General features: G+C 40.4%; 1 pseudogene; it reads right to left on the reverse strand.

The window, feature by feature from the left end:
* Positions 1–27418: 27418 nt before the first annotated feature.
* Positions 27419–43907, reverse strand: LOC146767646 (uncharacterized; annotated as a pseudogene).
* Positions 43908–72089: the final 28182 nt, after the last annotated feature.

Below are 72089 nucleotides of genomic sequence, written 5' to 3' on the forward strand. Positions count from 1 at the left end.
TCACAGGCCTTTAGCTTGAACACGAGCTACAGGCATAAAAGGAGTCAGCTCTCCTAAAACAATTATGCAAGACAGGGCTTTGAGTTCTTGCAGGGAAAAATGCCCATTATAGGTCAGTCCTGCTATCACCCCTCTCCTAGGGAGTAGCAAAATCCAATTTTGCTTCTACACAGCCAAGAAGCTACCTGCTAGCACTGCCTTTCTTGTCGCCCTCTGCTGCTCCCTGAAATTTGCAGTTTTGGATGAGAGACGAACAGACCCAAGAAGTTCAGCTTTTCCCACTGCTCTGACCTGAAGAAGGGAATACCAGCCTGAACCAAGCTCTATGCTGCTTTGCTGCTAGTTCTCCAGGCAAAAGCCTTTCAAGACAGCTCTGGCACCTCATGGCTGGACCACAACCCCAGCACTCTCACTTTGAAAGAACTCCGCTCTGAACTTCCATGACTTTTGGGATGCATTTAGAGTCATTTACGAATTTCAAGTTCATGGTTTGTCAGCTCCCATTCTCTGAGCTACTACAGAGGATTGCATTTCTCAAAGCTTGCCACACGGCTAGGCAGCTCCCTGACTGTTTCTCCCTAAAGCCTCCTTCCAGATAGGAGGTAGGACAAATATGTAGGGCAAATATGAACTTTCCCATAGATGGAGAACAAGCAGGTTCAAAAAGACTTAGCTAGAGACTCCCACAAAGGCTGTCACTGGAGATATATGGCTGAGTGTATGGTATTAAAACTGTGAAAGCTGAAGCCTGTTCCAGCATCAGCTGAGAGGTTTGCCATACAACTGATGGCACAGGTATATGGGAAAAATGGCTGAGCAAATGTTCTTTGGCAGACCTCACCATGCAGTGTAAGATCTCACCTTGATCACTGGCTATAACACATCACAGCTGACGTACCTGGTGGCTCATGCAAGCAGTCCCAATTTGTTTTAGTTCAGAGTAACACAGATTCATTTAAATCATCCTCAGCACTGAAGGAGATCAGAAAACTGCACAAGTTTGGGAGACACCATGACTGTGAGGACAGGCATCCCTCCTGAAAGAATGAGAAAGGAAAGATAAGGAGCAGATAGTGGTACAACTTCTTCAGAACTCCCAGAGGACCCACAGGAGTATTTTGTCTAGACCCTAAAATATCAGGGGCAAAATAGTGTTGCAGCAAGCGGGAGTTTGTCCAAAGGGCAAGAAAGCTGCTGAAGGGTCTGGAGCAAAAATGTTATGAGAAGCAGCTGAGGGAGCTGGGGTTGTTTAGCCTGAAGGAATCCTGATTTTACCACATTTCAATTAGGAAGTACCTAGCAAAACTCATCTGAGACAGAAGAGGGAATAAAGCAATAATCCACTTTTATAATAATAATAATCCATGGAGACTGGCCACTACTCCCAATGAGTGATCTGTAATTCCCAAAGAGCCTCCATATGGTGCCAAGTTCCGTAGCATGGGCTGGGTTTATTTAGCTTGCAAAGAATCCTCGAGAAGTTGTTATTTCTAACTTCACAGTTCCCCTTTTAAGCTTATAATGAAGTCATGAAACAAGCAAGCAATTCCAGCTTCCCTGCAAGACAGGAGGCTTCTTTTCTGCCTCCTCTCCTCAGCCCCTTCTCCAGAGATTGCTCTTTTACTTTCATTTCTTGCCTTCCTGTTTCCAGGTGAATCACGCTCTGAGAAATATGTGTTTTGTGATCTCTTGTATTTTTCTTCTCAACTTTTCTTTCAAAGCCATAAGAACCACAGGAAAAAAACCCACAACTCCTTCAGAGAAGATCAGTTTCACATGTTATGAACTGTAGGACAAGGTTTCAAGAGAGAAGGTTCACAAAGTAAAGAAGTTGCCATCTACCCTGCATAAAGGAGGTCATGGAGTTTCTCTATGAGACAGTCCTCACACAAATATTCACAGAGGGAAAAGACCAGTTTAACCATCTCTCCATGATACTGAAAAGGCAAAGAAAAAGTTGTTTTACAGATCTGAATAAAGATAAAATAAAGGTATTGCCTGAAATTCTACTAGGAGATACATACTGGAATAACACTCCCTCCCTGCACAAAGCACCTGAAACTCAGGAGACCTCAGATGAAGAAGTGTTGATGTTATTTGAACAGTTAACTTAGTGTCAATTTTTTCCAGTAGATTGTTTTGGGGTTTGGTTAGGGGTTTTTTGGGGTTTTTTTGAATGTTTGTAAATTTTCAGTAGTTAAAATATTCTACATCAAGAGTTTCCATGGCTGAACTATATAATTTGTAAGAGACATACCTCCTAGAATTCCTTTAAGCCTTTCTGTTTTTCCTCATTCTTCTCTACTACTTGAGGTCCTGGAAAAAATCATAGAACAGTTCTCTGCCAGAAACTCATTTCACAGTCCTTCAGTCATTGCTTTTCCAACTTGAAAAATCCTAAACTGCTTGATCACTCCCTGTGCTGGGGATCTTCCATAATTCAATTGTCCTTGATATGTGTAGATATCCCTCTCCTAAGGGGTGGGTCATCAAAATGTGTCCTTTGGAATTTTTTTCCAGTAATGTTACTCAGATGTAAGGCTGCCAGAAATACAGTGTTGAAGAGGTGGGAATTATGAATTTATAGTGCAGTAATAATGACTTCCAACTTGTTATCTACTCCTTTCAGTACTGCTACTGATCATTAAACCAATGTAGAGGCATCACCCAAACATCTTCCTTTTGAAGGTCTAGAAGGAAGCTGGTGAACCATTGCTGAGTGAGCTGTTAGGATGGGTTTTTTTTTCCCCAATATCCTCCACTATGTTTTGTTTTTTCTCTTACACTGAATTTGATTTTTTTACTATCCAACTACCCAGAATTGTGATGTTAATGACATTGCCCCCCATTCACAGGTAAGACACAGAAGAATGAAGACTATAGAGGGATTTTCAACAGAACAGAGGGCAAAAGCTAAGTCTGCCAAATCCTCAATTTTCCTCAAATTGAGAAAGCCCTATTCTTCTCAAGCTGCTTTCATGTTCATTGTACCCTCTCTGCTTGAGGGGGGGGGTCCCCACAAAAGCAGTCATTTTTCCTTTGCTTCCAGCAGTTGGAAGCATGTATACAAAAGGGCAAAAAATCCCACAAGTTAAAACAGGGGTGGAAGATGAGATCCAAGAGACTTTAAGGAAGGAAGGACAGCCAAACAAGTCCTTAAAGTGCCAGAAATTGGTTACAACGAGTGGTTTTTATGTCCTTAATGCCAAGATGTTCAAAAGCATCTGTCAAAGCAGTTCATCTAAATCTAAACTCCGCCTATAACCTTGGTATCTTGTAACCAGATGGCTGATGAGAATGGAGTAGGGAGTATGGCATCATTTGAGCCACAGGAAGGAGACATAAGTGGAATGGGCAGACCAGGACAAGGCTCTGAAGGTGAGAATTTAATGTTTCTTCTTTCACCAGAAAAGCAGGTGTGTGTGCACTGCCAGCATGCCTGGCAAGGCTGCTGTGGGCTGGTATGAGATCCCCAGCTATGAAAGGACAGGAAAGCTGCTCCTGCAGCCTGGCCATGGAGAGATCAGCAGCTGTGCTGGTCTGGTGATGCTGCACACCTTTGTGAAAAATCATCAGCTTTTAATATTGAAATTAATCTTGCTGCTGGCCCAGCTTCACATTCAAAACCCCCTTCAGATACAGCACTACAAAAGATGTGCCAGCATTTGGGGAAGTAATTGAAAACCCTGCGGTCTGGACACAGGTTTGGGAAGCATATGGGCAATATCCTGCAAATAATTTCCATTTATAGCTGTTATCAGACCAGATCTTGTCTATGCAGCTTCTATTATCTCCTTTTCTCTCCTACCTTCTCAAAACTTCCCTTCTGTTTGGCTCTCAGATTAACTGAGCATTTTACTACAATGGGAAAGCTCCTCCAATCTATTATCTTGAAGGGAAATTTAGTTAGTAATTAGATTTGCTGGCCTGCATGCTAACTCTTAGTTTTCTGCCATTTACTACATTTCCCTACAAAACAACCTGCAACATGCCATACATGGAAACTACCATGAGATTTCAGGATGTGCAGGTGCCTGTCTGATACAAATTCCAAGGAGCAACTTCCCAGACATCTGCTGGGAGAGCAACACAGCTGGTTGTGAGCAGTCCAGGAATCTTCTAGAGGGTGTTGAGGAAAAAATCCTTGTCCAAGTATTGGACAAACCAACCAGAGGAGAAGCATTACTGGACCTGCTCATCAATGCAGATGAGCTTATTAGCAGGGTTAAGACTCTGATGTCATCTACCCAGATTTTATAAGGCCTTTTACATGGTCCCCTTATCTCCAAATTGAAGAGTCATGGGTTTGAAGGGTGGGCTATTCAGTGGGTATGGAATTGGCCAGATGGACAAAACCAGGGAGCTGTGGTCCACAGCTTGATGTCCAGGTGGAGGCTGGTGACAGCTGGTGTCCCAAAGTGCTCTGTCGTTGTACAGGTGCTGTCCAATACCTTTATAAGCAGCACAGACAGTGTCACCCTAGCAAATTTGCAGATGACACAAACACAAAGCTGAGCAGTACAGTTTACACAACAGAAGGAAGGGGTGCCAGTCAGTGGGACTTGGACAATCTTGAGAAGTGGACACATGAGAACCTAATGAAGTTCAATACGTGTGAGTGCAAAGTGCTGCACCTGGGTCAGGGCACTCCCAGACAGGACAGACTGGGAGAACTCATTGAGAGCAGCTCTGAAGGACTTGGGGGGTTGGTGGATGAAAACGGACATGAGCCAGCAAGGCCTGCATGTGGCTCAGAAAGCAACTGCATCCTGGGTTGCAGGAAGAGGCAATGCCAGCAGGATGAGGGAGGTGATTCTGTCTTTCTGCTACACCACTGTAAGACCTGACCTGAAGTACTGCATCCATGTCTGGGGGTACCCAGCACAAGAAATACAGGAATATGCTGAAGCAAGCCCAGAGAATGCCACAGAGAAAATCAGAGGTCTGGAGAACGTCTCCTAGAAAACAAGATGACAGAAATGGTATTGTTCAGCTTGGAGAATATAAGGCTCTGGAAAAACCTTAAAGCAGCCTTCCAGTACCGAAAAGGAGAGCAACTTTTTACATGGACAGAGAGTAAAAAGAAAACGGGAATGGTTATAAATTATAGGAGGAGATATTCCATTTAGATGTTAGGAATAGATTCTTAGAGTGTGGTGAGGCTCTGGAACAGGTTGTCCAGAGAAGCAGTGTATGCCCCATACCTGGAAGTGTTCAAGGCCAGATTGAATGGGGCCCTGAGGGACGTGATCTGGAGGTGGTATCCATGCCCATGGCAGGGGGGTTGGAACTATATGATCTTTAAGGTCCCTTCCAAGACAAATCACTATATGATTCCATGAGACCTGGTACCATATGGCAACTGCAGTCCAGAGTGAAACTGAAACTATCATGGCTTCTTAATCACATGCATTTTTCACAGCTCAACTAAAGGCTCTCTCCACTGGAGAAATTTCTTTCTGGCTTATAGACATAATTCTAAAAATGTTCCTTAGACAAAACTAGGGATGTTGAATATTTTCTAAGGAATATAAGGAAAAACCCACAAGCAAAAAAAGCTCTGTATTATCCGTATTGGAAATTCCTATCAAGGACACCATCTAGCTCAGGATAGAAGTAACATTAGTACAGGTTCTCATGTCCAGAGGCAGACAAACACTTGGTTGGAGAAGAGCCCAAGGGCTTAACTAAACTGACTGAAATAAAATAAAAAGAGTCTTGGGAGATTCTGTAAGTTGGGACTAGACTCCATTTTGAGCTTCCTGCTCTGATTTTTGTCATGGTATAAAATTTATGTTGCTCTCATACTCATCGTCCTGGGAAAAAAGATTTTCATAACCAGAAGCGCCTTTTGCTGCATCTGCCTCCTCTGGAAGCACATAGTTACCCCAAGCCTACAAAATATATTGCAGCTTGTGCTATAGATTTCCTGACTAGGGAATGAGCACAGAGTGTGACAGAATAAAACTTTGAGACACTTTCAGTACAAGCTCAAGTAGTGCCTACACTCCAAGACAGGCCACAGCATAGTCACCGGCTGATTTGATTTTCTATGCAACACAGCCTAGAGAAGCCACCTATGGCCTGGAGCTCCAGACAATAATTAAGTTGTTAATGGGTTGCCCCAGCATTGCAGTAATTGATGATTGAAGCACGTACAGCACACCACTGAGGCCTGCCATGTGGTGAGGCCGATCAGTTGCTCTCCTCCAAAGCCACACCAATTTTGTTAGATGCATCATTCCAGGATGTTAAAAGCTCCCGTTTCCTAATCAGCTGGGGCAATTTACACCATCTCCGGCTGTGTTTCACATCGAAACTCATTTGATTCTCTGGTATGCAGCAATAATACTGGAGACAACCATCCTTCAAATCACTTTCCACACACATCATGCTCCTTCTTTACCAGTTTTAGATGAAAAGGGCAACACACAGCTGTGTGGGCTAATTAAGAAAGTCCTTATACATTACACTCAGCTTTGTTTCCCAACAATTCTCTTATCTAAACCTGGAGATGATATAGTAAAAGGTTGATAATAACAATGATATCACTGAACATGGGTTTGAGATGGAAATGATGAGATTTTGTCCTGTCTAATGCAAGCAGATACACAGGGATCTGAAGACCAGCTTAACCCAGGAGTAGCTCATCTTTTTACACACACAGAACAGAGGAGGAACTTGTGACATTGCTGTGGGTAAACTTGTATTGCTATTTTATATCTCACCAGCTCCAAACGGATGTCTGATAACAATGACCTCGGATAAGAGGGGGAGATCTCTTTCATTCTGAAATACTGCCTAATTGGGACTGATGTGCCTCATGACATAGCCCAAGCAAATACATTTGTATCAATAAATGCTCACCCATAGGCAGATGGCTGGAATTGCACAGTGGGGTTCCTCCTTGTAATCTGCTGCAACTGAGCTGTTTGAGTCAGATCCAAAACCTCTTCAAGGCAATGGGAGTTTTTTCAATTAACTTCAATAGCAGTTGGGTAGGATCCAGGGAATTAAGTGACCCTGGAGATGGATTCTGGGTGTGTGCTGACACTCTCCAGGGGGAATTTTCAACTCCTTTGGGGTTGTTTTTAGGCAGTTCTGAAACAAGAGAAGTTTAGTTTACATTTTCAGAAATTTATACGGCACAAATGTACTATTCCTGTTGAAGTGAGAGGAAATTTTGCCATTTATAAGAATTTATACTTATGACTGCCATTTACTCTACCCCAGGAATTTTACCAGCCCAGGAAACTGCTCAGATTGTCAAACAGATTCTTTCAGTACCAAACAAGCAAGGCTAAAAATAAGTACTTAATCATTGCTCTTAAAATGCCCCTAAAACTTCACTAGTGTCTGGAAAAGTTCCACCACTCCATTTCTTGGGGGTTTATAGCAACCCTACCTATGAGATCTATTAACAACAGCCTTTCCATTCCTCCCACGCTTGAACTATTTTTAGACATTCTGCAGTTAAGCTCAAGTCTCCGTAAGTTTCTTGTTAACCTGGTCTACACTTCTTGGATGTGGAGTGTGGCTATTTCCTGGCTCAGTTTTACTTCTGACAGAACAGAAAGACTTACTAAGTACTGCTAAGAGCTATGTCATTGGCCCACTGACAGTAATGCAGCTTTGACAAATTTATGTGAAAAAAAAGCTGGTGAGAAAGCTTGGTCAATGGTGAGCAGAATTAAAATGGTTCTTTAAGGTGACAGCCTACAAAAAGAAAAGCAAAGCCTATGCTGAAGCCCATTTCCAAGTTTTCCTTTTTTTTTTCTTTTAAGTAGAATACTCAGAATACTCAAATTGAGATATTTGGATTTTCAGAGAGAAAATCCTTTAAAAATTCTCTTTCAGAAAATAAGAATTTGCAGAGGGGTTGTTTTTGTTGTCTTTGAACCTGAATGCATATACTGTCCATTTTTAATTTGTAAACCTCTGGAAAGCCTGCACAGTCCTTTGGCTCTGGCTGGAAATGGTAGGTTGCCCACACTTCCTCAAGTTCACCTTTGTTCTGTGCCCCCCAGAGAGGGAGAAGCACTGCCTCGGAAAGAGACATGGGAGATTCTGTGGCTGCAGACCTGGTAACAAGGCCCCTACAGACCTCTGCCAATTTGTGATTCTCCATCAGTTCAAGTCCCTTCTGCTTATTCAAGACTAAAGTATTAGCAGAATGGTACAGAAGAAGTTAATTTTCTGTTTGCTGATGTCACCAGTGATATCATAGTCCTGGCACACAAGTATCTCTGTACTGTAAATGCTCCACAGAATCTGAACATTTCTAGATGTTCAGATTCTGTGGAGCAGAAGGCCCAACTTTGTAAAGAGTCAAGCAATAAAAGGAGATTCTTCTGGAAGGCAATTTTGTCTTTAGCTAGCTCATCCAATCAATTTTGTCCGATCTTCTAAACCATGTCTGAGCTATTGAATATATTTCTGTGCTGTAAACACGGGGCAAATCCGTGTAAAAAATATAGCCATCAAGTTAGGTAGATTGAAATATTTTTCTGCATTTTGTGTTGACTGGAATGAGAAAGATTTTATTTTTGGAGTACCAGATCACAGAAATAAATTTCTAAAACAAAACTCCTGCAAAACACAATTATTATTCAACTCATTTTAACAATTCGATAAATGTAGCGCAATGACTTCCGTTAGCTATTCTCCCAGCCAAGGTCTACCACATCATTAAATATTATTGAGTTGGGTCTGCCATTTTACTTGAAATTATGCGCCTGGCATTTTAGTCTATGCCCATAAATGCTGGAAATGTCAGTTATATAAGCATCCATCTTTTTCACTACTGTCTCCCATCAAACATTAATGGTAGGAGCTTTAATCCATTCTACACAGTCCCAGATATCTACATTTGCTAGGAAAGGAACTGTAACAGAGTGCACTGACAACTCACAGTAAGTAATTACTCTCAGAAATATCTCAGTAAACTCAATTTGCTCCCAGAAGTCTTTTAAATTATATCTCGTTAGAGTGCAATATTTTTTCAAGTGACAAGGTCACACAGAAAAGCAAAACTCTATTTTATCTTTACCAGAGCTTTATTCCCCCCACCATAAAACTGTTATAACACATAATTCCAACCAGATAGAGATATTGTGTTTTACTATTGGAGCTCAGGAAAGCCATAAAGCAAGCAGAATTGTTGTTTACAGTCACAATAAATTTGGAATATCGTATAACATTCTAGGTGAGGCAAACACATCTACTGATGTCAGCTGAGAGGGAAGAAGTAATTTTTTATTATTATTTTTTGAACTTTACTGGTAAAATAAATTTATTTTGGAGTTGCACTAAAAATTTTCATGAATCAGAAAAGATTAATCTGAAGCTATATTAATATAGCGGAACATGCGCCCTCATCTCATCACTCTACTTATCTGCATAGAAAGGCAACATGGATTATGTAGTTGACCAACACTTCTAATTTTATTACAAGTCTTGATAGTTAGCATTCTTTCGTATAATCCCAGTATGAACCCATGTAATTAGGAAAGTAAAAAAAAAAAAAATTATACCACAAAAGTGGCAATATGATCGCATTTTTTTGGGCACTAAAGTTGCATCTTGTATTAATAGAAATTTCAATTTAACCAAAGTAGAAGCAGCCAAGTAGACTCTTCATTAAGTATATCCTTAATTTCGTTCCCATTTGAAAAACTACTCCCTTAAGTGAATGTGCACTTTTATTCTTAAATCCAAGTTATCTGGAACATTAAAAGAGTGCACCAAATTGAAACCAAGCAGCACTGGTATATATCTTAGCAAGTAACTACCTCCAAATAAATTTTCCAAGGAATTTCTCCAAGAAGAACATCAGAGGATAAGAGTCTGGCAACACAGAAAATGCACAGCCCAGTTTGAAAGCCACTACACAGTGGATGGGATACACCATCATTCTGCAAGCATGTGTAAGTCCAAGTCTTTCTAGAAATGTACCTAAATTAACACACTTATAGCAGAAGTCATAAAACCAGAAATAATATTGGAAGAATAGATGTTTGCATAGTAGGGGTTTTTTAGTCCTTTTTGTTCATGAGTACATATTACAGGAGTCATTTGGCAGAGGCTTGCAGGAAATTTAATGGGCATAGCAGAAAGACTGTCATAACAGTCAAGAAATATTCTAAGCAGCAGCTCCGATTCTATAAACTTCACCATCTTGCATTTTAATTATTTCCATTTTTTTTTTATATGGCAATCATGGGCTGAGAATTACAAAAGGATACCTCCAACAGACAAGCCCATCCTTCCCTGAAAGTTTATCTTCTCTGAGCTCTGCCAATGGAAATAGAAGTCAGTTTCTGACAAGGGATCTTCTAATGTTATATTTCCTTCCATTGCTAAGTCAAGACAACATATAAGGCAAATACCTAAATTAATGCCTAAAAGTACAGACCACAAAGCTATAAGTTTAGCTTGATACTGGATTAGAAGGGCTGAAAAACGTTCTTCAAAAGTTTTTGAGAGTGAGAAAATTCAATTAATCAATTAATTTGCACCAATTTGATGGAAAGTGAAATGTGAGCTTTTTAAACACACCACACTCCACTGTGTGGTCAGTAACACGAGCTCAGGCAAAAAAAAGTACCCAACATCAGTCCTTCAGGCTCTCAGTGGGCTTTCTGAACCTGGGTTTTGCTGCTCAGTTTCTGACAACTATAAACCCATACTTCCCCAATGAGGGAGGGTGCAAGGACTCAAATAAAATCTTGCTGACATGCCATGACTGCCTCTTCCTGCTACAGTGGCATCTGTTGGTATTTGCTACAAGTAGTAAGGGATAACCTTATCCTGTTTCCTCAAAGCCAGTAGTGGTTGAAATACAGAAGGGTCTGTGTATGCAGGGGAGGGTGGAAGGAGTCAACAGAGAATTAAAATTCTATCTTGAACATGTCCTTTTAGAGGTCTTAAGGGAATAGAAGGGTGCCCACTTGGATGATACAGCACTATCTGTTGAGAAATCTTTTTAGAGGGGTTCTCTTGGACATGTCATGCCAGTGAAAACGATGAAATCCTCTTTGAACAGGACAATGAGGGAGTCAGAAGCTGGAGTGAGAAAACAATTTTTCCTCTCCTGATATTTCCTTGATCTTCACTAAGGATTTGTGTTGATGAAGAAACTTGTGGATGCAAAGCCTCAGACTAGGTTTTAAGGGATGTATGTCCACACTCTAAAAATATCCTGTGAGGCACCAGAAGGCAGCTGCTTGGGCACAAAGCAGAAATCACAGTGGAATAAAGCATTTTTTCTTTTCTGAACTATCTCTGTACATCAGGGCACAGAGTCAGACTTGAGACTTTCTGTCCTTCAATCCCTCACACATGTCAGTATCTATGGATCACTTGGTGCAACAGTAAAAGTCGGCCAAGAAAAAAAGTTAGAATAGAAAATTAAAAATTGCCACCAGGGAATGTATAGATATAAGATCATTTCCTACATCCTTATACTATTTAGTCCATAATTTGCATTATCAGCAAATACTGTTCCAATCTCATCTCTTTTCAGCTCTTCTATGTAGAACAGCATTAACAGAGTAAACACCTCAAGGATTAATTTTAACAATGCCTGACCAAGCTACCCTGCTCATAGCTTCTCAGTTGCTGAACTCTGTGCTCACAACTCAGCAATGATTCAGACTGTTCAATAAAACCTGAAATAGGTCAAATCTGCCACTGAACTGCATCAGGTAACAATGAATTGAAGTTTACACCCCTGCAGATGTGGTCCACCTGACTTCATGAAGAGAGCTGTGTCTTTTTATTCCAGACATAAATTTGGCTATCAGCAATAGGGGTGCTTTGATCCATATCAGCTAGGAGTTTGAGCCTATGATTACAAAAGACCTGAGCTAATTTACACCACTGGAGAAAACTGGGGCAAATGCCTATACCTGTAAAACCATAGTCTGAGCTCCCTCTTTCTCTAGCATCAAACGTTTCAAACAAACTCATAGTCTGAATTCTCTTTTTCCTTTTTTATTATTTGCCCCAGTTCTTTGGATAATACTCACAAAATGCTAATATATTTTAAGAAGGTTAGTACTAACTAACTGATAAAAAAGTTAAACAAACATAATTTGAAGCCAGATTTATCTCTTTGTCTAGAAATATGCCTTGTGCTTGCATTTGTTCAAGTTTTTTGCTGAGTTTTGACTTTTAGCCGAGACTTTCATTTTGTCTTGCCCCAAACAAAATCAAAATTTTTCAAAGTCAAAATGAAAACAACACATTCAAGCTCTGCACAATGACTTCAGCTTGAGGAGAGCAAAGGCTTTCACAAAACCCACAGTTTTCAGCAGAAAAACACTAGGATGGAAAGTTTTCAGCCAGCCCTGCCAAATAACTGCATCCTTTCCTTCTGACATCTTTACCTGGCTGGTAACGCTTCACTCCACAGTGAATCCCATTGATTTTCTCGGAGCGAAGCGATGGCTGTGCAGTCAGCACTGCCAGACAGTGATGCCTGAGCCATACCACCCTGGGAGCACCGTCAAGTTATGCCAGCCTCTACAGACTCAGGAGGTTGAATTTCCTCTTGGTTTCTTCCCTGCTTTCTAAAATTGAAGATGAAGGGTTCGTAGCTCACCACTGCCTTAATTTATCCAAGCCGAAAGAGCATTTCTAGTGCTTCTAAGATTCTTCAGCTTATCAGACACATCAATCCTGTTGCAGTAAGGTAGAAAAATTATAAAAGAAAGAAAGAAAGGCCTCATAAAATCAAGCCTGCTCTGTTAGATCAGTGGCTAGCCTGTCAAACTAGCACTTTGCAAGTTCCCTTGTGAAAACAATCCTGGTGTGAACAGTTCGTTAGCACAACAATCTATTCCTGGGTGACAAGCAACTAGCACCTGCATAAACATTAATTCTAGCCCATGAGAATCAGTAAAGAAAATATGTAAACAATTTAAGAATAGAGATTAGATGGATGAGTAAATTACATTTTACTAACCAATAAAGTAATTGGCAAGAAAGCTACTAACCAATTGGAGTCACACATGAGGTCTGTAAAACTGCATAAAAATGAGTTATGTGAATAAAGGGTTTTTTTCCTGCATGAAGGAAACGGAGTCTCATGTGATTTATTCTGGCACATTCCTACCTCTGCAGACTGTAATTTGAACTCAGACTAATAGGAGTAATAATGAAAAAGAGATATGTCTTTCCATTTGCTTTTTCTTTGAACTGAATTTATAATCAGCAGATTATCCAGAGGTCTTGGAGGATCTTCTCTGAGAATATCCAGAGGATGATGGTCTTTTTTTCATTAAATTTTAAAGATTTCTAGATCTTTATAAATCCTTAAGTGTTCAAAAGCAAGACTTAATATGTACTCTAAGAACTTTGAGTTAGTTCAGGCCCAGGCTGTTAGACTTGGAGCAGGACTCAGTGGGTAAAATTTTATGCATTCTGCTCAGTTTAAGAGATCATCCTAGTCCCTTCTGCTTAAACAATGTACAAATCTGTGCAGTAAACAGCAGAATGTAATCAAGCTTTGGCTACCCTTTTTCATTCTCCTAGTTGCATATTTTATTGCAATCCTACAGAGGTATTAAAAAAATACCCCAAAAACCATCATAACAGCAAGCCTGAAATCAATATAATTAGATGAAAAGCAAATGAAACAAACCAAATTACCAAAGCTGCTTCTTTTCCCCCCAATTTTTACCCTTTCATGACTCTTTTTATTGTTTTTATTATATAGATTCCAATTCAGAGTTTTCAGAACCACCAGAAAACTGAAACTATCCTACTATAAACAAAGCTGTGCCACAAAAATCTAGGCTCTGCTGTTGCTATATCCCACTCTCAGACATCCCTGCAAAATAAGTCTTTCAACAGAGCATTTTGTCATTCTTTTGCCATTCTCACTGTGAAAAATCCCTCTAGGCTTTCACCAAACTGAAGGATGACCATAGTTTTTGTGGAGCACTGATAACAACTAAACACAGTATTTCATGATGCAGTTTTGACTGTGGCTTCTATTTCACAAGTGCATGGAGAAAGATCACAGCCAGCTTGTTGCCCCTTTTCACCTCTCTGCATTAGTCAGATAAGTCACTATCTTCATGATCATGTGTGGAGAAAATCTGCTACAGCCTGCAGAGGGGTTAGCTGTTGTGACTCAAACTGGTACAGGAAAAGCTGTAATGGGATTATTTTTCCCCTGATTTTCCACTAAGCAGCAGTGTCAGAGTCAGAGCAGTAGTCAGGAAAGCACTCATGTAACCACTTTGAAAGAAATTACATAGATTTTTACTAAATTCAGAGAAAAATCTGTTGATTCCTACAAAACTTAATCCAGATTACATCCCACTATGGTAACAGGATGCTGACCCTAAACCACTGCAAATGAAGTTGAACTTGTGCATTTTGTGTTACTACATCTAATAATAGGTTATCATGACTTTAGTGACCAATAGGACACACAAAACACCATAAATTTTAAGAGAATGATAAGGCCAGTCTTTACCATTTTAAATAATCTGCATCTTGACTAGCTGTCTGGTCTATTTTCTTCTTGCCAGTTATATTGAGGGGCCATAAACAGAAGGGAATGAGAATAGCCAATAAATTAAAGTGCAGGCAACTGAAAAGGTCAAAGTAGTGTGCTTTATTATTGTCTGCCTCTGAGTATATGGCATGGCAAAATTCATACAGAAGTCTTTCAAGAAAATAGAAACAATGAGAAATCAATCAACATGCCAGTTATATTGGCTATACTAAAAATTATGAGATCAAAACCAATTTTGTCTCAAAATACCTGAAGATATCAAGAAAAAAAGTATCTCTTTTCTCTCTACTGCCTTAACAGATGGTAACTCAGAGAGGGATTAAACAATGGAAGCTTGCATCTATTTCAGCAGTACTGCTGAAAAAAAATGAGACTGCACCATCAGCTGCAGGTTGCTCACTTTTCTCATGTATGTCCTGCCATGTATCAGCACCAAGGCACAGATCCACAGCTCTGAGTGAGTCTACTGCTGTTAATGGCTTTGTTGTATTCAGTTTCAACCAGCAGAGGAAAATACTAGATCTTAAAAGGGATCTCTCAGCTTTCTGGCCTGTGCATCTCAGGAGTACCTGGCATGGCCAGCACTGCTCTTTGAAAGCTGTGTTAAGCCAGTTGTCATACCACACAGCACACAGGACACTTTGGTACCACTATGTGGGTGAAAAATTATCATCCCTTACTGAGAACAGCCTGTTTGCTTTTAGTGCCTCAAAGTGCAGCTTCAGAAGGACATTTTCCTTTAATTAGGAAATTAATAAGCAAATAATTAGGAAAATGATGGCCAGATGAACTGTATTTTCAGGAATCTGCTAATTTTGAATGTGACTGTGAGTATAAGTATAGAAAATGAATTAGAGGGAGTTGGCAGTTTTGAAACATGTTATTTGTGATCAAGTCCACCAAACACTAATGAGACACAATGTCTTGCCTGCGGCACAGGCTGATATATTTTTTGTCATGTAATTATATATTACTGTGGCAGAACATATTTTGCACAATGATTTTCTTTCCACCTATCTATCTACCTATCAAGGGGGAGTGGACTAGCAATCTGCAAAATAACCCTGTCTTTAAACAATGATAAAAAGTAAGTAGTGTCTGGTCTTACCATTTCTCTTAAAAAACATGACTAAATTTCAAGCTCACTAGTTTTTCCTAAAGTATGATATGGAAGCTGTTTTCAAGGCTGCTGGATTCATCACCACCATAATTTTGCTCTCTTACAAAATAAAAAAGTACTGTATTTTCATGCAGCAACCACAAGTCTTGTGGCACAAATCACAAAATGGCACCACTCTTGTGAGCATTCAAGGCTGTGAAATGGCCAGAAAAGACACCTGTGTCTGGTGAAGCAAATTAGTAATGCTTACATCTCACCAGATTTCAAAAAGGAGGGTGTGTAAGTCCTCAGACACACCACAGTGTCTCTTCCTTCACATGGAGGAAAAAAAGCATATGTAATTTTTATTATGTTGTTAAAAACATGGTCTTTTGTCATACTTTGTTCAGATGCAGAGATAATTTCACCAAATTCTAGTCCCTATACAATGATTTCCCCTCTCAGTTATTGTTGTTACAGATAATGAAATATCATTCAACAGCACAGTTCTGCACTAAGCCTTACTGAAAATGAGCTAGCAATCTTGTCTCAAGATTAAAAATTTAGCTCAGGAGAAAAGCTGTCTGTGGAACACACAATCCAAACCTGAGGGAGACACATCTGATAGATAAAGCAGCACATAGATTTCTAGGGTTAGGAATATAAATCCTATAAATATCATGTTGGAAGTCAACTAGACTTTCCTGTAGTCCCATTGCAAAAAGTCTCCAGCATGGGTCAAGTCCCTCTTGGCCTTATTATCCTCAAAAGTGCATCCAACAGGGAATACATCTATGAAGCTGCAGTATATTTTCTGGAGATTTTCACAAGTTTCCCTTTGTCCTCAGCCATTATCTCCACATTACATGGAGTATGACAGTTCCCAGAAAGGATGCATCCCTTTACATCCAGCATTTGATGTACAGAAGAGGTACAAAAACATACAGACCACCAAAAACAGACCAGCACAGGAGGGATAAGGTGAAAAATGTAATTTTTGGGAAAAGGTACCAAAAAGCATTTTTGTACTGTCATTTATAGCTTAACAAAACTTCTCCACACATTACATGATAATAAATAAGGATCACAGATAAAAATATGAATTCTGGGTAATGCATGCTATTTCTTTCTATAGCTTATTAGCACATATACTGTGATGATGCTAAGAACACACATATGTACTTTTTGTGATGAGGAATAACTATTCCTTCATAAAATTCTAGCTAAATTATGTCTTTGCAACCTCTTATCTGAATCACACCTGAACATAAAACTGTGGTTTTCATCCTATTAGACAAAAGAAAGTCTGGACTGATCATTACTCTAGGATCTGCCGCTGGCTGGCCCCAGGTAACAACACTGGCCCTGCCACTCACCTTTGTAAAAGCCAGACCTTAGCCTCTTTGCTCAAACAGGTGCTCTTTCCAAACAAACCTTCTCTACTTCTTCTGTCTGAAATTTCAATGCCTTGAACAACCAACAGGGCTTTGCTGGAGCTGCTGGTTACCTGTCCAAACAAATGAAAAGGATTATCATATCATGGTTTAGATTGGAAAGGATGTTAAAGATCACCCAGTTCCAACCATCCTGCCATGGGCAGGGACACCTTCCACTAGACCAGGGTGCTCAGAGCCCCATCCAGCCTGGCCTTGAGCACTTCTATGCATGGGGCATCCACAGCTTCTTTGGGCAGCCTGGTGCAGGTCTCACCACCCTTACAGTAAAGAATGTATTCCTTATATCCAATCCAAATCTTCCTTCTTTGAGTCTAAAAACATTATCCCTCATCCACTGTGTTATGAATACTTATTCATATTCAACACTTATTATATAGAAGCTGGCCATCCCCAGCTTTCCTGTAGACCTCCTTTAAGTACTACAGCACTGTTATAGGGTCTTCCCAGAGTGTCCTCCAGGCTAAATAACCCCAACTCTCAGCCTTTTCCTCACAGGGTTGGTGCTCCAGCACCCTGATCATTTTTGTGGCCCTCCTCTGCACCTTTTCTAACAGGTCCATGTCATTTTTAGGCTTGGGAACCCCAGAGCTGGATGCAGCACTGCAGCTGGGGTCTCACCAGAGTGAAATAGAAGGGCAGAACCAAGTCCCTCAACCTGCTGGCCACACTGCTTTTAATGCAGCTCAGAATGCAGATGGCTTTCTAGGTCCTGAGTGCACATTGTCAGTTAATATTCAGTCTTTCATCTACAGATTATTATTGTTAATAATTAATCATACATTAATAACTTTTGTTATCAATATTTCATTATGCTGCTGAGGAAAGCCATAGTGAGTAATATAAAGTCAGGGCCTGTCACGACTGTTGCATACATTTTCTTCTTTTAGTTTGAATTCTAGCAGGGTAATAACGTGATAGGAGTAAGTGGTATTCCTAAATAAGTGACGAATCAACAGCTTCCATTGGGTAAACTGTGCCCAGCTCTTTCTCTACCTATTTATGACCTATAAAATTTGCTTTATTCCCCTGTATGAAAAGGATCAACTCACAACCTCTCTTCTTTTTAGCTGAGGATTGACAGGAGATCATTGAAGGCTGTGAACCAATAGGTCACAGAAAGAGAAAATCTGATGGGAAATTCTCCCAGCCTTAACTGGGTGGAATACAAATTCAATTCTATACCAGCAATTAAAGCTTTAATTTTATCCCTTTGAAATCCTTCACTTGGTATTTGTCAGAGATTTGCAGAAAGTTACTTTCTTCGGACTGAGCAGATTATCAGAGGCTGCTAGAAAGAGACAGAACTTAGAGCATGGCTTCCAACAGAACTTTCTACTCTCTTCCAATTGGGTTTCTTGTCAGTCTGTGACTCGTATTTATCTTCTTTTCGTGCTTATTAAAGCTGCCATACTTATGACTGAAAATACTAGGGAAGGCTTTGGTCTAATCAAAGTAAATCCCCTTTTCAATCTCCTTTGCATAGGCGGTTGTTCATCAGCAGAGAGCAGAGCTATGGGAATGCAGCTGGGGAAGAAGCAAAGAAAATGTGTTTCCATTGGCTATCAGGAATCTGATTTTTACCAATATATTATATCCCACTGCAAGAGGCTGCCCCACTGCTCACAAGTAGTTTGTCCTTTCTGGTTGTAATCAAATACCCAGACATCCCTACTGAAAAGCTGTATATATGTTTTCCATTTCGGGCACCCATGGGGTTCTCTAGAAGACAACAGGGGACAAACAAGCATCTTCCAAAAGGCTTCTATTCCTGATCAGGGAAGTGCCACTGCTCCCAGTACCAGCTGCATAATGAGGATTGCAAGAACACACAACAGGCAGGCAGGCACTTCCCAGAGCCCGCAAGCTGATTCATTTACATCCTGAAGATGTGTCCCTTCATAAATGAAAACTGAGTAAAATAGCCAAAAGAAATGAAAACTACTAAACTTGCTTTTATATTTTTAAGATTTTTTTTTAAAGGTTCTGGTGTTGGCAAGAAGCAAGGCTTTTCCTGCTGTGGTTGGTGGCAGAATTACACAGGTATTTGGGAGTCTCTTCTGTAGTCCTCAGAAAAGAAGAACCAGTCTCACAAAGGTTTCTGCTTAATTGGAATCAGATCAAAACTTTCCCTTTCTAGGTCAAACACTATTTTCTAATTCCAGATGTGAGATGCAAACAGGGAAATACCTCTGACAGCCTCAGAAACAGGAGTCTTTCATGTCATGACTTGGCTTCATCTGAATCATTCAGCACAGACTAGTTCAAGTAAAGGACAAAGCAGAGACTTGATCCCATACTCCTACACACGCTGTCACTATAGAAAGCACAGTGACTCACTGCACATAACTATGCAGCAAAAAATTAGCAGTAAAAAACTTGAGCAAATCCAAAACCTGTCCACAAAGCATTTCAGTTTTAATGACAAGAATCTGTTTTGACAAATTCTCTATCATAAAAAAACCTGTCTGACAGAGCCGAGGCAGCAAAGCTGCTGCGTTTTTCATCATTTGAGATGTTCCCCTTCTGGAAAGAACATCTGCTGAGATAAAGGGATAATTCTGTCATGTTGGTATCTTACAACAAAGACCTTTGTGGAAATTTTCCATCAAAACCGATAAGGCAAACTGGGATTTTGATTAAATAGGAAAAAGCACAATTTTCCACTAGAAGAAAAATCACCCAAACCAAACAGAAAAACTCTCAGGGGCTTTGCTACTCCAGTGCTTCAAAATAAAATAAGTTCCTTCTCCTCCCTGGAATCCCACTCCACCCTGTTGGCCAAGAAGCCTAGTTGATCTGTCCATGTCACAGATTATGGATTATCCCTTGGACCTCTGTCCAAGGAATAATCACTGAAAAATACTTCAGAGAAGGTCGCCAGCATGGAAGAAGAGGGATGTACAACTTCAGGAAGACAAAAAAAACCATCAGCTTATGTTTATTAGCATCATTCTAGATGTGTTCAGAGATTGTTGCAAAACTAATTCCTCGCTTATCCCTTCTCTAGTTATCTGAAAGTTGTGAGTAGAATATGTAGTGGAAAAAGTATTTCAAGCATCAGAAAAATGAACTGATAAGGATGTAATGGGCTTGTAGTAGATTTTTCTATGTTCCTGCACTGAAGTTGGATTCATTCATGTGTTCCCACCTGACTTGCAAGCAGTTTACTGCACTTTTCTTTGCTTGGCCATCTATTCAGGCTGAACTGAGTGCCAATTCTCCTCAGTCCTCCATTCCTGCATCACCTACTTCTTGTGTGAGCCAGTGTCCTCCAAGAAACACTCCCTCATGAAAAGAAGCTTCATCGTGGCATGCTCCACCTAAATCAGGGATTAACAGGGAATATTATTCCTCACCAAGACTGTCATGGTTTGACACTGGCACAATGCCAGCGCCTCCATGAAAATGCTATCTCTCAACTGAATGCTGTGAAATGCAATTGAGAACAGAGCAAAGCAGGCCCAAAAAAATTTATTAAACTACTACTATAAAATAAAAAAAAAGAAAAAAAACCACACACGAGGATCAAAATTAAAACCTTGCAAAGCATTCCTCCTCCCACCACCCAACTCCAACAAACCACAGCGAGACACAATCTGGATCCCAATCAGGTTTTTACCCTCCAGACAATCGATACTCAGTCCATCAAGGGCCACAGGAGTCTCTCCTGTGCCACAGACCCCCCAAGAAAACACAGCTCCACATCCTGTGTTTCCATGTCACTCATGGCACCACCCGGAGAAAAAGTTTGACAATGGTGACCCTTCTCCTTTCCATGCACAGTGCTCTCACCACCAATGCATGGATGGACAGACTGCTTTTAGGATTTTTCCTTTCAAGGATGCCCTGCCAAGAGAGGAAAAAACAACAGTTCAGTTTTTCATTTTTTGGGACCACAGTCCCCCACCATTTTCCCCTGGGGCCGAGGGTCCAAGAAAAGAGATCTTCTTCTCTTCTTCTTCTTTGAGGACAGGGGGCACCACCACAAACCTCCCTAACTTTTCTCTGTTCACTCCACTTCTGTCTTTTCCCAGCTGAAGCAAGTCTCTTGGCTCACTGGCATCCTCCCAAAATACAGTCTCTCTTGGAGGAGAAGATTGGTTCAGTCTGTGGCTACCAAGAAAAAGTCCAGCCAAAGGCCACTCCATCATCTCCTCCCACCTAGAATTTCTCCTTCTAACATCCCAGGGCCCAAGCTGTCTCTCTTCCTCTCTTTCAAACTGAGGAGGAGAAAAATTTCACAAAGCTTTCATTTCTCAGGAAGGGTTAAAAGTCCAGACTCCCAGGATGGCTCAATGCCCAGACTCCGGCTCCCACAGGCAGCTGGATACCTTGCGGCCCCCCCGCTCTTCTCCTTCCCCGCAGTGAACTGCTGACAAGCTGCCGCTGTCTCTTTCTCTGGGGGGGTGGGAATGGAGACATCCTAGATTTCCTCCACCCTTCCATCTGCAGGGGCCAGCCCGGTTCCAATCCCTCCACCCTTGGGCCCACCTCATTCAGGCCATGGGCCTTCCCCTCCCCCACACAGCCACGGCCGGGCAGGGGAGAGGCTGCACTGCACGCTGACCGGAACCAAAGAGAGCGAGTTCTCCTGGGAATTGTGCTTTTAACCCCTCTGTGTTCTCAGAGGTGTGTCCACCTTAAATTGGTTAATATCCAAATTGTCCTCTTCCTTCCAAGAAAATTCTTTTTCCGTGTCAAACCACGACAAAGACCTCACAAAATATTCTACAAATACATGGGTTCATCTAAACTTGTATGTAAGGAGCCTGCCTCTGGGGCTGCTGCAAAGAATTATGTCTGTCAGCACTTTCACGGGGATGCTAATCCACCTGATGATCAATCCAGCACACCAGGCAGGGGACAAGGCACAAACCTAGGGGGAAAAGTTAATGACCTCTCTGCTTCTGCCCCCTGTGCAGGTGATGTTTACAGTCAGCACCATTCTCTTGCACTCTGGCTCTCTTTAGCTCATCGCTTCCCCAACCCAGGAACTGCAGACACCGCATAAAAAAACTCAGTGAATTATACTTTTTGCCTTCTTTTATATTTAAATGATATTCATGTTTAAATCAGACTTTGGAGAGAGGTTCAAGGTTAATCTTTTTTTTTTTTTAATGCAAATGTGGCTCTCCCATCCTTCATTTCAACTGGCAAAGATACCTCTGTTCTGCATTTTCTGACAGTTCTGGCTTTATCTTCACCAGATGCTGAGTTACTTTGGACATACTTAGCCTTTTCTCAGCTAAGAAAGCCTTAAAACAAAAAAAACCCAAAACCAAAACAAAAACATCAACAAAAACCCCACAAAACCAAACCAAACCAAACCAAACCAAACCAAACCAAACCAAACCAAACCAAACCAAACCAAACCAAACCAAAACAACCAAAAAAGTGAAGATATGGGAAACAGACAGGTAGAACAATGCTGATCTCGAGCCTTTTTCTATCTCAGCCGGTGATGCAAGGTCAGCCCATTCTGAGAATACAGCTGTCAAATATCATGCTGGGGGCATCTCTGTCATTAACTCTTTCCTGACTAAAGTCCCTCTGCCCACTGGATGTGCTCTACTGCATTAACCAAGCCCCCTACTGCCATCAGCCTCTTGCCCACAGCCATCAGTCCCACACTAATCTGGGGTGTGACACCTCTGCATCCATGTGCCATCAACAAGGATAGAGATGTAAAGTCACACAATCCAACTGTACTTTCCTGCTTGCTGGCAACCATTTTAATTTGTCCTAATTTCCCCAGTAAGCCTAATGATAGTATTTTGTTAGAAAAAGGCAGAAACCCGACCATCTTTCTCCTAAATTAAAAGGCCAGAGATGGTGAACAAAGGATGCCTCCTATGCCCATGGAAACCACCAAGACAAACTGCACATACAGGAATGCTCTGGCCACAGATTCCCTAACTCCAGGCCCTTAAATCCACTGCTGTCATAAAGGCATGGCATAGCAGAGAAAGTTTGCTGTGAGGTGCTGCATGCACCAAATCCTTTGGATTTGGTTCAGCAAAGGAATAGATTTGCTTTTGACTTCAAGTCAGGCTAAATTAGGCTATCTCTTTCATCCTCAGTTTCTCTCTTATCTGAGAAAACCTTATATTCTTGAAAATCAAAGGAGAATTACTCTACAATCTTGAAAACTCCAGCTGCATGGCACTGTCACAGGTCCAGATGATTGCTGCTATGGCACATGTAGGACAGTGAGGTAGCTCAAGACAGGCAGCATGGCTTCAGCAGGGGCAAGTCCTGCCTGACCAAAGTAGTGGCCTTGTGTGATGGAGTGACTCCATTGGGACAGGGTAAGAGCTACTGATACCATCTCTATGGACTTCTGTGAGGCCTTTGACATACCTCCCCCACCACATTCTTCTCTGTAAACTGGAGAGAAAAGGATTTGATGGGTGGACTGTTAGGTGGATAAGGAATTGGTCAGATGGTGGCATCTAGAGGGCAGAAGTCAACCACCCAATGTATATCTATGACAAGAAGTGTGCCACAGGGGTCTCTGCTAGGACTGGCTCTATTCAGGATCTTCATCAGTGACACAGTGAGGTCAAGTGCACCCTCACAAAGTTTGCAGACAACACTGAGCTGAGTGGATGAACAGCTGAAGGATGGAATGCTGTTACCTACAGGTAAAGATATTATAAAAGAAAGGCCTTATAAAATCAGACCTTGCTCTGCTGAATCACCAACAGGCTTGTAAATTCCCATAAGAAAAAATTAGTGGAATGAAAACCAGTTAACATAAAAAACTATTCTTGTAGAAACAAGACCTGCAAAAACAACAACAAAATACCTGCAAAAACAAGAAATCTGTCCCATAAGAATCAGTGAAGAAAATGTGTAAACATATCTAGAGAGAGAAAATTTGAAAGCCCTTACCAGCCAATAAACTGTTTCACTATATTGCTGCGAATGAGGTTTAACACCATGCCTTCTGATATTTCCTATAAATATGAACTAAGTGAATAAAGAATTAGCTTTTTCTGAATGAAGAAACTAAGTCCCGACTGCTTATTAATACAACAGAATGCCATCCAAAGGGACCTGGACAAACCCAAGAAGTGGGTCCATGAGAATGTAATGAGGTTTAAAAAAGCCAGATTCAAGGTCCTGAAGCTGGGTTGGGGAAATCCCAAATATCAACAGAGGATGGGGGATGAATAGATCCAGAGGAGCCCTGCCAAGAAGGACTCAGGGGTGTTGGGGGATGAGAGGCTGAACATGATCTGGCAATGGGTATTCACAGCCCTGAAAACCAGACATGTCCTGAATCCTGCATCCAAAGCAGCGTGGGCAGCAGGGGAGGGAGGGTATTCTGCCCCTCTTGCTCTGCTCTGGTGACCTGCAGGTCTGCATCAGCTTTGGGGTCCCAGCACAGGAAGGACATGGACCATGGAAATAGTCCAGGAGTGAGACACCAAAATGATCGGAATGATGAAGCACCTCTCCTATGATGACACTGAGAGAATTGGTATCAGCCTTGAGAAAAGAAGGCTTTGGGGTGACCTAATTATGGTATTCCAGGCTACAAGAAAGATGGAGAGGGACTTTTTGTGATTTGGGGGGGGAGGGGGGGGAACGGATTCAAACTGAGGAAGGATAAATTCAGATTAGATATGAGATTTTTTACAATGAGGGTGATGAAACACTGGTGCAGGTTGCCCAGAGAGATGGTGGATGTCCCATTGCTTGACACATTTGACACATTCAATGTCAGGTAGGATGGAACTCTGAACAACAAGAATTTGTTGAAGATGTCCCTGCTCATTGCAGGGAGGCTAGAACTAGATGACCTATAAGGGTCCCTTCCAACCCAAACCACTCTGTGACTCTCCTACAGAGACAGTCCTGGCTCAGCCACAGGGAGAGGAGGGGAGCTGGTGGCCACATGAGTTTTGTGGGTTAAGGCAGCATAAACAACAAACACCTATGAATTAAACTGCTGTAATAAAGGATTCTCTCTTAGGTAGGGCTGAGCATAGTCCAGCAAAATGAAGTTGCATAAGACTTAAGTATTTAGACTGAAAAATTTGTGTGAAGGGAAATTGCATTATGCTTATTCAAAGTCAAATTTATTTCTTCCCCTTCTTATTAAGAATCTAATTTTAAAAATCCCAGCCTCAGGTCAGGGTTATACTTATAGGACTGACTTCATATGTGGCAGTGCAGAATTCAAAATTCCTGCAAAATTCCTTGCTTTAGTCAATCAACAGCCTAAGCCCCCTACTTGGACCAAGAATTTTTTTATTTTTCTTTTAATTAAAAAATAGCCAGAGGGCATGGAAGGCTTAAATTACTTGCATAGAGAAAAATACTTCTCTAAGAAACTTATTAGGAGATATAGCTTGAGAGCAACAGAAGCCCTTCAGACTAAACAGAAGTTTATTTTTTTTCAGGTAATGGAGAGGAGGAGATATAATCTGGAGTTTTCTTTAGTCCATTTTGGACTGTCATTTTCTGCCCTGAAGCCATAGTTGAGTTACCTCAGGAGATCAAGAGAGAGTGGGTTTGGGGGAAGAGGCAGTCACTTGGCAGAATGGGGGAAGGACTTGTCTGTGTGGGCTTGTCCCAAATATGCAAACCTTGGATTCAAGTCAGTTCCAAAAATAGAACTCAATGGTAGCTACAGCACTTTGGCTTGCACATCAGCTGGCATTTTTATGGCACATATTGTTAGTTGGCATAAAGCACCTACAAGCTCTAATGCAAACGAGAGTGGCAAACAACCTCCTCTGCCACCTAAAAAAGATAGAAGGAAAAAAAATCAAAATCCCAGAATCATACATGTCTTTGGGATTCCCAGAGATGCACAGCCCTGAGGACCTGGAGTCTACCTGTCCTAGAGGGAGATGCAAAAGCCATGTGCCATCAGAACTCAGACAGATTAGAGCAAAAGAGGACTATGATTAGAATTTTTAGCTGGTAAATTGGGAGTCAGCAGCACCAGATTGTGTTGAGTCAGCTGAAGCCAAGGGCACTTCAATCACAGTCTACATTTACAAGGGACTACATTTACAAGGGAGTAACAAAGTCTACATTTACAAGGGAGTTGGGTAGTGCATTACTTCCCCTGGCTAAGCTGGCATGCATTTCTAGCAAGACAGGCTCTGACAGACAGGCTGTTCTGCAAATTCTGCAATTTCTCTTAGGGAAGCATAAGAATATGCCATACTCTACTCCACTCCTCCATTTCTTCCTGATATCCCTCATTTTCATGTAAATGATGCAGAATCCTCTTGCACTTCACACAGCAGTAGCAACATCCGGGTGGGGGGGAGGAAAGTTTCCAGAAAGGGCAGATTAGGATCAGAATTATCCCTCCTTTGAGAGGCAATGACTGCATAATAGTGTTACACTCTAGTTAGGCTTAAAAGCAAAGCACGAATTAGAGAGCAGATCATTTCAGTGACCAGACATGAGGCTTAAATGACTGTGAATTTCATGCAAAAATATGGATACGCTCATTTAAATACTAACAAGCTGTTGTCTTGGCCTATCTACAGAATAGCAAAGGGAGAGATGAAGTCTCAAATAGCAGCTGTGACTTTTGAACTACTCTTCTGCAAATGAATGAGGGAGACAGTGAGTGGGACAGATCAGCCTAATATGGGTAATACTGAATGGAAAACATAATGTCACACAGAAGGAAGTATTTCTCCCTCATCACCAGGACAGTAATTTGTCTTCCCTATTTTCTAAATGAGGACTTTCCTAGCTTTATGGCAAGAGCCCTGGGAAGCACTCTGGGCATAGATGAAGTCTAAGGAGAACCTACCACTCCAAGTCCTGACCCTTGTTTTTCTAAGGAGTATGAAGCAATCCAGCGAAGTTGAACAGTGAGCAAAGCAAAAGGGAATTAAAATTTTGTGTTGAAACTGTTGCTTATGCCTTACACGTTGTGACACTAATAGATTACAGCAGTCTCTCTACCTTTGTCAATGTGCGGATCAGCTTTTGGCTTATCTGCTTGCAGGTGATGATCCCAAGTCATCAGCAGGTAAATTGCCCCAGGCCAGGAGCACAGGCTGCAGTCCCAGTCTGTGAACATCTCCTTCCCACCCCAGCATGCTGGAACTGAGCACCAAGCAGGGATTGAAGACAGCAAGGAGCTCACAAGCTAGGGTAAACACTTACAGGTTGTGACTTTAGCTGGATCTCACAGCCTGCCCTGGACCAGGAACCAGTGTTGCCATCTCAGAGAAGATGGAGTTGATCCAGACTGCTGTTGACACTTCTATTCCATCCCTTTTGGACTTGCCCAGTTACAGGCAGCAGCATCGTGTGGACGGCAGCAATGGCTGAAATAAAATAGTCTTGATTTCACTAGGTGTAATGTAGCTTGGCACAATAAACAAGAGAAAGAAGCCTTCACTGTTTGCCTACCAGGAGTTGCATCCTCTGGCCAGCCTTGCCAGAATGGATGATTTACACTGGAGATAAGCACAAGTACAGTAGCCCATTAGGAGAAGATGAAAGCTACATAATTTCTTAACTGAGTTCATGTTTTGTGCCACTTGCACTGCGAGACATCTGGGAGACGGCAGCAGAAAGTTGGGTGATGACAAACTTTAAATCTCTCTTCCAGGTGAAACTGCCACCACAGCAGCAATGGTTTATGATGGAACATTAAACTTCACGTGGAGAGAGAGGAACTGCACCACAAGCTCCATTCAAAGGCAGCTCTAAGAAGCTGTCACCTCTTTATTGTTAGTTACCAGCTCTGATCTTGCCCAGATGACCTTAACATTCACCAATGTATAAAAAATAATGTAGATGTGACCTGGCAAGTTTGATCCCGTGACTGCCAAAGCTGGATTCTCTCTCCACACCTCCTACTGCTAACAACCTCTGGGATATAAAGAGCATTTTCAATGGCTCAAAGAAGCATTTTCAATACAGAAAAAAAATAAAAAGAGATTTCTCAAGCTGAACACAGAAATCCTGCAATGTGATAAAATGTCTTTCATTTATATGTATTTTTAAACTATGGCCTTTACCCATCTAACAGACCCTGTAGAGATGAGGTGTTACCCTTTCCAGACAGATACCTTGCCATCTCTCAAGCTCCTGTGTAGTCTCCAGATTTTGCCTTTTTAAGGCCTTAAACCTTCTATATAGTGGAAATGAAACCAAGCCCATCTCCAAGAGCACAGGGCAGCCCCTTGTACAAGGTGAGGCAGAAAATGTGCTGGCAGCAGCCACTTTAGAGGCCCATGGTATACACCTTATCAGTTAGAGAAGAAAATAATATATTCTGCTGGGTTAATTAGGAGATTAAAAGAAGGTAATGGAGTCATGTTTCCCTGCTTGTTTAAAGGAGTGGAAGCTGGAGAGAGAATTTAATATGGGGTTTCACTATGAGAGATAAAAAGTGACAGGGACATAATAAATATAACACCTTCTACCCGAGTTGCCGGGGATACAGCATCTAGAAAAGAAAGACATAATGGGTAAAATACAAGAGTTGCCGTGTGAGACCGGCTCTGGGTGGGCGCCGGCGGGAGGGTGGGAGAGGCGGCGGCTGCTTTTCCCCTTCAGCTCTGCGAGGCTCAGTTCTAGCGCGGGAACAGACGAGAGGGCGACACGGGGCTCAGGTGCAAACACGTGTTTATTGTGGGAGCGCGTTCCCAAGACACTGGGACACTGACTGGGGGTCGGTTACACCCCGTGCCGGGGGCGGGGGGAACCTGAGCCACGGACAATGGGATGGGAGGCAGGGGAGAGGGGCAGGGAAACCGCGGGCACAGTGATGGGAAAGGCGGGGGGGCAGGGACAGACCGCATGGCGAGGGGGAAGGATAAGGGAATGCAGGTACAGGACAAGGGACCGCAGGGAGAGGGGGAATGAGGGGGCTGGAGGGAAGAAGAGAAAATTACAAATCCTGTATATGAGCCTTTTGCAGAATTTCTGAGAGACAAATGTCATGATTTATGTTTGGAATGAGGTTTGAGCTACCCCTCAGACTAGGCCTGGCCTTGATGGGGCCTCGAAGCCTTTGATGCAGTGAGAATTCAATTGTGGCACAGTTAGAAATGATGTTACGGTAACTACAAAGTAATGAGCTATCCGAGCATGAATTAGAGTAGAGCTGCAGTGTGAAAAGTTTGACCACCTTAAGGAAAAGGTAAACAATGTTAGCTTGCCAATCAGAGTGTCTTTGTAACTGTAAACTATGTAGAAGCTTATATAAACTATCATCTTATCTCGAATAAAGGGAGAACGTTTGTTTAACCACATTGGTTCAGATCTTCGTTTGTCTTGTCCAGCTTCCCGTTTTCCTGAGATATCCCTGGCTTTTAGTGGCGCCCAACCAGGGACTCAGGATGCTCCGAAAAACCTCCCAAATTACTCTTCTAGAGTAATGGGGATCTGAGCTTGAGTCGCGTGACGAAAATTGAGGTCTAAATCGCTTTATGGTGACGGGGACTGGGATCCCAAATTCACTTAGTGTGAACAAGGATCAGGTGAAATGGAGCAGAAGACTCCAGACTCCGAATCGGGCTGTTCCCGACGGGAGGAAAAAGACTTTTCGCATCACTGTTTGTTTGCGAGAGTTCGCTGGAGCAGTGATGACCTCGGCGTTCACGAGGAACCCGAACGGCGGGTGTGGACGTGGCCAGGGCTGGGAGCTGGAGCGGGAGCGCTGCCTTGCCGAAGAAAAGCGAGCGCAGCAACCCGCGGAGGTTGGAAGTAAGTCATGAAGGGAAAGAAAGGGGACGTATAGAGAGCGTCCGAGGAAGAGCACCACGGCTTCCTTTCATATATCCTCTCTGACAGAGGGAAAAAGATAAAAAGAGTCAGATCTTATGCAAGCAATTGACTCGGTGGGCAAAAGACAAGGAAAAGTTACAGAAAGTCCCTTGCGAAACGGGTTGACTGAACTAAGGCAACGGGCTGCGGCGGCGAGCACCGGCCGGCCGCCCGGGCGGAGCGCAGGAGCGGCAGCGCGGAGCGGCGGGCGCGGGGCCAGACAGAGCGGGGACGGCCGGCACCGAGCCGGAGGCGAGCCCGGGGCGGAGCGGACATCAGCCGAGAGACGGAAGGCTCCTTACTGCCGAGCAACAGCGCAAGGGGGGAGAGGGGCGTTCCTGGGGGCTCAGCCGCGCTGGAGTCGGAGCAGGCGGGGCGCGGCCGTGGCGGGGGTGTCTCTTCTCCCATCCACAAGGTGACACAACAAGGACGGGAGCGAGGCGGCGCCGCCCCTCATCTCCCTGCAGCACCCAGCAATGGCGGCGGAGATGGCGGCACAGTCCTGGTTGCCATGGCAGCGACAACGCCGAGAGCAGCAGCGCCACCGGTGGCGGGATCGCAACACTACAGCAAAAATTTCAACAGCGTTTTTCCGATTTCTTGCAAGGGTCAAAAGACGTAGTGAAAAAGTACAGCAGTACCGAGTGTTTTCCAAAATACCAAGAAGGATGAACATTATGTGAATCAATGTTATTTCAAATACGATATGGAGGAAAATCACTGTATAAAGATAGAAATATTAGTAATAATTTAATTACAAAAAATGTCTCTGAAAACAAAGAGTTGAGGAAATGTCAGTCAGATGGAATGTTGGTATTGAGTTCACAATTTCTGTTTTTGGGGTTTTTTTAGATAATAATATAAGTAATGATGATTTTTAAGTTTTATAGATGATACAATAAATAGTAATTGTAGTTAAGTTTTTGTAGGTAATGATAAGTAGTGATTGTTACTAATGTTATATGAATGCTTTGAAAGGATTGTCTTAAACTATTTTAAACATTTCTTGTTGATAGGTTGATCATACAATGTGAGTTGTCTGATTTTTGTGATAAGAATTATTAAGGTATTAAGGTATGGAGGTGTTGTTATAGTATTTACAGTCATTTTTCATATGTTTTATTGTCTCTTTAGGTGATTGATTGCAAGATCCTGTGTTTTTGATTTTTTTAACTACTCGTGATTTCTTTATCCAATCTTTTATGCAGCTGCAATTCATCTTCCTTTAAAAATTCGTTGTCCAAATTTTGGTTCAAGATTTCAGACTTCAAATTTTCAGATTTCTGAAGAAAGGGTTTATTGTATTTAGAGAATTTTTGTCTTGAAAGAGATTTTAGACAGGTTCAATTATTTGATAGTTTGATAAATTTTTAATAATAAGGTTTTTGTTTTATAATGTGTTAAATTTTGTTTTATAATGTGTTAAAACATATCCTCCAATTAGAGTTCGAGCTCTGGCCAAGCTCTGGCTCTACGTGGATGGTGTGATTGACCCAGGTGTTTTCTGCATCAAAAAGTATTCAAGTCCTTTTGGCTTGACAATTTGACCATATAGGGCAGCTGAGCCTCAAATGGAGTTTTGGAAGGACATTATCTAGACATATTTTATGCAAATCTCTGTTGTTTTAAGGTTTGTCAGCTGCTGCAGACTCTGGGATGACAATTTGATAGTGTAGCACTTGGTAACTGTGATTTTATATGTAATATTAATTGTGTATTATCTGATTGATTTTTATTAGTTGTTACTTTCTTTACCATATGCATTATTTTGTTCTTGATGTTTTTTCATGTTTATAACAAAGATGTTGATATTTCAATTTCTTCATGCAAATTTTAGGGAACAGAATTGAGAGCGGACCCTCCAGTCCCTGTGGGAGGTGTTGGGTTTGTTTGTGTTTTAGCAGGTGCAGAATCTAGATGGATTTCAACGAAGAATGTTGGACTTATCAATTGCAAGAGAGCACTGATCTCTCCACAAGTGGATCAGAGGATGCACAGCAAAAGTGGATTGTGCAAAGATTTGTGTTTCACCCACAGAAGATCATGGACTTTGTTTTTTTTCATAAGTGTGTTTTTAATGATAGAATTTAATTACTAAGTTTTAATGGGTTTTCGTAATGCCTGTGATTTTTCTGTTCATTTCGCCATTGTTTTTCAATGGCAAAAGAAAAAGAGGGACAATCAATTAGATAATTATAAACGTAACATTAAGTTTGTCATAAATGTAGTTTGTATTTAGAATTAAGTTTGTTCCTTTCATGTTAAACAGGGCAATCAAGAACATGAGAAATATGAAGTGGGTGCACTTCTGTAATACTAGCCTTATTTTTTACCCCACGAGTTGCTTCAGTGCAAGCTCTCACACAATTGAACATCCTGGCCTACTGGACAGAAAAGTAAATTAATAATACATCTAAAATGTTAAATGAGCTTGCCACAGATATAGGTAGTACCTGTCATGCAGTTCTTCAAAACTGAGCTGCCATTGATTTCCTTCTTTTAGCACAAGGACATGGGTGCGAAAAATTTAAAGGCATGTGCTACATGAATTTGGCTGATCACTTTCAATCAATTCACAAATAGTTATCACAATTTAAAGACAACATGAAGGAACTTGTTACTGTAGACCCTCTGTTTGCTAATTGGATCAGTTCTTTAAGTTTTACTAGTTGAGTTAAAGATTTAGTTCATTTTGTTATTGTATTTTTTCTTATTACTATGATTTGTTTCGTTTCTATACTGTGTCTATTATAGTGTATGCAAAAGATATTACACTGGGCCTTCAAGTCAGCCTGGGTAGCTCAAAAAGAAAAAGGGAATTGTTGCAGAATTTCTGAGAGGCAGATGTCATGATTTATGTTTGGAATGAGGTTTGAGCTACCCCTCAGACTAGGCCTGGCCTTGATGGGGCCTCGAAGCCTTTGATGCAGTGAGAATTCAATTGTGGCACAGTTAGAAATGATGTTACGGTAACTACAAAGTAATGAGCTATCCGAGCATGAGTTAGAGCAGAGCTGCAGTGTGAAAAGTTTGACCACCTTAAGGAAAAGGTAAACAATGTTAGCTTGCCAATCAGAGTGTCTTTGTAACTGTAAACTATGTAGAAGCTTATATAAACTACCATCTTATCTCGAATAAAGGGAGAACGTTTGATTAACCACATTGGTTCAGATCTATGTTTGTCTTGTCCAGCTTCCCGTTTTCCTGAGATATCCCTGGCTTTTCAAGCCAGTCCCAATTCTCACAGCAATCATTGCCACCAGAATGCATTCATGTTGTGCCATTTTCCACCTTGTTATAATCTTTGTCACAAGAATAAGGTTATTGTACAAGAAGGGCTTTTCCACATTGGGTTTAGAAGTATTGCTGCCATTTTCTTGATCTTTTCAATATTCTGTAATTGGTCGGTTTGCCATCACAATTTTCCCTTGTTTACAGCTTCTGTACCTTGTAGCTGACCAGACAATTCAAGTAGATAAAGGACCACTGAAAAATCCTTGCCTTGCAGCACTTTCTTCTGCCAGAGTAATCAAAGATCAGGGGTCACATATTTCAGCTGGTGTAAATAGGTGTAGCTTCAATTATGCCAGTTGGGTTTATCACCTGCTACAGGCCTTGAGCAAGCAAAGTCCATTCTGCAGTCTTTTGAATAGATCTACAGAAATGCCAAAATAAAATTTAAGTTTACATAAAAAGATGCAGAGTTACAGTGCCTCATTCTTTGTGTATGGCACTTCTGGTGAAATAAAAAAATTCTAAATAGATTTCTACCTGAAAAAATTACAATTAATGAAGAGGAAAATCTCTAAAAGTTAAATTCTTTCCAACAGTTCCTGAATTCAGCTTTGCCTATAATGGAAGCACAGTTCTGAACCTCTTCTTGGCAGTGCTGAGTGCTCTGCAAAGGCACAGAATTCTAAGCTACTTGTTAAAACCTACCACACCTTAATGTTGCCATCCCATCTACTTCACTGGGCCTTTAAAGTACTCCTTTGGTCTACAACTGTACTTTCCTCCTGTAAAAATGAAATAATGGTATTTTTTCCATCTTGTGGAATTTTTAGGGCAGAGGCTCCAAACTCTAGCATGCCTAACATAGCAGGGAAGTAATTTCAGACTTGACCCGTCCCAGCCTGAAACCTCTATCCACTACCAATGTCAGGAGTTGTTAAAAAAGCTTCTCCTTTCAGGAGCCAACACTGACAGAGCCCCTGTGGCAGCACAAACTACATCCCTCCTGCTGTAGAGCACCACAGGGATATCAGTGTCCTGTGGAAGGAGCTCTGCCCAAACACATTTGCTCAGGGAGGGCTCTTGGATGTCACATCCTCACCAAAATTATCACCACAAGCCCCATGCACCTCTTGGGCAGTGAGAATGTCATTTGTGCTCAGAGAGCAAGGGATCCAGAAGCTGCCCTCGAGCTCAAACCTGCCAGCTGATGTTGCAATTATCAGGCAGCTTGCAAAGACTGTATGGAAATTTATAGCAAAATAAGCAGCTGGGGAGAGCAAAGCACTCCCCAAATGGGTGAGACACTTCTGCATTGATTGCATCTGGTACGGACCCAGAACAGCAAAGGTCAGCAAAAGCCATTCTATAGAGGCTGCTTATTTTGTCACTCTGCAGAAAAATGTTTTCTCTTTGCAGTCCTACAACAAAGTATTAAAAGGGTTACACTGTGTAGACATACAGCATACTTTCCAGCACACAGGATAAAGAATAAATGCTCAAAAAATTACAATATCTTTGAACCTTCCTGATCAATCTGATTGAACTACACACATCACCTAAAGTTTACAATACATTTCCTGACATCAAAGGAGGGGATGGAGGGGGAAAACATAGCCTGGTTTTTTAATAATCCTGATCAGAAGTACTGCTGTGACATCTCCTCTATGGAGTTTCAATAATTCAGTGATTTTCTTTTAAATTGCAGTATTTTGTATATTTTAATCTCATTTTATTTGGCTGCCTTTGAATTTGTTTCCAGTGAGCTCTTGTGTTAGATTCCTACTGCTATTTTTTGGTGGTGGTGGTTTGGCATTTTAGGTTTTTAATGTTCATAACAAACTTGAACTGGGAATGATTTGGTGTCATATTAGTAAAATCAATTGCTTGAAGGAGATTCAAAAACCAAAGAATTATCCCAAAAAAATCACCTTATATCACTTGATCTGAGTTATTATGGACTGATTTCTCTCCCTCTGGTGTTAACTTTTAGATCATTTTGTTTATGCCTAACCAGCTCATATCCATTGAATAGAGGCATATAATTTAGGATTAGTGCAAAGACTTGCCAGAAAAAAGCTGCTTTGCTTTCTTCATCTGCAATGTTTTAGTAAGAGAGCCCTTGATTTAGAAAGCTTATTTATTACATATATTTACCTATTGCAGATCAATTTATCTGCCTTGATATCAGCTGGGCTATGCTGCTTTGCATAAAATCATGGAATGGTTGTTTTGGAAGGCACCTTAAAGATCATCTGGTTCCAACCCCCTGCCATGAGCAGGGGTACCTTCCACTAGACCAGGCTGCTCAGAGTTGTCCAACCTGGCCTTGAACACCTCTAGGGATGAGGCATCCACAACTTCCCTAGGCAACCTGTTCCAGTGCCTCACCATTCTCACAGCAAATAATTTATTTCCGCTACCCAATGTGAACCTACTCTCTTTTAGTTTGAATCCATTCCCCCTTGTCCAGTTACTACAAGCTCTTGTAAAAAGTCCCTCCCTGTCTTTCCTGTAGGCTACCTTCATCAGTTAAAATTCAATCCCTGGGTTTTCCTTTAATTTCCTGCCAATTTCACTAATGTGCAAATTATGCTAGCATACTAAAGTAGCACAGCCTCTTTTCTAACCCTGTGCAGCAAGAAGAGGTCACTAGGTAAGCTTTTTCTTCTTTGCTTTCTGAATTTTAATTGTGGTTATTTCACAGCCTGGGTCTAATTTCTAACACTAATTTATAATGAAATCTCTGTATTTTTCTTAGCTCCTGGCTTTATATTTCTTGCTTGCTGGGTTGCACTGGATATTGTTAGCTGGCTCCCTGCTGAGAAACTCCACATAATTGCAAAAAAAAATTTGCAGTGCCCTTCCCAAAAGGGTTTCAAGGTAGAGTTAGCTAGCATTTTGTTTACCCCAAAATTCAATGTCTTTTCTTCTTTTTGCCTCATCTTTGTTTAACACAGAGAACAAGCCAAATGCACAGACCTTAATACCTAAAGAATACCTAAAACTTGCAATAATCAAGGACTTAATTATAAAAAGAGAGTTGGACAAGATTGGCATCAGAGCAGCTTGCTGGAATAGCCACTGAAGGCAATAGGGTGTATGATGGTGACATTCAGAAGGACCATAAACCATCAGATACAGTCAACAGTCAAGCAAGCTGACTGCATGAGGCACCCAGACACTTCCATGCAATCTCCCACCAATAGCTTCCTGTGTTTTGGTTCATTTGCTAACGCAGAGGCTGGAGCCAAACCCCTTCTGCAGCTCAGTTTTCTGTGGGTGCTAGGAGCAGCCAAAATGCAGGCAGCAGGGTCCTTTCTGCAAGCTGGGAGCTATTTGCTGCGAGAAACAAGGTCACAAGCTGGCTCCAAACCAAGGGCATTTTCAACATCAGCCCTGCAAGCTTCACTTAAATACAGCAAGTGCAAGCCCAGCCATCACTGAAAAATGTTTAAAGTAGAAGCCAGATAGGAGTAGCAATGTCACTGCCTAACCAGGGATGAGATATCCCCTTCACCAGCCTCTGCAGCGTGACAGGGCGCAAGGAAACTGGGAACACTTGGCAGAGAACGCAGCCACCTCCATGTCACTCATTCCATCTCTATCATTCCTACATGGTTTTAAGTGAAACAGAACGTTGCTGGAGCTCCAGCCTAGCAATCCTTGCATCTGGTAGCCAATGGAAATATTCCTATGAGCAGGCTCTGAGCAGCCTGGCTGCAAGATCCTGCCTTTCACTCTAGCCCAGCACCACCATTGTGCTGGGTTTGATTTATGGTTAATATTCCTGTCAGCACCCAGGCCTTTGACACTCAAACCACATTACTCAATTCCACCTACCGCTGCCAATAACAAGTGCTGCAGTTTCAGTTCCCAGCAGTTTGATATGTGAAATTGAAGAATAGTTAGATTATCACCAGTTATGCAGACAGCACATTTGACAGACTTGCAATGATGTTTTCAGCTGTCAGTTATTGCAGCTACAGCATGGAAACCACAAAAGGAGCATACACTGAATATGCACTGCAAAGATATTGACTTTGGAAGAGGCAGGCTTCTGGATAAATACTTTTTATAACATAATTGGCAACTCAAAATCATCACCTTTTTTGTCTTGGCAGAAAGGTGGTTTTTCCACATACAAATTAATTATGGTGAGCTTGTCTCAAATCAATGCTAGGAGACATAGTGGGCATGAACGTTTTTAGCAGTGACTCTGTGCTGTAGTAAACTCTCATATGACAAATGTCTGTAGTACTACAGCTCACCTCTGCAGGCAACAGTTGTAACTGAACTGCAATATCTGGTTGATTAAAAGAAATAAATCTTTTCCCATTTAAAAGATTTGCCGATATAAAGGGAAATAAAAGTTACAGAAGTCAATATTTCAACTAGTATGGACACATCTGCAATTTCTCAAGACAGGCAATCCACATCACTGATCTCTTAAAACTCGTGGTTTAAGTTGATTATTGTTGGGGTGGGGGGAGAGGAGAGGCTCATGCTACACATAGATTTACTTTGATTATTTTAATGAAAGGTTAATATGGAAGCTTTAAAAGACACACATTATGCTGATTAATAAATTATTTGAAAATAGCATAATTTCTTTGAATACTACATTTAGATGACACAATCCCCAGTTTGTTTGCCCATACTATAAAATAAATAATATTTATTTTTTTATTGCTAGCCACTGTCTTTACATAACACATTGGTAGGTTCCTATTTCACTGAGCTGTCAAATGTACCCAACTACTACTTTCATGTAATTTTTCCACTTGTCTAATAAAACTTGGAACAAACATGCAAACAACAGTAGTTCAGGGGAGTTACAAGGACATAGCAAGCTTCCCCTGAGTGCTCGGCTCCCATAAAATTATTTTGCAACTCTTTAAAAAACTGGAGTGTATTTTATTTGAATACATAACAGGCTGAGTATGGGAAGCTGAATTTAACTTCTGGTGTTATTGAAGACACAAATACAGGTATTTGTCTTTGGTCCTGAAGAAACTTGGACCATTTCAGCACAGACAGTAGAAGAGCTAGAGAAGTGCAATATCTGATCAGTGTCTTTTCCCTCTTCTGCTACTAATCCTGCACCACAGAAGAGTTATCCTTAGTTAGGCATAACCAAGCATTAGCACAAACATCCAGAGTGCCTGCGGGATTTTATTTCTTGGAAAAAACTCAAAACTCACCTGGACAGAACACAAGAAACCCACATTATATAACCTACTTTGAGCAAAGGGTCAGACCAGAGACCTCCAGAGACCACTTTCAAATTACTTTATGCCCAAATTTTAGGAAGATTTTGAACTCAAGAGGGCTCTCTGCTACCACTTCCATGAATGGTGGAGAATCACAAATCATCCGCATCCCACAGTGAGCAGTCCAAGACAGGTAGATAAACAGCTTGTGCATTACTCTTCCTGAGACATGTTTTTCCCCTGTGAGGAAGTGCTCTGATTTGCTTCAGATACTCAGGAACAGAACCTTAGAGAAAAGGCCCACAACCAGCATTATCTCACTTGTGCTATTTGCTCACCACAGGGTGAATTTTAGATTAGGACATAAAGGTGAAGGTGAGTTTCCCATTTCTAGTTTCATCCAAAACTAATAAAGAGCAGGTTTTTGTTTTTGTGGGTCTTTTTTGGTTTTTTTTTTTTTTTTTTTTTTAATTTGGGAATGACTGCATGCATTTCTTTAGCTGCTGCAATGAAGATTTTTGCAAGCAAGAAAAAAGAGGCAAGCTACTTTTTCAGGTAACATTTCAGGTTTTTTTCTAAGATTTTTTTTTTAGTATGGTCATCAGAAAAAAAGTCCACTAATTTTATCACAAAAGAAGAAGGAAGCTTCTTGGGGCACAGTAATATAAACCAATATTTGGGATTTTAGGTTTTATACTAATGGCTCTGCCACCCACAGCATTTTGACCAGCAGGCCCTGGGTTTGTGCTGCTGCTCATGTGACTCCATCAATAGCACACACAGCTGGAGATTTGCTATTGATATTGAAAACAACATGAAGAGCAAACATGCTAATAGCACAGGCAGACAGGTGTGCAGCACAAAGAATAAAAACAGTGCAGCCCTCTGTAGAGCAAAATGTATTCAAGATTTATTGATTTTATCTTCCACCAAATGAGAAATAAGTGAAGCAAATCAAAGCATAAGCTAAACAGAGCAGAGCAATGTGAAACCTGTGCGGGATGAGCAGCTCTGTGCCTACTGCCTGAGGCAATCTGCTGCTGAAGGATAACTGCCAATGCTAATCAGATGATGGGTTTCCCTCTCCATTAGGCATTCTGCTAACTCTACAGATAAGCATTCACTCTTCTATGGTTCCTTTAGCAACGCCAACTTGGGAGGCAGCCCTGCTTCCCTTCTACATTTCAATATTTTTCTTATTCCTCAGTCTCAAGTGCAGTCCTGGAGATGCTGACACCACCACCACTCCCCACCCCATGGTACTGAGCACCAGCCAGCCTGCAGCAATGCACTGCCAGCCTTCCAAATGCTGCCAAATGTCTTGCCCTTTTGAGAAAAATGTGGGATCTTGCAGAGCATGGGCTGCCAAAAAAGTGTGTGCGGATCCCTGAATGGGTATAAAATTAAGTTACAGCAGGGATAGTAGAGTATGCAGTGTTCAGAAAGGTACAATTACTTCTTTGACAGGCTGAGAACCTTTCCTGTGCCCAGAGCTCAAAAAGTCTTCAGGCAGCTTTAGCTGGTCACATGCATTTTTATTTTATCCAGCACTAAGACATTAAACAAACCAAAAACAAACAACACCAAAAAGAGAAAACAACACCACAACAGACTGTGGAAGAAGCACAATTGTAGACTGTATCCATTTCAAGGCCATGAATCTCCGAGCTCATCTTATTCTAAAGTAAATACAGCATGGCTTTCTGGCAAGGAAAAGAGAGAGATGGTCCCTTTGGGACATCTCATGGGACCACAGAGCAGGAAGACACAAAACAGATTTTCCCCATGTTTGATGTTGCCTGCTGAATGGCTGAGCTGGCTTAAAGATCCTAAGCTCTTGGAAGTCAGTGGTTTCCCTAAGGCTTTGAATACATCCTGGTAACTGATATGTAAAATAATGGTCCTGTGAGGGGAATGATGTACAGAGTTAAAAAAAACCCCTTCTGCATACTGAATAGGATTGATTCATTCTGGTATGTGCTCGATCATCTGCTAACAAAAAAATAAATGTGTGCTTGTGTTTATATTCTCTATTGAAGAAGATATATTCCAGAATGAGTAATGTTATTCAACTGCCGAGTCAGACATGCCACTCACCATGTCAGATATATCACATACAAGCTCTGACACATTGCCTGCTAAATGAGACAGATTAGCTCTTCCTCTGAAGACACCAGCCTTTAACTGGCTGTATTAACAACTGGGTCAGGCAGGCAGCACGCTCAAAGTTACCACCTACAGATTCACAGAGATAATTTAGTAAGCTGCAACTTCACAGACTGCCTTTCCCACCATGATCTAAAATGAAGTAAGCTGATATAATGTGCCTACCTGGAATCAAACTCATTGCTGTGCAACAACCTTTAATGGAGAATATATTAACTTTTGGAAATTTGGCTTTCTGGGGACACACTAAGTGCATGACTGGGTGAAGTCACTGTCAGACAATGTTATGGTCTACAGTAGTTGCACAGGGATAGTATTTTTAAATTTTTTCAGCAATGCTGATTATTACTGTTCAAACAAAGTTCAGCCAAACTGCTCAAGTAACTGGAACCAGGGATTCAGTATTGTAAGAGCAGAAGTACTCTCTCTAGCATGAGACCCAGCATCAGCTTTTTGTATCAGACACATCTCTGGAAAATTTATCAAGCAAGCAAACACAAAAATTCCCCCCAGGCCAAGCAGAGCTCAGATACTTGGTCGCTGCTGATGCCTATACTACAGGGTATATCCATGTGTTTAAATACCTATTTCCTTAGAGCTCAGCCTCAGATTTAGATGGTGCTTTAGTTCTTTAGGGAGCAGAAAATTACCCACTACATGAGATGACGTTGGGTTGATTTATTGCCGATATTAGCTTTTTGTGAGTGAGATAAGGGGTATTATAGGATATTATTCCCCTTTACCTTTACACCCCTTGGGAAGCAGGCAGAACTGAGAGACTAGAGATTAATAGACTGCTCAGTGCTTGCATTTTTCAGTTCTGCAAGATTACAGATGTTCGTCTCCTTTTTTGTGCCTACCTAATATAAAATACCTAAGAAGCCATGTTTTCTTTGCTTCCCAAGCCACTGGCTGAAATTAACAGTTACTGCCATGTAAACAGGGAACAAGGGACTTGTGCTTTCCTATATATTACCTTTATCCAGTTCAAGCCATCCTAAACCCTAAGCTCTCCATGGAAATACCTGCCAGGTGAAGCCCACTTGATCCATGCCAGCACACTCCCCTTCTCATGGCACCAGGAACAGATCATACCTACCCAAACAGTGCCACATGCTGTGGCTGCTGTTTTGTGAGGAGCAGGAGAGAGAACTGTTCCTTATCATCCCCCCAGCAGGAGGCAACAGAGTTGTAACACTTGGGAATTAAGTCACAGTCCCCAGCACAACCATGGCATTGTTTTGCTTTTGCAAAAACAATGAAGCAAAACTGTATCTGCTGTGCATTAAGACAATACTGATCATACTGGAACCCATCAAGGGGCCCAGCTGAAAGATGCTGAAAGAGAAACTCTATGTTCTAAGGAAAACAATCTAATATATGCTTTTCGAGGAGATAACAGCCCTGGCTAAAACTTTCAGGGCTAGCACCAGGGTTAGGACTATTCAAGAAAAGACTGCACCAATGCTGATGGACCCATTTCACTGTCAGCCCTGGTGTTTAGAGGGGACCTACTCCAATCACCCCATCTCATGTCAGCAAAGCTCTTGCAGGGCACACACAGTACCACCTGTGCTTGTTGCCACTGTCTGCATCTCATCAATTAATGATCAGCTGAGTTAATAAAGTGCAAATAAAATGTTGCAAAATGGTCAGATCTGGAGAATATCTATGCCAGTTGCTCCCACAGGAAAGCATGGGAGCAGGGAGAGGTTAAGCCTTTCAGTGCCTCTGTTTATTCAACTGCTTAATAGAAGCTGAGCTCCATGGAAAATCTAATTCATGGTCTATAGTTTGATCTTGTCCATTTATTTCCTTTAAGCAAGTAATATATCTTTTGTTATTTTAATCTAGTCTTCGGGGTTTAGTCTTTTACATGAATTTTAATATTCACTTCATAGAAATAAACTGGTATGTCAACTGTTAAGCACATGGGGTTCCAGCTAAGGAGGTTTATAGCCGAAGTTTCTCTAAAACACAGAACCCTGGATAGAGACATAGTAAAAGCCACACAGGTGAAGTGAGAGAATGCAAGAGATGATGACAGCACAGTTTTGTGATGAGGCCAAACATTACTAACACAAATAGCACTTGCAACTGCAGCAAAAAACCAACTGCACTCGGCTTTTCTTTTTGTTGGTTTTGTGATATTTGGTTTCTTCCTCCTAACAGCAACACAATTATAAACCCTCCAGAAATTCATTTTAACATCTCTTCCTTTCCAGAATGGCAGTGCAGAAAATACCAAAGTTTTTCCAGCAGCTTTACTCTGAAAGTAAGTGATTTTTATGGATGCCTGGCATTTGGCCAGTGTCAAACCACAACACCTGGTCACTAGCCCCATTTCTCTTGCCTGCAGAATCATCCATAACCATCTACTATTTTCTATCCATTTTTGTTACAAAAGTTGGAGAAGGAATCTCTAGAAATGGAGATAGTACAAAAAGGGATGGCCCATTACCTCTTTTAGCACCACTGCTTTTTCAATCAAACTACTTATCATGGGTCAACTTTCATGGCCCTAATGGTGGAAAGCTCCATAATCTTTCTACTGCAGAATCTGGCTGTAATTTTTAACACTTTCTCAGGTGCAAAAGACTTCATTTGTTTCTCCTCTAGAAGATGCAAGTGATGCTTATAGTTCTGCATCTTCCTAAAGAGTTACATAGCCTACTGCCAAAATGAGAAAACTCCTTCAATCCCAAATACAATATTGCTGGCATTCCCACACCACCAAAGAAGCAGTGCCTATAAATATTTTGCTTGGGTTTCACCATATCTATTAGGAATGAACTGCAAGTCAAATAGTCTAGCTATTCACTTGCTAGCTTAGCAGCTTGAGGCTCTGCCTCAGAGCCTTTCACACTAGCAGCTATTAACTACAAAGAAATGTCACCTGTGCTGGTCATTATCGTTAATTATGGAATTCCTCTACTGGCATCCCTGTATTAAAAGCTTTTCCTATCACACTCCTTTCCCCACCACTCAGGACCTGCTTACTGTGATTATCACACTCGTAATGAACTGTAGAAACTTAATTTTCAAAAAGCCAGACTGCTACAATTTTATCTGCACTGGCTGCACTAACACCGACTAGACAAAGGGCTAAACCCCTGGCCATTGCTGTCTTGCACTCTTTCAATTTACAGAATCACCTGAGATTCAGGCTGCCCACAGTCTTGAGGTGTGTGGATTCAGAACTGTTCACCTGAGCCCACCAGGGGCAGATGAGAACTTAGTATCTGTGTAAAACACAGGATAGATTAATCCTGTAAAACACAGGATTCATGCAAGACTTTTCCTCAAACAGCAAGGGCAGCTTGAAAAGAAAGGAAAAGGGAAGTAAATCTTCAATGTTTGGAACAAGCTACCTACATCTCATGGAGAAAAGTTTTTTATTCCATACGATCTGTGAGATGCCTAATGTGCTCTGCTTGTGCTTACAACACAAGCAGGCAAGGGCTGAAGTAAAAAATGGGATGAAGTGCCTTTCCACAAGTGAATAAAATCTGGAAACAACCACAGGGTACCACAGAGCCCTGATGCATACAACTACCACAGTAACTGATATTTAAATTTTGCAGGTTTCCATTGAGCCAGTAAGGCCCAAAAGACTATCACATTTCCTTACCTAAAGACAATTTTGGTTTATAGTGTTCAGCTCACCCAGGTGGAAGATTTTAAAGCTCTTCTCACTCCTGAGCCATTTCTCCACAACACTTCTGCAGGAAGGGAACCAAAGTGTCTGCTACTCAGCAACATCTGCATATGCCATAAAGCAAAAAATATCTTCCCACTTCCAGCAGGAATTGCTGCAAGATGCAACTATCCTTGCAGATAGTTATCCCTAATTGCCCCTGGAGGATGCACTCACTACCCCTTAGGTATCAGTCAGCAATTTAAATCCTAAGTCCTTATTTCATAAAAACTTGATTTGTCCTGGAATCTGTAGTTTCTTTAGGAAAAACATTCAAGAAACATGTCTCTTCATAAATCCAGTCTAAGAGGTCCCTGGGAGCTAATATGATTGCACACTGTAGCAAATAATTTCTAATAATTTATGTATATTATGACATATAGATATAACAGCCAAGGAGTTATCCTGAAAACGATATGAAATGTAAGTTCAGTATGCCTGTCACTTCTTGAAATTTTTATGTGTTCTATTACTGTGGGGTTGGACTCAACAGGCTAAATAAAGCTTCCTCTTGCTTGTCCAAACTGAAACATAAAATAACACAGGGGAAATAAGCATTTCTTTTCTACACAGCAGTGCACACAAAATTTTTTTACTGGAAAAAGAGCTACAGCAGTCAAGCCTCTGGGTCATTCTCCTCTCTGTGAAAAGACTAGTTAAAAGTGTATGTTAATGTTCCCTGCCAGTTTTTCTTCTCTTAGCCCTCTTCCTTCCAGGGTTTTCATTATGTTCCCCCTTCTATGTAGTTTTAAAAGGTTTCCTTGTTTGACAATTTTGCTGAAGGCAATTATGTTACTTGCTTTCTCCTGAGCTCAGTATACAACAGCAGAAGTGGTACACTGTACATATGGTTAAGATCTGTTTTAAAAACACTTGCAGATTGCTATCAAATCTTGCTGTGTGGCTTGTCATTTGTGTTTAGCAGATTCTGTGAAGAAGCTCTAACACTCTGCTATGGGATAGTCTCTTGTTTAAAACTGAAGAGATGAAGTTTCTATTGTTCAGCAGAAGAGATGGTTCTGCATCAAACTGAAACAAGAAAAACATATTTGGAAACAAGGAAGGAAAATACACATCTTGGGATGACAGCACAGCTTCATTATAAGTGCTCATGAGTCAAGACTATTCACCTTTCTGATGAGAAAATCTTTCTTATTTTCAGATTTAAATTTTAAAAAAAGGCATATTGAAGGTCATAAGGGGCTTCATCTCCACAGCACTCCCCTCTGTGCATAATAGTTTGAGATTCATCTGCCATTATCAGACTGCAGTACAAATCTTACTGCAGGACTCAGCTGCTGTGGCTAAACACAGCCATTTAACCTGCTTTGGAGTTATCAAAGCCAACATACAAGTAATTACACAAACAGAAGAGTTTCTGACATTTCTGAGTTCTTGCATTTAGCACATCTCTCTAGCATGTGGATCCCCTGGTGTAAAGTCATACAGCTGAGCTCAAACTTCAGGTTTTGTTGTTAGTGGGGTACTGACAAGGTTTGAATCCTCTACTCGACCTAATATTTTCAGAAAGCAGGGAGAAACTCAGCATGGTCCAGACTCCTCCTCTCTAAAATTAGGTTGAAATCAGCTAATAAGGTAAAATAGTACCAAGGTGGAGCTATAATAGGGGATGGATTAATGAGACAGCAGTGCTGTGACTTCAAAATGAATCACACTCTCCCTTTGCTGCTGTCCTATTGCCATGCCAAGTAACACTTCAAGGAGGGATTCTCTTTCTCAGCCACCATCTCATTTCCCCATTCTTCTGGGGAAAAAAACATTGTGCCTACAATATAAACATATCTTCTTTGCACCTTTTGGGAAAATGTAGTCAGTCAGAACCTTGGCATCACCATCATCCATTATAATCTCACAGGTGGGAATGTGAACAGACATCCCCACCTCACTTGAGCCCAATAAAAAATGTGGGTGAATTCAAAAGAATTGAAGGAAATACAATAACCTAAATTGCTTAAATTCAGAGAATTTGAAATTATAAATTTAAGGGCACATTAGCTTAGTTTTTGTGTCATTTTTTGCTTATTTTAAACATTTTTGTTGTCAAACTGGCTTTCCCTATCAAGAGAATATAAAATTTTATGCAAGTCATTTAGGTGCACAATATATACTATCATAACACAAAGGACATTTTGAAAGCTGAAATTGGATGAACTCTTCAAGCAAAAGTCAGCTCGGGGAGAGTTATTTCTATGCATGATTGCCGAGTTTAAGTAATATAGTAATGACATGGGACTGGACACATAAAACACCATCTGGATAATTAAAATATACACAAAGGTGGTATGCATACAAGTAACAGCTGAATGGCAACGAAGTAAAATGGAAAAAAAAATTAACCCTTCACGGATATATTGATGTAAGAGACGTGTTACAGGAGAGTAGGGATGTCAGCTTCTCTAAGACTTACGCCAGGTGCAGGTCATACCAACATTTTAGCTGTGATTCTGTAGTGCATTTAATGTTTATGTAACTTAAAGCATAGGCTCTGTGCCTGTAAATCCTTAAATTCATATATAATACACTTAAGTGCTTTTCTTCACTTCAAACAAGCGTGCTGCTATCTCTCCCATCACTTGTAAATCACACTGCATTTTCCTCCTCTCTTTACATCACTGTATATGTAGACTCACATATGTAGTCTCAGTGGAAGTTGGCCTTGCAAATCAAATGGTGCAACATGGTTCTAACATTATAAAATCAGGAACAGAATTATTACAGTTGATAAAATTTTTTTGTCAAGTTCCTAATAACTCAGTTCTCCATCCCAAACTGATCAGAAGGTAGCAGTATTTCAAAACATGATTTTCAGTTTTAGCAGCGGGGCATTTATTTTTTAATTGAGTACTTGTTCATGATGAATTTTATTATTCCTAACATTTAAAGGTCAAGAGCTGTAACTTCTAGTGGCTGAGGTGCAGTGGAAGCAGTAACATGCATTAGGTTGCAATTTTGAAGATAATCTGGTTAATCCATTAATATGTGGAGACATAGAAGGCTGCATTTGCTTTCTAACTGCTTTTACTTGCCACAAAATATTTGATAGATGCTTTTATAGAAATGACCACTCCTATGAAAAATGAGATAAAAATTTACAAGGTGTCCACAACTTGTTCTTGTTTCCAAAGCAGTCCCTAAATTCAACAGTGTTACTGGGAAATATTTTGCCTGATTTGTACCCTGTACCTTCTCCAGATTGATATGAACTATCCCCTTGCACACTTCAAACTGCCACCCTTTGTTTTAACAATGATCACACACATTGTGAGCTGCTCTTACTGAAACTAAAAATGTCCTACTCTTGTGTTTGAGCTGCCACTGCTTTGTCTTCTATCCCTGTACAACACAAAGTGAATTTTAGCAGCCACCATCCTTTAGCACCTCTCACTTTACATGCACAGGAAAATTCACACTCTGCAGAAAGATATTCACTGAACAGCTTCATAGCAAATCTAACTGTGGCTTGAAGCTCTAAATAACAGCTCTGGATCACCCAGCTAGTGCATTCAGCAAAAGCACTGCAAACAAGGTGTGAGTCTACAGTCTGGCTTTCCCACGTGCCTTCATGTTCCCACAACGAAGTTGTCTCATCAAAGTAATAAGAAGGTGAGAGAGAACAGAAAGTCTGCTTTCACCTGGCAAGTAAATCAGCAAAAGTTCTTATAGAAATGTAAAGGATGACAGAGGAATCTGCCTCCAACAATATTCTTCCATTATTTAGTTCTGGTCACTTTTAACATGGTTTTGCCCATTAACTCTAGAAATACCATTCCAGAGTACAATAGAGAGGGGGTAGAAGTTTACAGATTAAAGTACAGTTGTTCTGCTTTCATCCTTATCTTTCTATCTGCACAACTACAGGAATTATCCAGAAAAGAGGAAACATTTTGTTGGTGATTTGTTTAGCCTACTTGCTGCGTCAAATCATCTGTGTCAAGATATTCAAGGAAATTAAATACCATAAAAACCACTAATGAGACTAAAATACAGTGAAAATATCCAAGCCAATGAAATAGTTTAGTAAACTGAAGTAAGGACTAGGAATACTACAGTATTCCTAGATCAGCCTCAGATTGCCACAGACTTGAACTAATATTCCCCAGTTTCATGGAGGAGTCTGTTTGGATTTACAAAAGCAGTTTAAAATAATAGAAATAAAGAATATTATGAGTTGGAAGGGACTCACAAGGATCATCCAAGCCCAACTCCTGGCCCTGCACAGAACAGCCCCAAGAATCACACCATGTGCTTGGGAGCATTCAATTGCTATAAATACAGATTATCAACTTCCCTTGAATAACACTGATCAAACTGACTATATTTAACATTTTGGGCTTACCTGGAAAAACAACTTCAAATACTGGATGTTGGATATAATTTAAATTTTAGTCATATTGAATCAAGGCAAACCAGAGATATTTTGTGAATTTGCTCATTGTGTACAGCAAGGCAACTAAAAGGAAGTTCCATCCACCTTTATTTTGATAAGGGAAAATCAGGCAGGGAGTCATGGAGTTAAAATGCTGAATGATTTACATCCCCAAATAACAAGAGAAGAAAATGAATTTTTGTTCTATTTCTTCAGAGTAATTAAGGCTGCCAGCTGCCTGGGCACAAAAATCCAAGAAAGCCCACTATCTCCTGCTAATGTTTTATTATAGTCACTGCCTGACAATCATTTTTGTCAAAGAGCCACGTTCCGTAAACACTTGTCAGTGGTCTTTGCTGCCTTGCTTTGCTCCTGTGGCGAAGCATGAAGTGAAACAGCAACGCAGGAGTATTACCACAGTTGCTTTCTCTTCTCTGACAATAGCTAGGCTTCTTTGGAAGGACCTCCATGTTGGCAGGCTGCTTTTCATTACAACAAGGCAGCCAATTTTGGATATCACATGCAGCTGAAAAATTGTGAGTAAACTGCCACTACTTGCAGTAGGAACTGAAAAGGCTTTGACTTGCAGAAGGGAATATCATAGGCCAACAAGAAATTCTCATTTATTTAGGTGGACTGGAGAGAAAATGAGGGTTCATGCCCTTAAATTGCAGAGATCCTTTGGTCTGTTATCTTCTTATACAAAAGTGGGAGAGCCAGACACATTTCATTTGTACTCAGAGATGAGAGTTACCCCCGTGCTCAGTTATACCAGACAAAGTTCTATTGAATTGTCCAGGACAAAAGCAGTCTGTATGAAGCACACATTCCCCTTACAATGACACCTGCTTTCTGAGGGACATCTTTTGCAAGTACTTAAGCATCACTTTGCTTAGTGCTGCAGTGTTTAACTAGTGGAGGAACTTGACTCTTACTTGCACAGGAAAGTCAGGCACACAAGAGTCAAAGCCCTGCTTGTTCCTGCCATTGCTTAGAGATTTTCTGTGCGGCCAAGGGCACACAGCAGTTCACCACCTCTTTCCATGTGCCAAGTCAGCTGGTCTGCACCCACAGGAATCCCCAGAGCTCCACAGACACACCTTTAGGATCCCAAATTCTTTAAAATATGCCTCTAAATGTTTAAAGAAAACAAATCTTGTTAGGGGTGATGTGATGCCAAAAGCCAGGTGTGTTTGGAGAAGCCTCTTAGTTTCACAAGCATTCTACTTCATGCCCAGGGAGGAGTTAAAGTCCTCTCTGTAGAGTAGTTTTCCTCCTACTGGTTCCCAAGACACTTATTTTCCAGAGAGGGATGTTTTTGCATTGGCATGGAGCAGATTGGAAGACAGCAGCTCTTCAGTGGCTGTGCCAGGCGAGGCGCTGCCACACACAGCTTGACTGTGCTGATGCTAAAAGCTCTGATTCTCCTCCTAAATAACAGTGCTAAATAAAACACCGAGGTGAAGTCCCTCATTACACAGGCAAAAGGAGGTAGGGAACATGAGGCATCTTACTGGGTGGGCTTTCCTATTTGCACCCCTTTCTGTTTTTCTGAGTTTGAATTTTAAAATGGGTGATATTTTGCCTGCAGCAATTTCTTTTAATAACTGCAATTACTCTCTTACATTGTTCTGACTCTTACAAGAAAATTAGGGAAATTCAAAAGCAATTTTCATGATTGTTTGTTGTCAGAGGCTTATAAATGGCTCTTCTCTTTCAGTGGGATGTTTCATTAAATAAATAATGAGTGTGGCACAAGAGCCATAAGCAGTCAGATAGGGATCAGTTAGTTTTAGGGACAGGTGCCACTTGGTGCTTGGGTGAGCACACAGGAGACACAGGAGGACTCCCTCCAGCTACAGATATTTAACAGCTTCCATGTTTAAGAAAGGGCAATTTTCCTCTCCTCACATGCGACTGTGCATCTTTAAAGATCTCATTTCACAAGTTTCTCACACCCTACACAGAAATCCATGAAAAGAGGGGGTAGTGTTGGGAGATTTCACATCCCCCCTTCTCTCAGTGCTTACATGGCAGGCAGAGAGAAGTTGCAGGCCACAGCAAAGGGCAACCTGAATAAATAACACCAGGACTTTGTGCCATACTGTATGGGAAATAACATTCACAATGTGAGCTTAAAACAACAGCAAGACTACATTTCTGGAAAAAGTTCAAAGTCAAAGCCACCAAAAAAGACTCAAGCAACCATTTATCCTGCTCAAAATATCATGCAAATATGTCACTAAGTGGCATTCATCAATGACAGAGGATCAAGAACACGTGCCAAATCATTTCATGTTCAATCTGGCTGGAGGAAAGTGAATGTACAAGGCAAACTTAAGCTAATAATGTCTAAATGCTCCCCCACCTCTGAGTTTTTCAGCATAAAACAGGACTAATTCCCACTGCCATTAATATGCATATATTCCTCTGCTGGATCACTAGCAGAGGTATAAAAGACAAGCCTAATGTTTTTAGCCTGGTTTACTTTTTTAAACTTCTGATCAACTGCAATCATATCTAGTGAAGTGGGAGAAATCTCAGTCTAAGTTACATAAAAGTAAATTAGATTCAATACATCCAGCATCGTGTTGGATGTGATGTCTTAGTGGACTGTAGAGGCTCAACAGCATCGGGTATCTTTATAAATGTTCCCAGTGGCCATTCATAATTAGCCATGAGTCAGGCATCTGCATGATCCTGAACTTAAATCAGTTCTTGCTGAATTACTTTACTACATACTTTTTAATGTTGATGAGGGCAGAGAAATGAGAAGTCTCAGCAAAATACTTATTACCTGGCTAACAATTCATATGCAGAATCTTCTCTGCTTATCTAATGTCACTTGTGCATCACAGATTTTGTGCAACCCACCTTGGCTACAGAGAGAAATCAAACCATTTGCCTCCTGAATGACTCAGCAGGGAAAAAGTCAGAGATGGTGCTAAAATATCTATCAAACCCTGTGTTCATAAGGTGCTCTGAAGAGGTCCTGCTTCATAGACACAGATTGGCAATCCATATAATATAGAGCTTCTTCTCCAGAGATCTATGCTTATGAGAATTTCTAAAAGCCCAGAGGCAAAAAACTAGCTCTTACAGAAGGAAATTAGCAAAACTCTCCTCCATCTTCTTATCCCAAGACAATTTGAGCCTAGTTCTGGAAATATTAATCTAATCTCAGCAGCTCTTGTCACATAAAGACTGTAGACTATAACGTAAATAACCACTTTTTATAACTTTTACTCCAGTATTCTGGATTTTATTTATTTAGTGCCTGTGCAAGAGGCAACCATGCCCAGCTTGGTCTACAAACTTGTTCAGCCTCATGTTCTTCTGAACTCTCCAAGGCTAAGAAAAATTTGCTTTTCACCCGCTGGAAATAAAGGTAGAAGTTCTGTTCAGAAAATAGCTATATATGTGCTCACTCAAAATAGTATTTAGGTTACTGATACCTCTACAAAAACAAAGAACATTTGTACAGAAAGGAAAACTGATCTTGTGACTCCTGGATTTTAGCTATGAGGATTTGAATCCCTCTCTGTAGCAGTATCTCATCACATCTTCCCATACTCCAGAAACCACAGAGACTCTACTGCTCACAGACTGAATAGGTAAAAGAACCCTTTGCAACCTCTCTTCTACACAGCCATGCCAAGAGAAAGGTGACTGTTCATCAGGGATCCTTAAACTATCTGCCAAAAAATTTCCAGCCCTGTCATTTTCTTTGAGATTATTCCCTATTTCTCTGTGTTATGAAAAAAATTGCAGAAGAAAATAAGAAAGAGAACTGGTTCTGCATTTATGCAGATTTTTTTTCCCTAAAAACCTAAGCCTACATGAAGCAGAAGAGAAAACCCTAGGCAAAAAATAAAAAATAAAATAAACCCCAACTACAATGAAAACCCCCAAAAAACCCAAAACAAAAACAAACAAACAAAACAACAAAAAAACCCACCAAACCAAAACAAAAAAACCCCCAAAAAACCAGTAAATCTACCCAGGAACATTTAGACCCCTCCATAGCTTTGTTTTCTTACTCTCTGGTAAACTGAATTTATAAAATGAATGGAAGGCATAAAAATAGTCAATGCTTTCTAGAGCCATTATTGGAAACACCTAATGACAAACAACTCTATTAGTAAACAAAACCTGCAAGTCTTAACTGTGTAGCCTTCTGCATTCTTATGTTGGCTTTCCCATCCCTGATCAATAGAAGCTTAGTTTATTATAATTTTTAAAAATTACAGTGTTTACTGTAAGGAATCATAGATAGAAAAAATAGGGTTATGGAGCTAAGGAAAAATAATGATTGTAGGCAGCCTGGATATAACCCTTCTTTATTCCAAATGAGATTGTTGCACATTGAGCACAATTTTAAATAGTACGTACTTGTCATCCCAAGATGCAACATCTGAACGACTAAAGTTATGTTTTCAATACAGAGCTTTATCTAGCAAAGGGTCTGATCCAAAGCCACTTTATGTAAGGAAATTTTCCTGCTGATTGGAACAAATGAAGCCATGAAACAAGGAGAACCACCACAAGTAGAGAGAAAACTAAGAGGAGATATAGCAGCGGTAATCATCTACATAAAAAGTTGAAGGACAAAGGAAGGGGGAAATCTATTCACCCGTTCCAAGGTAGACAAGATAAAAATAACAAGCTTAAGTTACAAAAAAACCCTACATATCACAAGAAAGAAAAGACAACAACTTGTTAGCAGTAGAACTCTGGATTTTGCAACAAGATGAAGCAGTGGTCTCTTTCCCTGCCTTCAGAGCAGCTACCAGACAGCTCTGAGGAGTGGCTGAGGCACATCTGATTCTGCTTGGGCACTGAAAGATCCCTACCTGCTTCAGTTCTGGGAATTCTTCCACTGTTGCAAATTGCAGCAGTTGGTTGCAAGATGAAAACACCCAAATCCTTCCATGGTCACCAGTACTTAAAACTCCTCTGTTTCACAGGGAAAGACATGGGAGGTAATGTAGTTATTAGCATTGCTCTTATCCTGGAGTGTAGGAAGAAGATGATCATTATGGAAAGGTACTGGAATCTGAGACAAGTAGATCCTTGCCAGCCCTGCAGCACCCCCACTACACCCATTGCTGCTTCTGGTAAAGAATACACACACATATATACATTGTCGAAAAAGCTGTGGGCTTAAAATGGACATTTGGCTAAAAGTAAATAAAACAGACAGCATTCAACAGTATTCAGGAGATTTAGAGGCCTAATTCTGACTAGGAATGAGGCAGTCACTGCACAGTGCTGCTTCTGAAAACAAGACCTGTATCTCAGGTGACATAGGAACCCTTACAGATCCTATTGCACATTTAAACTAAAATAAGAGCCAGTATACTGCCATTCACAAGGAAATTTTACGTCTCTTTTTACAGTCCTACTTGTCATTTGGGTGCCAAACATATATATTTCATAAAGAGTTGATAAAGAGTTAATGTGCATGTTAGTATATAGTAAATCAGTTGTTACAGAGTCCAGCCATTTTGCAGGTTGCTTCCAAGTCTGGCCTGCAGCCATCTATGGCACCTTCAACTGATGAGCTAATAACCTCTGTAATACACACCATCCACTACTTGAGCCACCTATGCTTTCAATCTATCATTTATTACCTTTTCTAAACTATACATAGACCCTTAATATAAAGAATGACCATTTTATGTTTGCTTGCCTGAATATATACGAGCACTCAGCCACATCATTAAAATAATTTTACTGCTAAGGCATACCTAATATTCCAAACAGATAGAGCAGAATTTAAATTAGGAGGTGAAAAAGAGATGGTGATTCCTTACAGAAAGCTTCGGAGATGTGACAGGAAAGAAGAAAATAGATTTGTACAAAATAACAAGTCCATAAAAATGTGAACTTTATTGGAAAGTTTTCTGAGCTTTGACAGACTCTCAGTTTGCTTTTAGCTTTAATTATGGTTTTGCATTATCCTTGCAATTTCTGTGCTTTCCTGACCATGGGAGCAAAAGTATTGAAATATAACCACTAACATACCAGGTGTTTTTATGTCAAAGCTTAAAAAAAGTCAGGTTTCTATTCCAGAAGAAAGTACATGCTTCCTACAATTCCAAACTGCATCAGATCAGGGTGAACAGATAATTAAGGCAACTGAGAGCAAAAGATGAAGAAGAAGGTTATCTAAAAAATCCTAACCAAATGTACAGGCTTAGGTCTGGAGTCATGGGATAGGAGAGGGAAACCTCCTTTGTTTTCTACAAATACATCTCTCATTTCATGATAAGAAAGAGGGGTCCAAATCCATGGCTCAAAGGGAATAGAAACAGTTCAATGTTCTCAGTGCTTTAAAATGGCTTTCCTTAAACATGGTGCCTAAATATTTGGGTGGGCAAGCTTGGCAAACAGGAAAACAGCCACATAGATATGAAAACATGGGAGGCTATTACAGCTTAGAGGAAAAAAAGCACTCTATTTTTGAGTCTCCCTTCACCTTCCTCAGCATAAGTAGTCCTTCATTGCAACTGGGATATTACCCCTTATTCATGACACTTTTCACTTAAATTCAGCTTTATGCTAAACAAACACTGCATTTGTCCCCGGCATTTACAGAAAGATTTTCATCTTACCTGAAGACCAGCCCATGAAATTCCTTTTGTTGGGTGGCATAGTGGTGGTGGGCATCCAGTTGTCCTCTAGTGGGGAAAGTGAAGCTCTCTCCTTTCACCTCTAGCAGTCTGGGTGGGAAACTCAGTTCTGGCAATTTAACATTCTTCCATGACCCTCCACCCCTTGCAGCTGGAGAAGTGCCAAGCCTGAAAAAAAAAAAAAAAAAAAAAAGACAAAAGACATTATTCTGAGAAGGTGAGAGACACAGGAGCTGCCTTGGAAGCACTTAGTGGGGGCTTGAACACCACGTATGAGATTTGACAGTATCTTCCCTTTGCCCTTCAGTTTACCACCTGCTCTGCTCTGCTGGAAGGATTCAATTCTTTTGCAAAACACAAAGCTGTGAAACTTCAGGATCTTCTTGCCTCCTTTTTCACAAAGCTGTCAAAATAATGATGTATTCATGGTGTTTTATTTTATGTGTGAAATTTCCAGCTCACAGATATGAATCAAAGCATTCTGTGCTATTTATCCTCTCAAAAGGATTTTGAGCTGCTTTCTTTTAATAGATAGAAACTATAATTTTAGAAGGTGGGTAGTGAAACTTCTCTTTACACTTGAATGGACAGTTCAAGGTGATAAGGGAAGTTCTTGGGAAGCACAGCAAACAAAAATGTTTTATGTCCTGTTACACCACAGCCATTCCACATGTTGCCTGATTTAAGGGAGAATTTGAGGTGGAAGAATGCAGAGGGTATGTGTATTCAGCCATGTATATCCAGCTTTGTTCTCCTCTGGGAGATGCACACTAATTGCAGCATCACAATTCAGAGCAGGGAAGTGGCAAATCTGTGCCATTATTTTGTGTCTTTGTCTCAGACAGATATGGCACCACAAGTTCAGGTCTACTGCCCAGCCACCTTCTTCAAGGCAGTGGCTTTGGGATACCTTTAACTCACAGGCAGATATTAAGCAAAAAGTACTTCAGCAGAATCAGATCAGCCTGACTTGGTTAGTAAAAAATAAATTTCTGTTCTTCAATGACCTTTAAAACATATCAAAACCCAGTTAAGATAAGAGTTACAATGGCTTTGTATGGAAAACATACTATTTCTTAATTAATTTATTTCAGAAACTTGGTTTTTTTTTATGTCTTTTATAGAATTTGGACTTACTGAGCTTCAGTAATGACAGAAAAGCCTACAACATCAATGATTTTAAAAATACCTGTCATGTGACTTTTCTACAAACTACTCATAAATATAAATATTTTTGCAAACATGCAATTCTTATCAACAATTTATTTTCTTTTACAGAAAAATCTTTTAACACAGCTGCAGAAGATGCAATGCTTTTTCTTGAGATTTCAAACCTCCTGAGCAACCAATTATGTTGATTGAAAATTGGTTGTTTCCTTCACCAATTTCCCATCAATCAGGATAACATCATTGCACATGTTCCTAATCAGGATTTATTCAGGTGGATGCAAAAAGGTTTATGAGGTCTTCTCTTAGATTACTTTGTGCTATTCTTTAGGATAAGAGGCTTGACTTTCAAAACAAAATAAATCAGCTCATAAGAGCAAATTGTATAGGAGTGATACAGAGGAAAAAAGTAATTGCACTTACAGGAATAGTTACTCAGGATACAATCTTCTACAGAGCATCTCCTCAGTGCAATCTTTCACAGAACAGTCCTGTAAAACTGAAAACAAAAAAAAATATCTTCATAGAACTTATCAGTCGCATCACATCCTTTAAGAACTAAATTCTACCTATAGAATATTACACAAAACTGAAACATACCCATTTATTTCCCCTAATTAATTCTGTTGGCTTTGTATTAATTTAAATAGGACCTTAATGAATGTCATGAAGATCTTATGTATTTCCTCCCTGTCTTCAGAGGCTTGAGTTCAGAAAAAAAACCTAGCATAACATTTAACTTCAGACACAAGGGAAACTACTGAAATGACTGTTCAGCTTCTACCTGAATTTATTGGTGCTCTTTCAAATGCCAGTGCTGACGGCAATTTTTCTTTCATAAAAGATGGGGCAAATATCTTGACATGTTTCTGGAACTAGTAAGCAGCTCCCAGGCATGCCTACAGCAGCAGACCAAGTTAATTCTGTGCCTGTCATCAGACCTTGCAAAATTGGATGTCATGTGCTGAAGAAAGTTATGGCATCTGCAGGGCATTTTCCTGCTGGAGATTGTGTCTTGCAGCAGTGTGACACGAGACACTCTGGGAATTACCCCCAGTCTGCACCTCATAAGATTTTCAGTCCCTCCCTTTCTTCAGCTCCTAGTATAGACCCTTTAGTATATTCATAAGCCCATATGACCTTGAAATTTTTGGAGGGTAAGTTCTCCATGTATTCCCCCTCTACCAAGATTAAGGTCCAGGCACTTTATTTAGCAGTCTGCCATTTTCTGGTGGTATTAACTGCAAAAGACTCAATTATTTTTCACTCTTTCACCTCTCTTTAAAACTACCCAAAACTAGCAGTAAACTTTGACAGGACAGGAATTACTGACTCATTCTTGGAAGGCACTGTACCTAAATGAACATGGAGAAGATTCCTTATAATGAAGATTTCCCCAGTAGAAAATCTATTTATTTATTAAGCAAACTGTCTATTAAAAAATTTCCATAGGAATGCTTTAATGATTAATTTCATTAATGCTTTGATTCATGCAGTGCATTTTTTATAAGATATTATCATATTTGATACTGGTTTTTCCTCTACACTTGCTGTGTCTAGTCAGGTTGTTGCATGTTCTTTTTTCCTTTTTTCTCAACTTTAATTAACTTGGCAATCCCTTTTTTTTTTCCTTGTTATGAAATGCATCCCTTTCCTATGAAAGCTGATTAACAAAATACAACTTGAGAAGTTAAAGACATAATCTAAGAAGAAGATCACAGGTATGAAAAGTATCCAGACAAGTACACACACACACTGACAGAAAATTAAAAAAAGATTAAAGAAAGTATTTATTATCCCTTGGATGCCAGGTATTTATAGTTAAAGTACTGACAGCATAACTGGCCTCTGGTTATCAAAGGGACTGCAGCTCATTCTCCTCATTTTAAGCATATTTATCAGTCTTTTCTTTATTCAGTGCTGAAAAGCAATGTATGAATAAACATATGGATGTACATCAGTGCAGGTATGTCAACACTAATCATTTTCAGCATGACAGAAATCGTATAACCACAGAGCCATCCCCTGCTTTGGTTGGCATGACAAATTTTGAAAGACTGAATTTCAGGGCTTAATGAGAAAAGAGAAACTTTGAGAGAGCAGAGGATGAAAAAAAGGAAAAAATCCACCTCCAAATCCAGTAATTCTCCCTCTCTGTAGAAGCAGTTTCATAATCATGCATTTTCTAACCACATGAACACCTCCCCAGGAGCAACGAGTACATATGCCTTTTCTTTTTTTCAGCTGGAACATTTTGAGACTCATATTGAGAACATGACCTTAAAGCTGTCAGTTGACTCCTCCCACCCAGCACAGTCCCAGTGCTCTGCAGATTTACAGAGGCTATCACTGCAAGCTTACACTGTTGATTAGTAGGGACAATTTAGGCTGATAATCTTACTTCATTGCATTCATAAGGATTGAGTGATGGGGGTCTTGTCATTTGCTTTTAATTTCCAAGAACCTGAGAAATTTTATCACATTCAGCGACTTAATAGATTATGTGGCTCAGAACGACATTCCACAACAGCAGAGCACCCTGGAGATACACTCACTTGTCATAATATATAAAGCTTCTTCCAAATCCATTGTGCGTGGCTTTACACTGTTCACTGCAGACCTTGAAGGAAGAAAAGACTCTTTCCTTGTCTCATTGCTCCCATGATGACGTTTGAAAGTCAGTAAATGAAATACTGGAAAGGAGTCTTGGAGTTCTGTTATATATTTGTTTTTCTCTAAGAAACAGAGTGGAAAATGGCTTCACAGAAAGTTACTTCAGAGCAGAATTATGAATGCTATTTACAGAATACCCTAGGCATTAATATTTGACTTGTACAGGTGTGCTTGCTAAAAAAGAAAGGTACACATCTCTTGTACGGTGTTAATCAATACAACATCCCAAGATATGAAGTTGCAGAGTCAGACACCTGTGCAGAAATAAAGAGAAGCTCATCTACCAAGTTCAACTGCAATGAGAAACAGATCCCTGACAACCTGGCTGACCAGCTCTTGTGCCTCTGCATCAGTTTAAAATCATCTGTAAGCAGGTAAGCAGCACTAGTATCCATAGTCTCTTTTCCAAAAAGAAATTAGTGTAGATTTTTCTCCTTGGCCACTTGAGTTTTCATCAGTCTTGGTTTTTTTTTGCCATATCATTAGAAACTCAAAAAGAACATTTTTAAGAAGATAATTTTTTTGGAAGTGAAATGAAAGAAACAGCTCTTTCCCATGTGTTTTCATACATATTAAGCACACAAAATTTGAGATGTTGCCTCTGTCTTTTTTTGGTTTTATTACTATAAATATAAAGAAATGAAAATGCCCTATCTAGCAGCAACATGAAACTTCTGAGTGCTGTTACTGCTGCAAGAAACCTCCTTCACTTATGATTGAATGATAGATTTAGCCTCCATATATAGTAACGCAGAAGCTGAGTGACATTTTCATTTTATATCTGGGAAATTCAACAAGAGAGGCTCAAGCTAGTCTACATATTTTCTAAATGTACTTAACTTGGGCATTTCAAGAATGGAAAATTCCCCTTATCTTTAGGATTTTAGAGAGCATCTCATGTGAATCCCCAGTATTAAAACCTGCTCCTCCTTTCTCTGTGAATGCAGCCATTAATATTATATGACAGTAGTGGTTAGGAACAGACAGGGGAATTAATGTCACTCAGGTGATGTTATTGCCTGAACACTGTTTCACTTTTCAACACTCAACGTGCAATCTCTGCTTTTTCATGTTTTCACTTCCATTCATATATGGCATATATGTGTGCATAAGTCTGATACTATAAAAGGATAAATTGAATTCTCCTTCCAACCCAAAACCCTGCTATGTGGGACCACACTGGCATTCATATGCACAGCTGGATGACTGAAATACAGATTGCCATGAGAATAACATGGAATAATAGCCAAAACCACAAGTGATACCCAAGAATTTAAGGTGTCACACCTATGCTCAGTGGCTGGCAGTATGACAGCCCTCCTCATCTTCTCCCAGTTAATTAAAATACCAAGATATGGAATAAAGGACACAAGCAGGAAACCAAGAGTGCCAGTTTGTCCTGTTGCACACTCAGCTCAGATGTCAACTGGCAATGTAGTGGTGAGGTCTCCAAGAAACCTCACCATCTCCTGCCTCTGTATGACTCTGTAATGTCTCTGAAAAATATGATTTGCCTCCGGTCATCAGTCAAGGGAAGATATTTTGAAAGCAGCCTATTGGCTTGGCAATACAAATTCCAAAACAACAGATGATCAGCCCTCTGTTCTCCCCAGCCAAGCCAGAGACACTTACTTTGGTCAGGGCCTTACATAATCTCCCCTTCTTACACACACTCCAAAACTGGTTGCCATGCTTCTGCCTCTCAGAGTCACTCCCGGTTGTAAACCTAACCAGAAAATACTTTGGTTCTTAGATACCAACTAAAGAAATTTCCATCCCCATGAATGTGTTACACACCATCATCTACCAAACTAAGGGTCACTGAGTGTTTGTGAGAACACCCTTACTCAGTTGTAGAACTTGTAATTCGAAAAATGTCATTCTAAAATATTACAACATACATAAAGAGTACTTGTGGCAGCAGCTCTCTGGCCACAGAGAGCAGGCACAGACTTTCCCAGGCATTTTCCCAGGGAAGGCTGTGCGAAGATCAGAGAAAAGAATCAGAAACAATTCTTATCTCCACTTGCTGGACCTGCTGTTGTGCACATGTGGAATGTATCATGGAGATTTGTTTACCAAAGGGTGATTTTTAATTGGATATTAGATAGTGTTTAGATAGATTGACCAATTAGGTCAAAGCTGTATCGGACTGTCTGTAAAGGTTACTGAGTTTCTTAATAAGTGTTGGAACTCAAAATGTCTCTCAGACATTTTTAGAGGTTCCAGGCCTTGGTCAGAAGCATTTTAGACCCTGGCAGGCAGCTGGAAACAGCTGTGATTTTGAGTTTGAGCCATGGAATGAGTTACCAACTTTGGAGGTGGAACAAGCAGTCACAAAAGGTTAGATGGTATAGTAAAAGTAGTTACAAAACAGAGGGGAAATTTTTTAGTATTGTACAGGGGGATTTTAACACTTGTACAGGGGGGTTTTTACTTTGTACATGGGGGTCAGAAGTTCTAAGATGGAGGAAAGTGGGCTGATCTTGTTCTTCCTCCTTCTTCTTCCTTGCCTCCATGTTCTTAGTGATGTTGGCACTCACAGATTGGTTTAGAGTAGAAAAGCACTTTGTAATATAGGTAGTAGGTATTGGGGGAAAACTATAAACATGTAATACGTAATATATCATATAAAAGATAACAGCAGCCCTGGGCGGGGAGAGAGAAGAAGACAGCAGACAGAGAGGATGTCAGTGTGTGTGTGTGCCTCTACCCAGGCCGCTGACCAAGCAGCCACAGCCCGAGAAGACAATCTTTTAGATAACTAACAATAAACTGCCTTGAGACTGAACAGCAAGAGCCTGCACAGTTTTTCTTTGGAAGCACGGGTTGGAGGAGAAATTTCACCACCACATGGGACCCCAGAGCAAGCCTGGGGTTCCCACAAATAAGTATAGTATAAGATGATATAATAAAGAAATCAGCCTTCTGCAATCATGGAGTCAAAGCTAATTATTACCTGGCTGGGGGCCTGCGGCGACAAGCACTCAAAGAAAAAACCTATAAATGTAGTTATTTTTCACAATACTCATATTTTAATTGGATTCATTCAAGGTTTGTAAGTAACCTGAGAAGCAAAACACTTAGAAATTTGATGATTACTTTTCCAGAAATCAATTAATTAGGGGAAAAATAAAAAAGCCTGTACAGAAACCATCAAGCCAGCAGACCAGTGGACTGTACAAAGGCAACACTGTGCTCCATCTCCAGCACACTGTTACAACCGTGCCACAATTCCATGGGTGCATTGGTTTCCACATGCGGAAACAGACACATGCACCTGAGCTAATCATCTCCGTGCACAACACAGAATTGTACAAACACACGTGAGAGCACACCCACAAACACACAGAAGTTCCCTCTCTCCTATTTTCCTCCTCTAGTATGTATTTTCAGAGATAGCACTGGTATATGTGTGCAATGTGTATGACATGGTGACATTTGCTTCTAACAGCATGAGACTTTTGTTCTCATTTTGCTTACCTGTCACTTCCTCTTAATCATGCAACTGATGCAGTTATAACCTAATACAACTAGAAGGCACTACCAAATGGTTAATAATTTGCAGATTTCCCTTCCTTCACTGCAGTCTTGGAGTGCAAGTGGCACAGAAGAAGCATGCTTGAACTCTCTTGACCTGGACAGCTGCTTGAATAATGGCTCAAAAATTAACACCAACTAAAAAAAAAGTGTTGAAGGCAAATTTTTGGCATGTGTCCTTCTTTGTTCCTTTGAAGATTTCAAGTACCTTCTTGAGAAAATTAATATAGATGAGACTAAAATGTAAAGATCAGGAAAAAAGCACAAAATTGTGTATAAACAAGCTCCGTTTGTACAGTGCGTTCACAGATGAAAAATACTTATTTGATGTTAAGAAAATTTTGAGGTTCTAAGTAATGTTCAAACAGGAATAAACACAGATCAGAATGGCTACTGTATTGCCTTTAGCTCTGGAGCATCAAATAATTTCCCAGTATGACTGAGCCAAGCAATGACAAGCAAAAAATTCTCTGTTATTCCAGACTTATTTGCACTTAATTTAGCCCAAAAAATTATAAGCAGCTCAGTTGCTTCTGATTAAAATACACCATAACCAAAGCTGTTCCCAAAAATATTAGTTTGAAATTTTTCAAGTCTGAAACTGCCACACAAGCACCCAGTTCTACGCCTGAAAAATGTCTGGAAAGCTGTGACCCCCCAGTGCCAGTGACAACATCCCATAAGCCCCTTGCAGATGGCCTTCCCAGGTGACACACCAAACCTAATACCACAGTAGGGCCACTTTTATGCTTTGAGCCTGCCAGTGGATGATAAAACACAGGGACTCTCCATAGCTTTTTCCAAGCTTTTTGTTTCTTTTCTACAGATAATGAGAATACCGGTGACAAATTCAGAACCTGCTTCCAGTAGCAAGAAAATGTCACAGAAAGTCCATTGAGTGGTATCCTGAGAGCATGCTTATACCCCAATCCGCTGCCTGAACAATGAGCTCGGGGACTCAGTAAGAGATGCCTCACAGAGGCTGTGATCCCATGCGAGAATGAAAGTAAGGCCAGATGTCTAGAAGGGTCAGCATAAGTACAACAGAGTACACTTCAAAAGTGTCTATTCACTTAAGAATGTTACTAGGCACATCACTGCATTTAAATGCAATCTCAGTCCCCTAGTCAAAGCTGGATGTCAATTTTTCTTCTCCCAGGAGGCCAGACCTCTTTAAAGCAAGGAATCAAGCATGTGGCACCGTGCAGTCAGGGACCCTACAACAATGAAGGCTGCAGGGTGACTCAGGTAACCCTAGCACTTGGTAAAATTTCTCTTTTTTTTTTTCCTATATTCCTACAGTTTGAGTTTCCAGTAGAAGAGTATCAATGGTCACATATAAGCACCTCTTCAGGTATGCTAAATGATGGAGAGCTGGAGGGGACACAGCTAACTCCGAAGTAAAAGGTTAAAAGTGCCATTGCACCTATCAGTCATGTCCATATACAATTGCTGATATCAATCTTCACTGAGAAGTGGCTGCAGAGGACCACAGGCAACCTTTCCAGCTGCAGTTGGTACTGTCAGCCTTGTCTTGCATGCTGCAAGACCTTTAGGAAGGCAGTTAGTACAACCGCATAAAGCTGACTGCTTATGTCATTTTATCAGCTTTAAAATGTGCTTAGGATAACTAATCACACTAACAAGGTAAATAAATGTATGGAAGATTGATCAGACTTTCATAAAAAATGTGTGCGCCTCCTCCACAGACAAGCCATTATCAGTCAGTTTGAGAAGGATCAAACACAGCTACTGCCCTTCTGCCATGAACCTTGGCAAAAATGGGATCAAAATACTTCCTTATAAGCAGTCTCTTTCCTTTACTTTCCACTGTTGTTTTATACTCCTTTGCCATGCTCTCTTTTATGATGCTTTACTTTTCAATTAAAAATACTTCCTGTTCCAAGCAGAAGGACAAGACACAAGTCCCACCAGACAGGACACAAAGCCCAGAGTGCAGCAGCAGGGCACGACACGGGCAGTGCTGGAGTGCTGGTGACTGGAAGCCAGACAGGGGCTCAGACTTGGGCCAGAAATGCAGTGTGTCTCAACCCAGCCAGTGTTCAACTTTCACCTGGCCTTTTGTGTTTTGGACAAATTTTGCTTCTTATGCTGGTAGTGGTTATGGGACTCTGAGCAAAACCAAATAAGCAGCTGGATGGTTTCCCCGTTAATAAACCTGACTTTTTTTCTTGCTATTCTGATGCCACCTGAACACAGGCATGGTTATAAATCACAGGGAAATGTGCTATTAATCAAGGAGCAAGGATGTTCTACATGAAGAATGGCCTTGCACAGGTAGAGCAGCCTCTTGTTTTATTTGTAGCTTCTTCTTCATAAAGAGGGCAAGCAAAAAGAGAAACTCACAGTGGGGGAGTCCTAAATCCCAGCCCCAGCCTATTCTAGTTTTCTCTCTCTAGCACAGAAATGGAGCATACAGGAGCACTTTTCCCACCAGTGATAGGTGTCACTAACCAGTAGCTCTTACTGATTAAGGGTAGAGGTGTACAGTGATTCACACCTACCTGGAAGGCCCTTTTACATGGTCCTATTGACAAAAAGGACTGTGGTTCACTCAAAAGGCAAGCTGTAAGCAGAGTAATTTCTGAAAGACAGAATTCTCTTCAAGTCTTTAAATGTTTTGTATATGTGTGTGTGCACCACATGTGACTCTACATTTAATTGCAAGTACTTTTCTTTTTAAAATATGTTTAAAAAAAAAAAAACATTAGTGGTAGTTTAGATGAGAACTTTGAAGCTACCAAGGCATTTTGATGGCAAAGCCATCTTCTGCAACTTACTTTATATCGCTCTCTAAAGTACACCTTTCTATTTTGTTGTCAATTATTTTCTTCTGCTTCTTTAAAGATGAGTAAATGGCTTTGGTGATTTATTCCCAAAGGCATTTATAAGACCTATCCTGGTAATAAACAACAAAAGAGGTATTTTCTGATGCTAGCAAATGCTTATACTTATGAAAATCCCAGGAATATTTTTTCTAATTTTCTATTCAGAAGTATTAAAAACTATACTATTACTATTATTTTTATTTCACAGAATTATTTCTACAATATCTAGTGTTTAGATGTCTGTCAAACAACTGAAAGTTAATTTTTCATTTCTTGATTGGAAAACATTTCGCACTCAGTTCAACTATATTCACATGGATGTGACATAATTTTTATATTAATCCTTGCAACTGGTTCTGAAATACACTTTTTGTCTGCTCGCTTGACAATGAAGCCAGAATATGGTTACATTATAAATTTTCTTGGCATTCACCTTTAAATATTTCTGAGCAGATTCTAATAAAGCTATTTGTTATGAGGTAGTTTATTTTGCAAGAAATTTCGTATCTAGTTGTATATCTTTCTGAGACTGGCCAAAAAATCTGAAGCCTCATATGGATCTTTTAATATAAACTCAGTGATAGTCTAATTCAATAAATATTTGCCTGTAGTAATTTTTTTTTTCACAGATTCTCTCTGCAATGGGAAGATTATATTCAGAAAACTGTTAAAATATGACTGACATTTCAAAGAATCCTTAAAAATATATTAATCTATATTAACTGTATCACATTAAGACAAGAAATGAGCTCATGGCGAGTGGCAAATTCACTGTCCTCTACAACAAGCAATTACAGGAGTGTGGAGCATATACAGAAAATCACATACCCTACAGCAAAGCAGGATATTAGATTTGCCTGGTTATAAGTAAGCCATCAGCTAGCTTATGGCTACACTATTTATGAGCTATGCTGTCTTTCAAGATACAACTTTCATTTTGCTTAATGCCAAATGACACATTCAATTTAAATCAAGATGTGGCATAGAAAAAAGCTGCCCCTAATAAATTAGTCAAGTATTTAATTTTTATTTTGGAAGGTTGGGGAGGGTTGGGGGGTGCTTCTTATTATGAGTATGGGGAATTTAAAGGCAGATCAGAATTTTCACTTCATACATCTGAAATTTCTTTACTTAGTGTGCAGGAAAATCACATCACAGTAAATCTCAAGATGAGCTATCAGATCTGTAGGCAGCCAGGGGAAGGATTTATTTTTAAAACAGGGATGATTATTGCTGATATCTGTGCTACAACTGTGGAAAAAATATTTAGGGATGTGCTCACTTTTAGCACTCTCATTACCTCTCTGTCTGTGTTCCTGGTCCATTAGCATCAAGGCTTGTCACCAGCCCATCTAAAGAAGAACACTAGACTAGAAAAGAGGGATATCAAAAATAATCAAGACTGCCTGGTATAAGAAGAGACTACAGATACAGACAGCTGTGAGAAGATGGCAGAGGGGTGTTTTAACAGAAGTCTCTAAGATCAAGCAGATGAGTATGAAGCTGCTTTTGTTTGCTGATTTTCCTATCAGCCAGATGGAGGCAACCAGGGAAATGACAATGGAGCAGGTCCAAAAGAGGTATTCCTTGCATACAGCAAAATAAGATATTACAAAGGCTGAGAAACAAGTGAATTAAAAATGGATTAAAAAATTTATGGAGTCCAGGTTGCTTAGGTACTAGTAAACACATTGGCCTGGTTGTAACTCCTGGTCTAGGCAGACCCTTCACTAGAGACTGCCAGAAGCTGGGAAAATATCCAAGGGATGGTCATTCACAACATGCTCTGCTTGTTAAATTCTCTCCCTGAGAATTTGCAAAGGGACCTTGCTTTTAGGTTTTTCTGTGCTCTCAATGTGATCCAAGTGGTCTGCTGGGGCTGGGTCATAGACTGAGATATGCATCTGTCCTTCTTGCTCATACCTTTAGTGATTTCCATAACAAAAAAATATTTCTGAATATGCTTTAAGGGAGCAACTGGCCCTACTTCTGTGCAAACCATTCTCACACTTGTCCTTTTAGTTAATAAAATCAAAAATCCATGGAAATACACTGCCTATATGAGCCCAAGAGTCAAGAAACTCTCCAGTGGCCTATTGCTAAAGTCAGAGCTGTGCTAAACCAAACCTGAAAGATGCTGCAAGGAAAAAAATCTCTGCCTGAAATTTGGTGAAATTCACATGATCTGATGAAATTACCATAACATTCCCAATAAACTTCAGCTTACAAGTTAAAAGGAAAAAAGAAACAAGTAAGGAATACAAAAGAAGACCTTTTCAGTGTTTTTGTTGTCATTGAGATTTGTCACAATTACACTTTAAATTCAAAGTAGACAATAGGCAGAAATCTTCCACTTTACATCAAGACTGACTCAGAAAGCCATCCAGATTTATTTTTTAATAATGTTACAAATCTCTTTCAAAGTTTTAAGCACCGTGTGCCTATCAGCCATCTGCTAGTGTTGGATAGGATGAGTAGGCAAATAAATATTTTAGTGGAAATTCAATTAGTGGCTTGTTTTACCCAAGTAAAATAAAATCTCTTCATAATACTATGAAATACAGCCAGTTGCAATGGGCAATGAGCAAATACTTGTACTTAAGGGATTGTGGCTGAGTTCCATTATTTGCCAGAATAAAGCTCCTGCTACTGCAAAGGAAGGAAACACACCAAAAAAAGAGAAAAAAAATCAAAACCAAAAAAGTCACTGCCAAAACCCCAAAGAAAGAAAGAAAGACAGTTGCAAAGCAAGAGTGCAAAGCTGGTTACAGTCCTAGAGCTGACAGCTTGCCTTAGAAATGAAAGGAGATTCCAAACATTACCTTGAAGGAATAATACACAGTTACAAACACATCAAAAGCACAATCTGCTGGAAAGGCAAGAACAAAGATAATCAAAATAGTCTGAAAAATGCATTTTCTAAAAGCAACCTTGAAGTAAGTCCATTGGTAAGCTATTCCAATATATCTACCAGGCACTTAGTGGAATACATTAGTCAAAGAAACACATTCACAAAAGAATATAGGTAATTTTCCACAGACAATACATTCACTTTAAGCCTACTCATCTGACTCATGTAATGCTGTCTTCTTTCTGTTGCCCTTTACAGAACTTCAGACAGGGTACAGACCCCCAAAGAGATGGAGATAACTGGAGGACTACTGCCAATGTTTCATATGGGAAAAATGGATGTGATCAGCTACTTCCACATCTGTACCCACAATGTCATCCTAGCAATGTTATATCCCACCAGAAATCACCTCTTCCTTACAGGCACCAAAGCAGCTTGAAAGAAAAAGCTTGCTAAACTAGCCACAGTTCTCTTAGCTCTTTCTGTACTTCTTCCATGCAAGTCAGCAAGTCTCAGCCACTAACAATTTCATGTAAGCTGGTAGTTACCATAAATTTTGTGTGACAAGAAAACTGAAAAGAAGACAGGATATCCATAACTTAGAGCTGCTCTCACTTGAAAGGCACCCCTCCCTCCTGGTAAAACAGATATCGAGCACATCTTGTGACAAAATTCATCTGTGTCACTTCTCTAATAAAAATACAGCAGTTGCACAGTTCATTTTACAGCACAATTGATAAATCGATCGAAACGTTTCCTGCAGAGCTAATGGCGCCACACACAACTTCTCCAAACTTTTCTAAGAGAAAGTGCTGATGCTACCCTATCTGCTCAAGGAGAGGACTAATAAACCTGGACAACTCAAAGAAAAATCCAGCAGCAGACAAGATCTTTAAGGAAGCTTTAGCCAAGTGATGTGCTTGCTGGACCTAGTGGGAATCTGGGTCTAGTTCCTGGCTCTGCTGTAAACTTCCTTTGTGACCTTGGCTAAGTTCCCTCAGCAAGCTGTGTTCTCAGTTGGTAATGAGATGCTGAAATAGGAGGCTGAATGTCTGTTGTGACATGATCTTGCTTGCAAAGCAGGGAAGAAGAATGAGAAAATGTTTTCTGCTTGGAGTACCCAACTGTACCATGAACTATCCCTTCCAATGTGCAGCACAGAATACATGTTGAGGCTTTGATGCTGGTCATGGTCCACTGACTCTATTTTAATACAAACAATAATGAGCAAAAAAACATTTTTCAAAGAGTCTTTTTCTGGCTGAGTGTAAAAATTACAAATGCAATAGAAAAACCCTCCATGTTCTTTAAACATAACTATAAAATTACTTTGAAGTAGGAGAGAATGGCTTATTATTTCAAAGTGGTGCAGCCTTAAACACTGGGAAAATATTCCCCATATTTCCCCTCATTCTCTCTACAATGGCAACGAATGTCATAAATCTCATTTTAAATCTAGTGGCATGTACACATAAAAAGGGTTATATTCATTCTGAAACCACAAAAGATTGCTCTGAATGAATATCAGGCTAAATATATTTATATGCAGTGATAAAGCCTTATTCTACATTAAAATCACTCTGACAGTTTATGAATTCAAGGTTTCACCAATGTAAATAAAAGAAAGTTCTGTTATGATAAAAATTGAATTGAAAATAGAGCAATGATGGAATAAAACTTTGAGGTAAATTAAAGAATCGATAAAAGTCTTCCATCCTCAATGAAAGGTACAATGACAGCAGTGAGATTGTAAGTCACTTCATGTGGCTACATTTCCTAAGAAACTTTTAAAATGAATTATCCTTTGAGAGTCACAGTCAAGCACACACACATAAGAAAAGATTATATTAAAGAGGAAGGTGACATGGTGTTGCTTTTCAGTTTCGCTGCTCATGGACTTTCCTGTGTGATTCCTACTAAACAAAAGAGCCACGCTACTCAAATCTCTTTTAGCTCTGAAAGGTGCTGGTGTGATCCTAACAAGCTCAGCTGACAGTGGAAGGCTGCCAAGGATGCTTGGCCAGCAACACAGCCCATGGTGAGAAGGGCTTTGAGATCTCAGCAGGCTGCTTTTCTCCTTTTCCTTTAGCCCATCCCCTAAGCCCTGAAGTGCACAGAATAGAAAATCACACCAAGTCACACTGACACTGAGACTGAAGCATTGCGAAGCAGCCCCTGCATGCAGCTTGAAGTTCCAGCCCTTCCCAGGCACAATTCTTTTCTATCCTGTATGCCACAGCAACATATTTCCACTTCCAGTGCTTTGATCCAGCCCTTACTCATTTCTGTAGCTCCCTTGTAATGAGTCTTGACTGATCCATTGCTGGGTGTCTTCAGCTGGTCACCTCAGACATCTCCGTACTCAGACACTTTCCCTCCCTTCTCTTTTCCCTCAGACACTTTTCCTCCCTTCTCTCCAGTCACATATCAGCTCCATTTCTTCACTTCTCTCTGCCCTACCCAGCCTCATGATCCAGGCTGTTGTTCCAGCCCCTGCTTCAACTGTAACCACTGCAAGGGTTTTGGACTCCAGCTCTTCTTTCTTTCTCTTTCGGTAGAAATCCCCTTCCTACACACTCCTATTCCCACTGGAAAAGCCTAAGTCCCCTAGACTCACACGGGACAGAGGAAAGATCATAGTGTTCCCCAGAGCCTGGGCTAATCCACATCTGGTCCTTCCCAAGAAACACCTGCCTACACACAGAGGACAGGAGAAAGGAACTCCCTACTCCCAAATCTGGTATATTATTCTGCACTTCAGGAAGAGAAGAGATGACATGGTAGAAAACAGATTTTATTTGGAAAATAAAAGAGCTAATGACTTTAGAGTAGCAGGTAGCCCAGTGAATAATTTATTAACACTCTGTGATGCCCTCATTCTAGGTGAATTCCCAAGCTATGATTTTTTTGGCCTTCAACTACCCTTTAATAATCTATAAAAAATGAAACTCTAACAAGAAATAATGACAATAATAATGAAAATCAGATGACCACAGCTGGAACCAAGATCTCTTAACCACAGGTGCTGGTACCAACGAAACACTTTTTTTTTTTTTTTTTTTTTTTTTAGAAAAATTCCTACTATAAAAGCCAGTGAAACAAACATACTTCCAGGAAAAAAAAAAAAAAAAAAAAAAAAAAAAAAAGAAAGAAAAAAATTTAAAAAAAAAGACCCAGACCTGTCTGTGACACAGAGGCCAGAGCTGGAAAGAGGGAGCTGGATTTCATTTTCTGTTTCCTTTATAGCCACTGCATCATCTCCAGGCTGAGGGATTCAGGTAATGGAGCAGAGCATCAGAAATATCTGCCAAAGGTGTCTCTGTCTCTGGAGAGACACATGAAGAATAGAGGAGAAAGTAGAGAAAAAGTAAGAGCAAGAAAAGTGGGTGGGAGAAAGAAGTCAAAAATGAAGACAAAGAACTGTAAGAACAATGCAAAAGCAGGCAGATAAAGGGAAAGAGGAGAGGAGCAAGACAGAAAATCCATCTTGCCAGAAACAAACATTTCTTATCAGTTACAGAAAAGTGGTACCTCTGCAAAATCCAATTCCAAATGTCAGGAAAGAAGTGATAGAGAAGGAATGAATCACCTACATAAAGGTACAAGTTCCTTAATGATTGAAATTCAACACTGGGAGGTGCAGAGAAGTCTGAAGGACATGGGATTTTGAAATGAAGATGAGGATAGCATTAGAAATGTGAAACCTTTCATCACTTGAGGTAAGGTAGTGAGTAGACTGAGCAGCTCTGAAGCTCCATTCGTACCTCCCCGGGTCACACAGATGTAGTCTGACTGCCAGTGACACTCTCAAGTATTTTTACATGCAAGA

This window comes from Lonchura striata, chromosome 4 (assembly GCF_050655825.1).
Source record: "Lonchura striata isolate lonStrDom1 chromosome 4, ASM5065582v1, whole genome shotgun sequence".
Lineage (NCBI taxonomy): Eukaryota > Metazoa > Chordata > Aves > Passeriformes > Estrildidae > Lonchura > Lonchura striata.